Source organism: Populus nigra, chromosome 10 (genome assembly GCF_951802175.1).
Source record: "Populus nigra chromosome 10, ddPopNigr1.1, whole genome shotgun sequence".
Classification (NCBI taxonomy): Eukaryota; Viridiplantae; Streptophyta; class Magnoliopsida; order Malpighiales; family Salicaceae; genus Populus; species Populus nigra.
This window is the reverse complement of record NC_084861.1, coordinates 8395725-8456815: the sequence shown is the minus strand read 5'-3', so window position 1 is coordinate 8456815 and position 61091 is coordinate 8395725. Positions and strand designations below refer to the sequence as shown.

Below are 61091 nucleotides of genomic sequence, written 5' to 3'. Positions count from 1 at the left end.
TTTTTTATCTTGATCTATTTTTTTTATATGTAATTTAATGCTCAAACCATTTACATCAAATCTTAAAACAAAAAAAAATTATTAAACTCGATTTAAAATCAATTTCAAAATTAATTCGAGATATATATTTGTATACAAGTAAAACATTTATATTGTTTAAGAATCCAATATAATATATGCACGTTATAAAATTTATAATTTTATCATTTAATATATATATTATTTTATTTAAATTCAATAAATAATATCTAAATTTATTATTTAATGAGTAATGACATGAATATAAAAAAATCAAACCCATAAATTCAATGGCCATCTCTAGCCCAAAGCGATGCTTGGGCTGTTGATTAAGATTTTTTCTTTTTCTTTTTCTTTTGAGAAACAGATCGAGACTCGTTGATAGGCAAGCATCATCTGCCAAATCCAATTTTTTTGGTTTCTCACAACACAAGACAAGCGTAGTTTACAGAAGAACCTCTACAATTTTGAATATAATTCACTTATTTTTCTTTGCTGAATTAAAGTCCGTGATGTTGTCCACGCATGCGTTTCATTTATATTGCAAAATAAGTTTCATGTACTCTTTTTAAGGTATCAATGGCAAAGGTCTCTTCATAGCAACTTTCATGAATAGAGATTAAATCCTTCTTTAGTTGGACCCTCAGCAGACCCATTATATTCAGACGAGAGAATTTACCAGAAACTTTCATGTTACTGAGAAACGAACATCGACTTGATAGCACAATGAGAGTCACTTGATCCCAAGCAGATGCTTCGTGACACTCAAAAGTGATGAGAGGGAATCCACCGGTGATCTTGGAGGTGACAACAAGAACAATTTAACTGGAACTTGTGAGGATTCAAGGCTCCCTTCCAAGTTCTCTACATTTCTACCACCAAGCAGGTTGTGTTGTTACATATTAGACTGTTCTAACAGGGCAGGCGAGACGGAGAAGTAATCTCATGTAGCACATTATTATCTGGCAATAGTGGAGTGGGTAACGGACCAGTTTATTTAGCCCTCTTCCTCGCTGTTTAAGTGTAAATTACAGGGTCAAAATTGAGGTTAATATTGTTAATCTTGGGCCACTACCAAGAACAATAGGACTAGATCTTTAAACATCCCAGTTGAAATTCTGTGATCAGCAAATTTACATCATGCATCCATTTGAACAATATGAGGTCAATAAAACCGAGTTCAAAACTCCAGTCCCCCGCAAACCAAACCACCTAGAATATACTTCCAACTTTTAGTCTAGCGTCCCTGTGTTATCATGCAAGCTTGATGGAGGATTAAATACCCTTCTCCGGCGCTAAAGTGATTAAACGAATACTCCTCTACTTGGCACAGAGACGATGGCAAGCATAGCAACCATACCAGCAAATATTATGGACAAACAAAATTTTTGAAGCTCCAAGCAGGTGCTTCTTAGACCAACTCTTCCTTGAATGATAAGACTCGTTTTACATTATAGGCATATATTACATATACATCTGCTGTACCATCGTAGTAAGATTCAAACAATTTCCTTCCCTAAATAAATGTCGTTTACAAAAAAAATTGTGGGAGCAAGAATGGGTGGAAACAGTAAAGAGTTAGGCCACTTTGACTCCACTTGGGCGTTTTCCTTCCATGGCATCCTTCTTATTACGGCAATCAGCACAAAGGAAAGGCCCTTGCCAAGGCTTTGAGCTGGTGGAGAAGATAGAACCAGCATGAACAGAGATGCCCTCGCTTGGAGCAAGGTCAATTTGACAGACAACACATGTAAAAAGACCAGATGTAGATTGCAATGTGGAGTAATCATTCCCTAATCTGTAGCACACGTGAAAAATCACAATTTAGATGTAAACATAGATACAGTAAAAGATTCCCATTCCCAAGTCTGGAGGACACAACTTAAGATTTAGACATTGATACAAGCTAAGAGCTCCCCAAAATATACGCATGCATGGTAAGAAATGGACCAATGAACAAGGATAAGCCCACTAGCACGTCAACTGAACAAATTTAACTAGATGTTATGTGGTGTTCCTGTTACCTAATACATTTTAGGGTCAGAAAACAAATTCTACATGCTCAAAGTACAAAGGATTCAAGACATCCGCATTGTTTTATATGCTACTGCATCACCGGATTCATTGAAGATATAAATAAGGCTTGAGGTTTCTCTTATTTGCTATATAAGTAAAATTACCACTTACCAATTAGCAAATTACAACATTCAACTGAAAGATGCTGTTTAAAAAATTGTTTTCCTCTTCTTATTCCTAAAGCTCAAATCTAAATCTATCAAATTCCCATCCCATTGCCACCATTTCCAAGGCCTGAAAAGCAGGGAGGCTACAACTTAAATCACTTTTCTAGGATGTTCACAAAAAAGATGACACCCCCATCATGAATAAAAATATAAAAAAGGGGAGAGGAAGAAAAACAATCGACTCAGGTCCAAATAATGACAAATTGCAGCTGGGGAAGTTATGTGCACAATTTCAAAATATTTAATAATAAACGATATGATCTCAGACAAAATCCCCCTGCACTGGTTATAACTCATGATGGTTATGACTTATGAGCAAATTTGTCCTCTCATAAAAGGAAAGCTGATAATGCCTCCTAAAAAATAATTATTCTAGAGTTTGTTTGCAACCATCAGGGGGTTAATTAACTCAGTGAGAACATATAACGTGAAAATAATAAAGCATGATGCATATTTCTTCTTAGGATGTCTTCTTTAAAAAACTTACTTTTCATACTATAAATTCAATAATGAATAGGATACTAGGTGGAATATTACAGAGGAAAAGATCAATGTGAGAATATGCATGCAAAAATGGCAGTACTAACCTTTCAGCAAGCATAGCTGAGCCTTCTTCAAACAGTTCTTCGACTGTACCTATGGCAGAAAGCTTCTTTGATAGCTTACTGGAAGAATCATGGCACTTCTTCCTAAACAACAAGGCTCTAAGCATGTTATGTTTCTTGGGAGGAGTTGGAGGCCGAATTGAATTGTCAGGAGGAATTATGTCAACAACTATGCAGGTTGTATCATCCTTTAGTCCCCGTGTCCTTAAAGCTTCCTACAGAAGACCATATAAAATGAAGAAAGCAATTTGAGTATTTATTATAACACAAGCATTCATTAAAGCAATATACTACTTCAGGGCAGCTTTTCCCACAATATTAGCACATATATTATTTTAAAACCATCTTAGAAACTTGAAGGATCATTGAAACAAGACATGCAAAGGAGAAGCGCCACGTAAAAGAATTTTAATTACCTTTACAACTTGTTTGGCAGCAAGTTCAGCTGGTAACCCACGGCAAGATTTTGCTGCCATTTCTGAGGACAAGGCATCCCATATGCCATCAGAAGCAACTATAAGCCTCCCACCTGCATTTGACAGCTTTAAAGGGAATGGAGCAAGTTAGAGTTCGTAATGCAGACAGCACTGCATCCAGTATTAATGCACAGGCTTTGCACTCAAAGAAAGAAAATAATAGAAAGACTGAAATATAATCAACAAAAAAAAAAAAAAAACATAATAGAAGTGGAATGAAAATGATTATTACTTTCACTTGCATGACACATGGAACAGGAACTATAAACTCAATGCATAATAGAAGTGGAATGAAAATGATTATTACTTTCACTTGCTTGACATATGGAACAGGAACTATAAACTCTCCAACATCCATGTCTCCAATTGACCTAGAAAGGCATAAACCTCCAGGCCAACAGCGAAGAGGACCAATCTGTAAAGTATTAAGGGTTTAGACCAAAATTATCATCACTTGAAAGAACATCCATTTCAGTGACAGGCAGTTAGACTTTAACAATTGTAATAAAAATAATGTACAGGGTGTAGAACCACCTCACCTCAACACCACCAACAATGCTAAGCCTTCCAACTTCCCCACCACTGGCAGTCACCCTTTTCCTCCTGCATATAATGTAAAATAGATTATACTTCTGTCCAATTTTTAGGAATGTATAAGATCTCGAGAATAGACACGTACTCCTCCACGTTCTCTTCAAGTCTGTGATCAACAGTCAAGGAGGAAACGGCACCACCCTGAGCATCTAAAATACAACGTGAGTCTCCAACAGAAGCAACAGTAACAGTCCATCTATCAACTATTACAAATGTTGCTGTAGTACCCGAAGTTTCTCCTGAAGAAAGGCACGCCATACATTTAAACAGAAAATATTAGTGTTAACTAGATGCACAACAATATAGTGTGGAATGGAATAACTAAAAGGGATAAAAAGAACTGAAGAATCAGGGTAAAACATCCCATGCCTCTGCTCTGAAACTCCTTATCAGTCTTCACAAATCCGGCAACTAAAGCACGAGGTAAAGCTTGAATCCACTCCTCACGTCCAAGACCACGAGGCATAGCACCCAAAATATGATTCAACAAATTCTCTCTCGTATAAATTGCTGCAGCATTTCCATTGTGCCCATCGAAGATCTGACAGTCAGGGGAGAACAATGACCATCTTATAGATCAAGAGAGACACAGATGCAGCAAAAGAAAAAACATTTTCAGGTCTACAACCTGCTCTATAATCAATTCAAAACAAGGTTGTATTCATGTGCAAAATTACAGATACTTTTCTTCTTTCTGAACTCTATGCAAGGAGGTCAATAAAACCCATATAGTTTTTGAACTTACATACAGTACTATAACAGGGACTGGAAAAGGGAAAGCTGTTACGTACGCGGCAACTATTGCCCTTCGTCAACAACAGAATCAGATTCTTCAGAATATCAGATTATCAAATCAAATAGATTGAAAACAAATGAAAAACCCAACTCCAAAACTTCTTGTAAAGTTGGTTCTACAAAAGGAAAACAACACGGCAAAGTGGACAGCAAAGAAACATATCACCCAACTCAAGGTTTCGTGCACCATGTGCTCATTTCCGCAAAGATGCAAAAGAAACTGTATTCACCAGGGATTGAAGGCATAATAGGAGTTGAGAGAGTAAGGATTACCGCAAATACAGAAAATGTAGATGACGGATTCCCAGGTACCCGCTGACAATCCATCTTAATAAGGAAATGATCCTCCCCTTTCCTAGATTGGGCTGCATGACCATATTTGACAGTTGGCTTCTCCATCTTTTCAATCCTCATTTCTCTGCTGATCAAAGCAGCAAGAGGCACAAGATTATCACGTCGACGCCTACCTTCTCCCGAAGCCATTATTTTCAACTCCAATATCTTAGCCTTCGGAGTCCGGACCTCAGACCTTCAAGTTACTGATTCTTTGGTGTCAAAAGCATATCACAACCCAACATTCCAAGTGCTTATGGTTATATTCAGTCCAACTCAACTTAAACACAACTTCCTTATATCCGTGGTTCTCCCAGAATATATCAAACCCACCAATTCCGTTGGCGTGAAAATCAAAACTCAACGCTGAAATTCAAATATTTTTCATTCAATCACCAATTATTCTAACAATCCGCGGTCCTCAGTCACAGAGCAAAGCAAGTGCAAAACTTAAGATCAAGCAGAACATGAACACATCTTAACTAAGGACGCTGTTGAAGACAGTTGCATCTGTGATGAACAATCAGCCTAACAATGATAACCATAATCTACAATTAGAAGGCCAAGAGCTATATTTTATACCTTAAACAGAAAAAACATTGATGCACCAAAAGCCAGCCTAACTAAAACTGTGTAACATTAGATTTATAATCTGTTAAAATACAAGTTGCCAACTTTAGTTAGAGAATGTGAAATACCAGGAAGAAGCAAGAATGTCTGGTTTTGTGTTTCTTAGCAGAGACGGAAAAAAAAAAAAAAGCAGATCTGATTCAAGCCACTAAGCAACCAGCCACCGCCACAGCCACAAGGATATGGAACGCGTTTTGCTGACAAAAAATGAACTGTAATACCATTATTCTAAACCCCGAAAGTCCCCCAATTAAAAAAATAAATCCCATGTCCTAAATATAAAAATAAACAAATTAAAAGATGAAAGATTCACTTTTTTATGTGCCATCTCAACTTCTATACATTTTTCTCTAACAACAGAGGCAGCCATTTTTTTAAAAAATGAAATTACTTCCTTACCGGGAAACAAAAAAGAATTGTTTAGAAAAACAACCTTTTTCAATTAGAGAAGGGCAAGAAAGAGATTTTGCTGACTCTATAAAGCATCCTACTCACGTACCCAAATTTTCCCTGTTAAAAATCCATCCCTTTTTTGTCCAGTCCCCCTTTTTTCTATTTTTTTACTTGAAAAAGAAGAAGAAAGAAGTTAAAAAGCCAGAATTACAGGCACAAAACCAAATCACAGAGTCCCAATTAAGTAACAAGTGTAATGAAAGTAGTAACAACCAGTAGCTAGCAAGGAGTATGTGTTTGTTTACCTAACCAGAGATGACTCCTTGGGCATGTAGCTGGGCGAGTAAGAGCAACCCTTCAAAAAATAGGTGACGGCCAATGCAGGTGGGTGCTGTAAAATGAGTAAAAAGATGGTACTAGCGCAGCATGCAGTCGATCGTGGAAACTGTCAGAGGAGAGAGGGTAGTAACTAACAGGAGAAGCAGACACGTAATTTTTTAGGGTTTATTTTTTTGTTGTCGCTGCAGAATAATAAGTGGAAAGTGTACACATGCTCAGGAGAGTGCGGCAGGAGGTTGCATGTGTGTGTTCTTCCTGCAGCTATGGTAAAATTGGCAACGATGCGCGTGCGCGCGTGTATGCACTACGCAGGTGGGGTGATGTATCACGCACCTGTGTCTAATTGGCAATAGTTGAGTATTTTATTTATTTATTTAGGTGGTCCCTATTGCTTGGATTTGGGTTATTGCAGGACCACTTTTAAAATAAAATGTGTGTGGTTGGACTGTTCTTGGAGGTCAAATCTGTGGATTAATGGACTACAGTTAGGGCTAGGATTAGCTCTAGCGCGTGATGTCTGGTACCGTAAGTATATAATGATTTTTTAAAATGTTTTTTATTTAAATATATTAAAATAGTTTTTTATATATTTTTTTAAATTAGTGCATTCAAATAATAATAAAATATCTTTTTAAAGTAAAATCTATTATTTTTTAAAAATTTAGTTTGTAATACAGTGCTTGATACTTATGTTTTTTAATTAAAAATATATTAAAATAATATTTTTTTTTAGTTTAGCTAATTTGATATTTTTTTAAAAGTATAAAATAATTTAAAAACACTTTGAAAAATAAAAATGACTACTCACGTATTTAAATATTTGTGATAGAGGAAAGGAACTAATCAAACATTTCGTTATTTAAAAAAAGAATAATTAAATCAGTAGCTCTGGAAATCTGGTAAATTTTGTTGGAATCCGATCATTCACATAATCCAGATTCATCTTTCATTCCCAGAGAGAAACCAGCATCCTTGTCTCAAGCCATGTGATTAGTCTGCATTTGGTGTAGCTAGTACCACTTAGCTTATAAATTATTATAAGCCAGGAGGCCTGGTCGAGGCCTTCAATTTGTAGGCCTGAAGAGCTATCAAAATAAAGAAAATGCAGGCAACGTGATTGCATATGATTAAACATGAACTCTCTCAATTATTATTATTGTTTTATTATCACTGCCCCGCCATCCAAGAAAGGGCTGGTGAAAGTTGGCTCCTGGGGCCTGGGGGGATGTTAAACTGTTTCCATTCAAGCTCTTGCCGGAGTCTTAACTTCAGAGCGATGGGACGGCGACAGATTCATGCTCCGGGGAGCAAAGACAGTGACTTTTACTACCTTGATTACTAGAGAATCAAAATGAAAAAACATACTAGACAGCAAAACATGGAAAGTGATTGTATGGTATGCGTGCGGGCAACTGTCCCACAAAAGCAAAGATGCTAACAGCTATTATATCATTTCAAATTTTTCATTGCTAGAAAAATAGCAATCCGTAAAACCACTGTTCTTGGTCAAGAGGAGTACGCCTCCCCTCTTTTGTGGAGGAGTAGGACATTGATGACAAAATACATTATACTATTGGCCATACAAAAATTAAAATGGTTTAAATGTGTTGAATCGTTTGATGTATTAATGTCAAAAATAATTTTTTAAAAATAAAAAAACATCATTAACATATATTTCAGTACAAAAAATTATTTGAAAAGCAACTAGTATCACATTGACAAACACCCTTTTAATAGTCAATACCTATACAAAATTAATTGAGTACACTCTTCTTTTGATCTTGGTATTTTAACCTAATACAAGTTGCACGTGAATTATGGATGGTTTGTAAACGCTATAAAAACCATGTTTTTAAAAATTTTGATTTGATTTATTTATTTATTTTATTATTGTAATGTATTAATATAAAAAATATTATTTAAAAAAATATTATTTTAATTTATTTATAATAAAAAAAACACTTTGAAAAGTAACCGCTATTACACTCTCAAAAACCCCCTTAAAACCTTCGTACAAACTTTAGTCACCTTGTCCTATCTACTCAACTAAAACATTTATTGTTGTTTTTTTTTTAAAAAAATAAAATATAGCCTTTTAAAATTTTTTACTTTAAATTTTTTTTATTTTTTTATAGAGTTATTTTGGTTTCCAAACACATGTTAACTCTAGTCATTTTTTTTTATTTAATCTTTTAATATTAGGTTGATTGAGAATTAAATTTCATAATTTTTTTTATTTTCTTTTCTGAGATTATTACAATCTTATAACCTGGGTCATGAGCTAGGCTGATTTTTTTTTTTAATTTTATCTTTTAATATCATGTCAATTAAGAATTAAATTTTATAATTTATTTTGGTTTGTGTTCCATGAGATCATTTGATCTCATGACTCGAGTTATGGGTTTGATCGATTAACTTATGTTGACTCGGTTGGTTTTTTGTGTATCTTTTTTAATTGATTTTTTTTATTCATCCTTTAACATTTGATTGATTGGAACTTGAACTTCATGATTTTTTATAATTTATTTTTTATGGGGTTGTCTCGATCTTATAGTTTAGGATTGGTAGATTGATTCGGATTAACTTGACTTGTTTTTTTAATTGAATTTTTTTATTTGAAAGTATATTAAAAAATATATTTTTATTTTAGATATTAGAGCATTAAAATCATTAAAAAACACTAAAAAATATCAATTTAATATTTTTTCAAAACAAACATATTTTTAAAAAACACTAAAAAAAAATACCACACTACATAACACTGATAACAGTATCTTAGGCAGCAAGCAGGAATTAAACCTTTTCATCCTTTTTCTTCTTTCCCTGATTTAAATTCATCCTCGCAGTCCCATGTGCGGGCCATGTGCTTTTGTTGCAGAAGTAAAGCAGTTTCCATTCCATAATTTCACAAAATTTGTGATGGCCTAACCTTCCGATGAACGGCCTGATGAGCCTTTATGGGCTTGTTTGCTCCCGAAAACAAGCATCCATCGTTTTACTACCGTCTAGGTCCACCAATTTATCAGTGGGATGGGATTTCCCTTAGATTTATGACATGCTGTCCGTGTAGTTCTTCAAGTGTTTAATTTGCCCCCTCAATTCAATATTTAATTAATTAAATCCTTGCTCGGTGATTAACTTGAACCCTCTGCCCACCAACATATTTGACGAGTGACACATATAAATGAAAAATAAAATAAAAAAATCAATGAGGTTTAAAAAGCAACTGAAGGGAAAAGGTGAGTGTAAAGAAGAAAAATCAGCGATTCTCTCTGGCCACCACTATATTTATATCTTAATAGTTCCCTTTCCGAAAGAAATCGAATCGATCCACAGCCCAATTCCTCGAAACATTTAATCTTTTTTAAAAATATTATATGATAGCCGAAGCAAACTGTTACTGCCTGTCCAGAAATACATTCGCAAACGATGGCAATGAAGATTATAGAAGCTAAGGTTGGAAACGATAGAAAAACTTACATTTGCATAATTTGTCACAGGCAACTCGCAAGCAAATAAATGATCAAAGTTACGATATTCTTAATAAATTAATGCAGTGCAGACAAACTTTCCATACAACAGTAAGAAAATCTGGTTTTGTTTTCTTGATTTCACCTGGCCACCATTTTATTTACTCATCATCACCCAAAATGTACCCAAGGTGTTTATTTTTTGAGTATTTTTGTTTTGCTAGTAATGGGTGTCTAAGTCAGTTTATATGTATTTTAATTAATTTTTAAAATTAATAATCATGTAAGCTTCTAATAATTTTAATATTTATAATATTTAAACTGATAACTTTTAAAAAATAAATTTAAAATCTAATCAGTTAAGTTACACTTTGACTTCTAAGATGACTTAGAAGTCTCAAGGTGACTGAGCAGATGGCCATACACAAATAATATAGATATAAACTAAATAGTTCAAACAAGAAGGATCGATGCTGATCCTCGTGCTTGTGACAAGGTAAATCTCTGGCAGCAACAAAATTCGTTAAATCTTCGTCATAAGTGACATCTTTATTTTTTCTATAAGCATTTTCTCAGCAACAACACCGGGGCATCTTGTACATTTCCTTGCCAGTTCCTGCAGACTTTCCAGGATATGATCTTGAACTTGAAGGCATGGTATGCCGTATCTTGGTGAAAATATAGGCTCACACACGGCCTTTACAACAGGAGGTGAGCTACACTGTATCGCATAAAACCACGGGATCATCAGGAAGTGCCATGAGAATCTAAATACATAGCCTTGCCATTCCTCTGTGCCTTTCAAACCAAACAACAAGTAGCATGAGTCATTGTATCCCATGCTTTTCATTCGAAATAGACCTGCCTAATTCCTACTTGAAAATGCTAGCGTTGATATCACGACCATAGTCTCTGACATGCCTCAAAAGTAGGATTTGTATGCTCATTTTTCCAAATATATATATACATACATATATATATATATACATACATACATATATATATATATATATATATGTATAGAGTTTTTATTAAATAATTTTGACAAAAAAAGTTGACTTTCAGTAAAAATAAAAAAATTAACTTCCAACCACAAATGCAGTCTATCTATGTGTAAATCTTGATAAAAAAATTTGCCTCCTTGGTGTCTGTTTGTTTTCCCTCTCATTTTTTGAGAATTTGGCACCTCTCTCGACTGATAACGAGCCTTCTGACCGAGCGCTTAGCGATGGAGATATGGAATCGCTCTCTTTAACAGGCAAATAAAGTTCTGATCTGACATCATCAGCTTCCCAATCAAAAAGCAAACCAAAAAACAAGCCCTTCAGAAAATATGCGTTAATATTCATTTTTCTTTTATGAAAATAGTTGAGCAAACACCCAATCTTTTATCTATAGTTGGCTTCCAACAGAAAAAAATAAAATAAAAATAAAAAACCTCACTTTGGGATCTTCTTCTCATTCCCTTCCACATAATAGCCAGAAGCCTAAAGTTGGACCTCTTCAATTCAGTGTTTCGTCCACGTCTGACTGCAGTCAGTCCTAAAAACCCTTCAAAGGGGCCAGCTCCACCTCGAAAACATGTCCTTCCTGGTCAATGCAATGCAATAGAGAATAGGAGCACCATTTCTTTCTTCTTACACACACCTATTGGCGTGTATATATATATATTGATTGATTTAGATATAGATCTGCCATGGTGATTTGGTTTTGTTTTATAGTATTCTTGGAATTGTAGAGAGAGTTTTCAAAGATGACCGGAGGTGGGGAAGCTTCCCATAAGCGAAGCCCCAGGGAGCTAGTGTGTCATGCTGGTGCTGGTGCCTCCGCAGGTCTGCTTCATAAAACCCAAGGCGTTTGTTTGTGAATTTAATTTGTGGGTTTTATGTCTAGTTCAAGAAATTAGTTAGTTTTTGTTAATGATTGGTGCACCCAAGTTTAGTTGATTAAGGATTGGATAATTTCTGCAAGATTATATAGTTGATGTTTCTTGCAGGTGCTATTGCAGCCACGTTTATGTGCCCATTGGATGTGATCAAGACGAGGCTACAAGTCCATGGCTTGCCCCCCAATTCAGTTCAAGGAGGTATGGTAGATTCTGTGCCCTTGATTATTATTATTATTATTAGTAGTAGTAGTATTATTATTATATGGTCAATGGAAAAACTTTGAGTTAGTTTGCTTATGGGAAGCAAACTATGGGGAGGTGCTTTGAGATTGAATTGCCTTTTAGATATTTGGATGAGTAAAGATTTCAGCCTTTAGAACCATAGGGCTAAACCATTTTGACAAGTAACTTAATAGGAACACGGGACCCTGATTTTTTGTTCATGACTAAACTGGGATCAGTGCTGTAATCTTTTATTTTATTTTATTTTCTCACCTCTGTTTGTCTATCGGTATAAAAAATATATCTGGCTTTCGGTACTATCGAAGCCCATGCTGGGTTTCAATGGTAAACTTATAACTTCATCTTCTTGACCTTTCCCCATAAAAACGTATGCATTTTCTTCCCTGTTTGTGCGATGCAGTAATTATCAACTTGTCTGCATCAGATTACATGAAGCGTAATGTCACAGTATATTCTTTTGCCATTGCTCCTGAGATGAACTAGTAATATGATCATTCTCTTGTATCAGATGGATAATGCAGTTTCCTTGCTTATTGATTAATACCATTCTTTGTGCTCTTCCGTTTCCTCCATGCTCAGGTAGTATCATCAGCTCAAGTCTACAGCACATTGTTAAAACTGAAGGTTTTAAGGGATTGTATCGTGGGCTCTCTCCAACAATAATGGCACTTCTTCCGAATTGGGCTGTGAGTATTGTTTATGTTGCTTTTTCTTTTTTATGGACAAGTTCTTGAAAAACATTAGGGTGTTTATAATGTGATTATTGCGCTAAAATATGATTTAATTATCTAAGACTTAAAGTGTGGGTTTCCCAAATCCACCTTGCTTGAAGCTTGCCTGTTGGTTCTTCATTATATTTTTGTGGAGAATTTTAATAGTGGGGAAGAGGAATTCTGGTTTTGTTTTCTATTGAATGGAAAAGAATCGTCAATATGTCTGTGGAAAGAAGACAATGATCAATAAGAAGACATCACTTTGTCCACCTTGTTTGAAAAATTACATTATGAAAGCACCCTCTGAATTCCAGAGCGTAGTTAACTCTGGGATTGATCAAAGGGAACTGTGATGAATTTTTTTTATCCTAAGGCAAACACCTTATATGCTCTTCGTGTTTCTGGTAATGACAAATGTGCTCATTTCATTGCAGGTGTATTTCACAGTTTATGAGCAACTCAAAGGCATCCTTTCAGATGGTTGGTTTCTTAAGAGTTTCTTTCTATTCTTTGTTCTGCTGAATTATTTGTTTTGATTTATTTTAAAACCTTTTGTCCTAATATTGTAGTGGATGGAGATAGCCAACTCTCAGTTAGTGCAAACATGGTAGCTGCTGCTGGTGCTGGGGCTGCCACAGCCACTGTAACAAATCCTTTGTGGGTTGTGAAAACCAGACTCCAAGTAAGTTAGCATGGTTATGAATTTGATTTCCTTTGAATATGCATAACGTTTGTTATGATCACAATGGTTCTATTATGTGTCAACAACTACAACTTCTGCCTGCTAAATTCTTGAAGGTTGCTACCAAAACTTCATTATAGTTTTCGTTTGACAAACGAATATGCACATGTTTTTATTGGAAAGAACTTTCTAGCTGCACTTGGTTTAAATTGCTGCCTTGTCGGAGTTCATAGCTGTATAGGGACAACTTTGTTGCTGTGTGTTATAATCTCGCTGAAGTATCCCATCCAGGAATATCTTGAAAGTGGGTGGAGTTCTGAGGATCAAACTCATCAACTCCAGAGATACGCTTGACCCTAGCAGGCATATATCTTGAACCTTAAAAAATGAGACACATAAAAAAATTCAATCCTAATTTTTTATCATTTTAAAAGTTGGTCTTCTGCAGATAAGTGATTGCATTCATTTGATTCCCTTATCATATGGTCCTATCTTTTTATTTCCATTTTCCTAGTAAAGTAGAATGGGAGTTTACACGCCTTAACAGCAAAAAGATATGGAGGCCACTTCAAAAGGATTGGTAGCTTGGTTTTTCCTGACTGGGAATCTGGCTCATCTTAAGATACTTCATAATCTTAATAAAACTAATTTGTAAGAATAGCTAACTCATGTTTTTGGTTGGTAGACTTCAAACATAAGACCACTCGACCTAATAAATTTCCTAATCAGTTGATCTCTCAACATTTGTTGCAAAAACAATATTATCTATGTATAGATATCGCCACTTTTCACCTTTGAAACCGCGAAGCGCTCTCTCTCTCTCTCTCTATTCTTTTATATTTCAAGTTTGCTCAGTTCTGAAAACTCGTGCTTCACATAACTTGCAATTGCTTGAGAAAGAGACATTGAATTTGCAACTTAATGCACAATGTACAAGCTCAACTTATCGCAATGTATAGATTTGAGGATTTGAAATGTGGATTTGCATTTCTGATTCTCTTGAAAATGTATATAGGATGCCTGATGTTTCTTTGCTCGGGATGTGTGGATACTTTGATATTACATGCGAGCAACTGTTATTCTGCATAGCTAATAATTTATTAATAATGTTTGCATCATTGCTGTTCTTTTTCATTCATTCATTTGTTTTTCTTCTCTCTAAGACTCAAGGAATGAGGCCAGATCTGGTTCCTTACAAAAATGTTCTTTCTGCTTTGAGGCGGATTACACAAGAGGAAGGCATACGAGGGTTATATAGGTCAGTAAATTCTGAATTCCGATTCAGCCTTCTTGATTAAGCTTTTAAATGCTGAAGGACATGATGTGAATATATATTACTGTAGTATTCAAGGCCCTTTAAGCTTGTTTCTTTGTGCTAGCATTGGTGCTATGATTTTAAGACGATTGGAAAATGTTTTTTCCCCTCCTGATTTGGTTTCATAACGCTGCATTCTTTGTTTGAAACAGCGGTATTCTGCCTTCTTTGGCCGGGATAAGTCATGTTGCAATTCAATTTCCAGCATACGAAAAGATCAAGTTTTACATGGCAAAGAGGGGTATTGTTTACTATCTCTTATTCTTTCTGGGTTGTGAGTCAAACTTTTGTAAATTATAATGTTTGAACAGATTTGATAATATTGTTTTGAATTTACCAGGTAATACAACTGTTGATAATTTGAGTCATGCGGATGTGGCAATTGCCTCATCAGTAGCCAAAATACTTGCCTCTGTACTGACTTATCCTCATGAGGTATGCCCTGGCATGGCACTCTACTGCAGTGAGGGTTCCATCTCTTATGAAAGCTCTGTCCACTTATGCGTTTGTCAATTGTTGTAATATCTTCATTTCAAATACTAGGTGGTGCGTTCAAGGCTTCAAGAGCAAGGGTGTCTCAGAAATTCTGAGGTCCATTATGCCGGTGTCGTTGATTGCATTAAGAAGGTGTCCCGCAAGGAAGGCTTTCGTGGGTTTTACCGTGGCTGTGCAACTAACTTAATGAGAACGACTCCATCTGCTGTGATTACATTTACCAGTTACGAGATGATACTCAAGTTCTTTGAGCGAGTTCTGCCTTCAGACAAGAAGCCTTCACGTGCCCGGACCAAATCCCATGACTATGCCAAACCTCAACAGGGAAGCAGAGGAAATGTTAATAGTGACAAGGACACTGTTTCAGGGCAATCACAAACCCAGACAAATAAGACCCCCTCCATTCCTATGGGAAACAAAGAGCAGCTACCTGCAGGGCACTGATTGATGCTGTTTCTTCACAACTTCCCTGTTAGGGAAACTCTCCACAGAAAATGAATGGCTTCGTAAAATGTGAAGGTGAATAAAAAAATGCAAAATTCTTTTGTTTCAAAATTTTGTTTATTTTTTGTATGGTAAGGTGAGTCCTTGGTTGATTCAGTCAGTCTGCAATTTTCTGTTCTTTCATCCGCCCGTTTATTTTTCTTTCTTTCTTTCGTTTTTTAATTTTTTTTCAAATGCCTCGCCTTCGCTTGGACGTTGGGGATGATCGAAGAGCCAGACATTTTAGATATTCTCGTCTTGTTAACTATTCTTAGGGAATGAAAAGGGTAGCATGGCTGGGACTCGGATGAGCACGAATCTTATGCCCTGCTGCGCTGTGCTGATTGGAATCTTTAGCTTGCTGTGTATATTTCTCTTGGATGGAAAGTATTAGAAAGAGATTTCTAGTATTTAATTATAAAGGCAAATGCTACCCTTTATTCTACACAAATACTAGGATGAGCTCGTGGACAAGCATCTAACCTTTTAATTTCTTCTTCTTCTTCTTCAAATAAAAAAAAAAAGGAATCTGTTCACCTTTGACTAGTGTAGAAAAAAATAATCTCGAGACCAGATAACTGTAGCAGCATCCATATAGAAGAGGACCAGGAATTTGTCGTGGGGAAAAAAATTGCAAAATTATATAACATACATGAAGCTATTAGACTAACTGTATATATGTGGGAAAAGATGACTCGCGATTTAAAGTGAAAATATTATATGTGGCCCCTAAAATAATGATAAAAAAAAATGAAAAAGAAGGGAACCAGAAAGAAAAAGAGGAAGAAAATGGTAATACTAGAGTAATCATAACTGAATCTCAATAATTCAGTATATCCTTTGCATAGTTAAATCAAATTACCCATCCACATCACTAATTTACATCGGAAAATGAAGATCCTGTTTTTTTTAACCCTCAAAGAGTTTGTTGATACCAAAATTATTTACTACAACTCCAGTAGAAAACCCTTGCCATGGCAGTCAAAATCAAGATTAAGATTAAAAATTATCCCGCTCCGGGATACTAACCAGCATGGGCCGCCAAGCTCTCCTCCAAACAGACCTGTGTCTAAACCCGATCCAACCGGGTCTAGGCGGGCCCAGTCCATCTCCCAAACCGTTAACTTTCATTCTACACACTCGCCTCACATCTCCCCTCTCTGCCCCACTCCTTCTCCTTTCCAATTCCTCATCAAACGCCGTCGCGGATATAAACCAATTCTTCAAAGTATCCCTCTCTCTCCGGTAATGGCGCCACGCTCCTCCGATGGTGAATCAGTGGCTCCTGTCGGCGAGGAGAGCGGATTCCGAGGAGCCTACGGAGTGTGGTTTTGCGGTGCTGGCGGAGGTGGACTGCTGTACTTGTTCTCGGACTTCGTGTTGGACTCTGTGCCTCGCCGCACTGTGTTGCTAGAAGTTTGAATTTCTGCAACGTCGCCAGTTTTTTGCACGTTCTTCGTTTTTTCTTATTTGTTTGGGATTGCGGTTATATGCTTTTAAAACAAAATGTATTTGTTATGATTTTAAATTATTTTTTTTTTATGTTTTAATATTGTTTTGAAAGGTTAATATTAAAAATAATTTTTCAAAAATAAAAAAATAAATTTAATAAATTTCTACCTAAAACAATATTTTAAAAAACAATATTTATATTAATTCAAAAGAAAACAATTTGTTTGCTGTCTATCATTGACTCCTGTCTACTTAAGTAGCGGCGGGAGTATGAGTATGACGGTGATGACGATAATGTTTGTGTGTGTGTGTGTGTGTGTGTGTGTGTGTTAGCACTTCACAGTGGTTTTGCTCGAGTGAAAGAAGAAAGGATCAGTTTCCATATTTGGTACTAAAAAAGGCGAGTGAAATATAAAATCCTTCCTTCCTAATCACAAACAACATGTTGAAGGCTAAAAAACTAGGAGAGGAAAAAATGAGTCATGAACTGAACCCCGAATACAAACGGTAGTAATTTAATATAATTGTGACCTCCATTAACTATATACAGTCCCTTGTACATAAACCTGCCAATGTCGTGCCTTGAATCTCCTTTCAGCGTACAACAGAACAAAGACAGGAAGAAAACAGACATTTCCATCTACAATCTGGTGTATGATCACCAATCAACTTGAAATTAAACAGCTTGGAGGAAAAACTTAACCGCTTTCATTAGGTGTAGTAGAACCACTACTGAACCAATTAGCAGTAACAGAATTAAACCAGTGAAGTTGGCAGGCGGATGTTCTTCAATATATAGAGCAGCCTCATCGCAGTAGGGTGGTGAAGGTGGTGGCAGTGTGTTCTTCGACTTCTTGTTATCATCATGAACTCCTTCAGGATTCTCCATGGACTCCCCATTTTGAATTATTTTTAACTCCCGCAGAACATTTCCACGGAAGGTCTCATTTCCTTCTCTTGTTGCAGACATTGTAAAGCCATCTCTGCAACTAACGTTGTCATTATTTTAACTTCCTCATCTGAATTATAACCAAGGCGTGAATCGATCATCTCATCAAATGCACATTTTTTAATTTTACTTATTGCTAAAGTTGGCAAGGTTAATATTCTCACACGCAGATAATGCTTGCACTTCAAGTGGAAAGTTGCGGATTAGCAATGCGAATATGTCATTGTTCTCCTGATTTCTGTTTCCTAGAAGCTGTATAAGTGAACACTGAGGTGGAAGATGTGGAAAAGTTTCGAATTCCAGTATGATAGATACTCAAGTTATGGCAGGGTACATCTACTTTTACCAATCGGCTCCCATCTCTGAGAGGGTTGATGCATTTGACCAAGGTTAGATTAGGCAAAATTTGCAAAGAGAAAAAAGCAAACCCAGAAAAAGTCAAATTGTTGAAGGTTGTGAAATCACGGGAAAAAATTCATATATAGCTTGGGTTCATAATCATCTCTTGAATTCAAAACGATTTACGGTCATCAACCGATGATGACAGTTTTGGAATGGTAGTAGAAGAAGGGTTAAAGGCAATGGAATTACAGAGTTTTCAGATTGTATAAAGTCTGATAATTCAACAGTATAATGGATTCTTAGTGGTTCTCTTCTCTTTTCAATTCTTCCTCGTGTAGCAGAGGCCTAGAATTTTGGTGATCGCGCCAATTTACAACATCTCATTAATTACCTCTATTAAAATATCATTCTCCTCGTGCTTGTTATCCCCGGCCTCGTGGCACAGCTTAACCATGCCTGATACCTCCACTGAAGCACCGCCAAATTGTATCCTACCAGATACACTAGAGCAGACTACTGAGCTGACCAGCATAGGTTCAACATTATATACTGGGAATCAGGGTTAAGGTAGTGCACGCCGCGTAAACAAACAGGGTAGATCAATTATATATGGCGGGGCCTGGTGATGCCTGGAGCACTGAGGGTAGCCTTAATTTGCCACTATTAACTATGGAAATATTCTTACAAGATAATATTATACCTGGTAGCTATGAATTGCAATGTCATGTTTGTGAACGGGGAGAAGATCTTTATCACTGTATTCTAACAAGATACTGGCTGCTGGGAACCTGGGTAGCTTCTCTCTAAACTATATGTATTTTAGAATTCATGAATCCACTAAGTTAAAAAGGGGTGTGCGTGTAGATATCTAGACCTAAAATTAAGAGATCATGAGAGTAACCCCATAACTAATCTAGAAAGAGCTAGGCACGAGAGTCGAGACAGTTAAAAACATGGAAGCAAGTCATACTATCATCTCCGTGTCTGGGGCGGGATCCACCATCACAGAAACATACACTGCTACCATCTTCAAACCCACATCGGCCACCGCTCTTCGGCAACGAGGACGATATTTTCTTAGTCCGGCCCACTTCAATGTAAATCCATCCTTCAACAACTTCTTATAGTCAACATCTCTTATTGTATGTTTAGCCACCCCTTGCTCCAATTGAATGGGCGCAGCAACTACAGACTCACAGACACTTCTGTTCACGCCGTCGTCGTCCCAAGGGGCTCCTGATGACTCATTGCAGTTATGAAAGAAGTAAACATCAGCATGGTGGGGAATAAAATGGATAGAAGACCGATCAAAGGAGTAGTCACATCAAGGTTGGGCGTGGGGCAAGAAGTCACATCAAGGTTAGCCAACCGAAAGGACTGGTTAGTGGTTACCATAAGTGAGGTCCTGAGGCTAGCTCCAGAGGTCTTGTAGATGGGCATACCTTCTTCACCAAAGCTAGATGACCACAGAAGTCAGTTCCATACATTAAAATAATCTAATAATATAAAAAAATTAATTTCAAATAAAAAATAAAAAAATTTCAATTCTCTTAAAAAGATTTTATTACTTGTTTGTTTCTAAAATCTTTTTAAGAGAATTGAAATTTTTTTATTTTTTATTTAAAATTAATTTTTTTATATTATTAGATTATTTTAATGTATTAATATTAAAAATATTTTTTTAAAAATAATAAAAAATATATTATTTTAATATATTTTTAAATACAAATATTTTAAAAAATAACCATTACAATTAAAAAAAATACCGATAAAAAATCCGGTCCCAACAGGCAATAGTACTTTGAAATTGAAAAGGTCATGTTGCCCCCATATCATGGATGCAATAAAGAAGCAGAGCTAAAAGAACCGGAGATGTAAAGGAAATTGAAGGAAATTCGGCATCTTGGCCTAAAACATTATCATAGTGCTCCGGATGTAACATCACTTGGTTGGCCTTGTTTGGTATGCATTAATTAATTAATTTGCAAAGCAAGCACTTGACTAGCTGTCTCCGGGAGGCCAGAGTAGGCCGCCTTATGTATAAAAAAAAGCGTTCATAATCAATGGTCAGATATCATGCTATGACTCCTCGTTACGAAAACTAGGTTTACTGTAATTGAAGTTTTCAATCTTGAGCTGTGAGCTTTAAGAATCTAGATGCATATATGTACCTATATATTACGTGCGCGTGCATGTACTTTTGATCAAGAAATCTCCCCCGGTTCTGTACTTCACAGAACAGACTCGTACTCCCCGATGTGTTTTTTTAACTAGTTTTGGACACAGACTACAGTCTGGTTGGGAGAAATGGCGCAATTCGGTAATCATGATTCTGTGGAGATGGGAGGATAAACCAGAGAAAATTAAAAAAAAATATTTTCAAAAAGTTTAATAATTCAAATTAAAAATACTTTTTATAAAAAGTATTACTTGTTAAATAAGAATTTATAACAATATTATAAGCAATTTTTAATAAAAAAAATTATAATTCAATAATTTGAACATGGCTATAGAAAAAATAAAAATAATTAATATGAAAAAATTATATATAGCAATGCACAATATTTTCCCATATTACTTTTAGTTTATTAGTAGTTATATAGACGAGATATAGTGTGTTTGTGATACATAGACATGCTTTTTTATTTAAAAATATATTAAAATAATAAAAAATAATAAAATTAATTTAATGTTTTATAAATCAAAACACATTTTTAAAACGAAACTCCAAAAGCAAAAACAATAACAATGCAGTAATATTTTCACCTTTTTTAATTTATTATCGGTGATAACTTTGTACGCATTTAAGTGACTGGTTGACAATGGAAATAGTAAACACCAAATTTGTATAAAAGTTGTGAATGATTTGGTTGTGTTCTCCGAAGAAAACACAACCACCGAAAGGAAATTAAAAAAACATATTAATTTTCTCGAGACAATCGAATGGGACAAGAAAAGGACAGCATTCCCTTTTCTCTCCGAAACCCACCATACACGTGTCCTGCAATCTCCAATTTACACGTGTTAACACCTCCTTCGTACAACCCCGTTGAGTCCAGTTTGCATTTAATTAACATGAAAACAATTAAAAAAATAAAGTGAAAGATATAAAATAAATTTTTTTTTTTAATATAGTTTTGAGTGGTTTTTTTTTAAAGGGTGGTTCTCTCCTTATTATCTTCCTGAATTTCTTTAAATTAATCTAGTTAATAACTTTCTAATTATGAATATGTTGGGGAACGCGGTATAAATTATGTTTTTAAAAAATTTAATTTTTTTTACTAAAATTTAATATGATTTATACATTTTTATGTGCTGATATCAAAAATAATTTTTTAAAAATAAAAAATTATTAATATATATTTTAATATAAAAAATTATTTAAAAAACAACTATTACAATGCTACCAAAAACACGCTCTAATAATCTATTTAATTTCTTACCTAGAAACCTAATAAGATTCACCCGTTAATTTTACTCACAGTCAGAGAATATCAGATAGGGCCAGATCTGTCCTCTTACCTATAAAAGTATTCCATCTTGTCAAATATGGACCCCTCAGATTATTATTTCTTTTTTACAAAGAAGTACAAAATAACTTAAACATGGTAGCAGGTTCTTACCTTTCCCCTTTCAGGTTCTATTCCTCCCCTTTTCCTCTTCTCTATTTCGTTTCAATTTTTTCCCCTCGACTCACATTACAGTTCTACCCCTTTCACCTCCTTCAGATCCATCATCAAACACTCGCAATCTCCATTTTTAGGGTTTTAACATTACCACACACACTCTCCCCCTCTCTTTCCTTTCTCACTGATATAATTTTGCATCAACTCACAAAAATCGCTCAATACCTGCATACTTTCAACTCATTTCAATCTAGTCCTTCACAGGATTATTCCGTACACAAGAGAGGTTAGTAATTAGATTTTAGGAGGAGTTGTTTGCTACTAGGTAGAAATGTTGGGGACGGGATTGCAGTCAACGCGGAGGCGAGGAGGCGAGGATCGGTTTTGTAATGATGTGAAACCGCGCAGGGCTCACCGGACCGATCAGCTTCGTAGAGCACAAAGCGATGTTACCGATGATAAACCAGTTGAGAACCTGACTGGTGGCTTCGAGGATTTGACGAAACCGGAAAATGTTTCTGTTCCGGCGTTTGAGAGTAATTTGGATCGGTTTTTGGAGTCGATCACACCTTCTGTTCCTGCTCAGGATCCCTCTAAGGTTTGGTTATATTTGAATATTTATTTATTTTTAAAATAATTATTATTTGAATAGAATTATTTATTTATTTATTAAATTAAGTTTTTGAAATGAATTTGTTGGCAGACGGCAAGGCGGGGATGGAGGACGTATGATGTGGAATTTGAGCCGTATTTTGTGCTGGGTGATTTATGGGAATCTTTTAAAGAATGGAGTGCTTATGGTGCAGGAGTGCCTTTAATTTTGAACGATAGCGACTGTGTTGTTCAATATTATGTTCCTTATCTTTCTGGTATCCAAATATATGCTGATTCTACGAAAATGCCTCCCAAGCCAAGGTAAAATAAAAATACTGCTGGTTATGGTTTTGTTTCTGTTCTGGAATCTTTTGCCTCATTATAGTTGGTTGTTTGGGTTCTGTCCTTGTACAAAACATGCATTCATTATTTCTGGTTTGCATCTGTAAATGCCATGATTCATACTGCCGATTAGTTTTTTCCATAGGCTTGTATAGTTAATAAAAGCGTGGTGTATGTTTAATCTTTACCTTTGAACTTGTATTTACTCGTATACTGTTAATCCTAGTGTGTAGTTTACCGATTGAAAATAAAAAAAAGAATAATCTGGTTTTAGTGTATTTTTGAGCCAGCTTCTCGTCAGGTTTGATCAAAAGCTTGATTGCTAAAAGGCAATTATGATATGTGGTTTTTTTTTTTTTTTGCACTAAATGTCAAAGAATTTCATCAAGCATCTCTTAAAAAGGTATATGGAGTTACATTTGTTAATTTTGTTGCGTAACTTATTTTTCTTTTGTGTGGTTGGTGTCGAGGTCATATGCTCCTGCTGAATGACGAAATGAGTCTTAAGTCTTCAAAGATGATTTTTATACATTTAAATTTGTACCACCAATATTCTGTTAGACAGGAAGTTTGCATTGGGCCTTCTCTTGGGTTTTGATGTGTTGGAATAAGATCTCATTCTGTTGGGCATTTCTTACTGGCTGTTACCTTGTTTTTTGAGGCTATCAAAATTGTGGGTTATGGAATGGGTGTCAGAAAATGTTGCATTGCATTTTAACAACAAAGTTATTTCGTGTGTGATTTCTTTTAAATATAGTCACTCTTAGCAAAACTGAACCCAGGCCCAAGCCAATACAGCTCTGATTTCAACTTATCGTGATATTGCCATTAATTTTTTTTTATCAAATGATACGATTTCAACTTATTATGAATTAGCTCTACTCTGAAGTCATATTCTGGTATCCCCTACAACCTAATTCCTGATGATAAATTTCAAAATTGTTTTATGCCTCATCTTTCAATAACTGGGCTACACACGTGCAGTTTCAGAATCAGTATCATGTTTGTGTCCTAGTGTTATTGTCACTAGGCACAAATAGCTAGTACTCAACTTGTCCCATTTGCTTACCTAGGTTTAGAAATGGCTCACAGGCCAATGCAGACACAATCTATTTTACTGAACATATTACAGCTTATATTATCTTGTTCTCTACATTTTTTAACATGTTCGTTTTTTTTTTGGATTGGCTGATTGTATAGTAGAACTGAAGTTTGTTCTCGTTGCAGACAATTGGGTGAGGATAGTGACAGTGATTTTAGAGATTCAAGTAGTGATGGAAGCAGTGATTATGAGCATGAAAGAGGACTGAAATGCTCAAGGGAACGATGGAATCATTCTCAGGCAGCTAATGACTTGCCTCCTAGAATGGATGGATTATCATTGAGAGATCAACGTGGTGCCCATCAAGAGGATTTCTTCAGTGATGAGGGTGAATATGTGAATTCTCAAGGTTGCTTGCTATTTGAGTATCTCGAACAAGACCCTCCCTACAGCCGGGAACCATTAGCTGATAAGGTTATCAAGTGTCCTTTTTCAGATATAGAAATCCATGCATATTTTTATGAGTGTGGTTCCCTTTTTAGGTTATCTCTTTTTACCTTATCCTGAACTCTTTTTTACCGCCTCAGATATCGGATATTGCCTTCCGTTTCCCTGAGCTGAAGACTAGAAGAAGTTGTGATTTATTACCTTCAAGTTGGATTTCTGTGGCCTGGTATTCAACATTTAGTGTTGCATTTGATTCGAATGTTATCATCACACATAGCTTATAGTTCCTTATGGACTTTTATAGGTACCCAATTTACAGAATACCAACAGGACCAACCTTAAAAGATCTGGATGCTTGCTTCCTGACATTCCATTCTCTCTATACCTCATTGGGAGGTAATGAAATATATTTGGCTGCTGATTTCTTTATGTTGCACTGTGAATTTGTAATTGTATTATTTTTTGGTGTCTTTAGTTTTTTATTCTGCTTGTTGATATTTTAAGTTAGATCTTATGTGTGGGCCTCTTACTCTTAGAGATGTTCCTAAATTAGAACTGTTTTAACTATATTGCAAACTTATCAACCCTTCCTCTAAAAGCACTTCCATATGAAATGCCATCTTTTAGGATCTTGCATTTAATGCTTTGATTGCCATTTGATGTATAATAGAGCTTGGCTTTACCCTTGGATTGGTTTTTGGTATTAAAAAATTAAGATTGCTATGTGGTTAACGTAAGAATACAGGATACTATAGGAAATTGAACAATAACATTTCTTAGACTATTTGAGACGGGCATAAATTTTGAGACGAAAAAGGAAAGGAGGACCATAAATGTGGATGAAGGAGTGCATAAATTAATGAATTAAAAGCATGCATTTTTGTTCTTTTTTTACTTTAACTTTCAGTAAGTATGCACCGCTTCTCTCCAAATTATAATTTTATTCTGCTGCCTGCAACACACCCTTTTTAGCATAGGCATTGTTACCCTAATCCTTTATAGACTGGACTTTTTTTTATTTCATTTCTCAATGGAAGTCTAGAATACCTGCAATCATGACAATGCTGATGATGCTTGTGAGACCAGTGGATTTGAATGAAATAGTGTCATGGTATTATGAAAGTCAAATCCAATGGTTTTATAGGCACCAGCATTTGTTGATACAGTCGTCGTAGCAACCCTGTTTCTCATTGTAACTATTTTGGACCTGAATAATTTTCAGCATGACAAATCTAAATGCTTAACATGTTTCTATCAAATATAGTTTTTCTTCAACTTTAATGAGCTCATCATGCCAACTTTCTTGGCAGGTGGGCGAAGTGTACAGGCCCCTGTAATGACGTATTCCAATGAAGTGGATGGTGTGTCTGAGATGTCCTTGCCTGTTTTTGGTCTCGCATCCTACAAGTTCAAGGGGTCCTTGTGGACATACAATGGTGAATGTGACCATCAGTTGTCAAACTCACTATTCCAGGCTGCTGATAAATGGTTGAGATTGCTTCAGGTCAACCATCCAGATTTCCTATTTTTCTGCCGCAGTTGATACAGAGATATGACTGTTACCACACTACTCCAGCTATTACACAAGTGAAGCCCAGTTTTGCATTGGTACATGCACACACCTGATATGTGAGTTAATTTATGGAGACCATCATGTTAAGTGGATTTGGGTGTCATATTCTAGTAGGTTTCCTGTTATCTTTAATAATTTATGAGGAGGGGTGAAAAAAAATGCTGAGAATGCTTTAGAATGGAAGGGGTGCAATTGCAATAAGGCTCAAGCATAGTGAATAGAAAAAAAATAGAGTTAGGATATGCTGCAGAAGGCCTGATGAGCAAAACCAGGGTAAAGAGGTGGTTTGGCTTTGCTGTCAGTGTAACTAAGTTACGTCAAGCTTGTTTTCAATGTTTTCTATAATGGGGTATGTCATGATAAACCAGGCACTTTTTTTTGTCCTGATTATCCGTGTTTAGGATGTAGTGTTTTATTCAACATCTGGAAGGGGATGTTGGTAGGTTGTGTTTTCAAGTTTGAGCCCACCTCACATATGTAATCTAACACTTTACTGTTGTGATATCCATGAGGAGTAATGTGCCGAAATGGTTTTGTTATCTGTACATTATGATTAGGTGAAACGGTGGTCCTGATATTTTTTTTTCCCCACTTGTATTCTTGTGTATCGCCCACAAGCCCTGCCATTTTAACACCAACTGCTGTGGCATGGCCCTGATTTTAGTGCCTCTAATTCAATTCAGATTGTGCTTACATATTCTACAATACGTCTCTTATCCATGGATTCTGCCATGGTCTACAATCATTGAGTAGCCTACTTTTTCTATATCTAGAAGTCCCATCTTCAACTTGTGTAATACAGCTCTTTCTCTGGTTGGAAGAAAACCGACGAGGGTCTAAAAGACCTCTCCCTTTCTTCTTCTTCAGTTTTGTTGGAATACTGTTTTTTTTTTTATTATTGTTATTATTCTTATTTTCTGTGTGTATTCCAGGATGGGTCTAGGGTAGAGAAACCAGTTTCATTCATTCGAAGCAGTTTATGGTAGTTATTATTACTCATCACTCATGGGATGTAATGTGTTAAGCAAAGTCTTTCTAGTGTCCTCGTGTAAGAACAAGGTTCGTTTGGTAATATAAAACCCATATTTTTAATTTATTTAAAAAATGATTTCAGTGGAATGAAGATCCTCATTATAGGCTATTACAGGAGATGTTTGTTTTCTAAAATTTATTTTTCAAGAAATTACTTTTTAAATTTTTCTGTGTTTGTTTGTCATTAGAAAAGTTAGTCAACAGAAAATACTTTTCAGTCAATGAAAATTTAGCTTAGTTTTCAGGAAAGTGTTTTCCTGTAAAATTTGAGTGGAAAACACTTTCTGGAAGTTGTGAAAAATTTAGAAATGTTATTATTTGTTGATTATATCAAATTTAGTCCTCAAACTTTTGATTGCTATATATATTTTGTTTTGAATATTTTTTTTTAATTTCATCCCTTAGAATTTAATTTTTATATTAATTTTGATCCTTATTTTTATAATTGTTATTTGCTTTTCCTTTATCATTTTTTAATTGAAATTTTTTATCTATCAAATTTGATCATTATTCTTTTGATTGTTACTTATTTTATTTGAAATAATTTATGAAATGTTAATTATTATTATTTTAATTTTTTCATCTGTCAATTTTTTTTATTTTTTAGATTTGATCTCTATTATTTTGATTATTATTTATTTTATTTGAGATAATTTATGAAATTATATTTTTTTCAATTTCATTCTCATTCAATTTTTTAATTTGTAAGATTTATTCCTTATTATTTTAATGAACTTGAAAAAAAATAAATCATTAATAAGTTATTTTCTAGTTCATTTCTCATGACATAACCAAACATTGGAAAGTGATTTTCAACTTATTTTCCATTACACTACCAAACATCAGAAAAAAATTCACTTTTCTGGAATTCACTTTAAAAAAAAAAACTACTTTCCAGCAAACAAACGGAGCATAATTTTTTTGTGCCTTTAAGAGATTCAGGATATTTAATTTTTCTTGATCATATTGATTTTGGGATTTCTTAATAAACTTATAACATGTTTGCTATGATGCAATGTAATGAATTTGTATAATCAAATCTTTAATTCATTTGTGTAGAGGTTTTAGTAATTTAATAGATGTCTTGAAAGTGTTTCATTTTAATTCCTTTAATTTTTTAAAAATTATTTTAGTTCACAAATTGGTGTATGTTTGTGTGTGTGTGTGTGTGTGTATATATATATTCTTGTGTTTTAAAAAAATTACAGTTTATTTTTAGTGGTCTAAATGAAAAATGAACTGAAATGAGAAAAAGAAAAAAGAAAGTGAAACTTGAAAAATGAGTTTTTCACTATAGTACATTCATAGTGAAATGAATCTTAGGGCTATGGTAAAATTATCTTTTTACTTTTTATTCTCTAATTTTTAAAGTTTTATTAGCAAATAATTAATTTGTTATTCTTAATTGGTTTGGGCATATCATTGTTTTTTTTTTGTTTTTTTTTAAATAACAGTGCAATTACTATATTATATTGTTCTTGAAGAATAAACAATCAAAATTTAAACTGCTTGGATCTAAAAATATATATTAAATGAATATGGTTTATATTTTATAGAATATCTAAAGTTATACCGGATAGATTCAGAGGTGAAAACATGAAGAATTCTTCTGTTAAAAAGAAAGTGACGTGCTATATCCGGTAAGTTAACCGGGAAATAGGCGTCCCGACAAGCCAACAGCGCTCCAGCTGTTGACGAGACACGCTCGTAAACGGAAGCCAGTAAAAGGTCCCATTCCAATCATACATTCTTACATACCCTCACGCCGGAATACCCAGAATTTCAATCAAAACCCTCAATTACCCTATCTTTAAGCTATTGAAACGTCGTAAAAAAAAAGGCAACACATTTATGCCACGATATATTTACTACCATTAAAAGCAAAGAAACAAAACGTAAACTACACTTTTGCCCTTTATAAATTTAAGTGCATTCCACTTCTATCCAATAGCTTATTATTTACCATTATTAAGAGTTTCCATTTCACCAGGTACCATTGAGCAGAAAGCAGCCTTTTTTTCCATTTTTTATTTCATTTTCGTCCCATTTTCCCTCCCAATTCCATAATTTTTTTCTGTAGGAGGCCAACACCTGTAGAGAGCCTCAAAAAGAAACAAACAAATTAGTCCCAATTGATCTTAGACATATGTCACGATATCTCACGAAAACACTTAAAAATTTCATAAAAAAATCAAATATTAAATTAAAAAGTAGGCTGTTTGTTTGTTAATGGTAATTGTAGGAATGATTTGCAAATCAAAAGGGTAACATCAGGAAACATTTAAACTAAAGAAACAGAAATGAAAAATGGAGGAATATTTAGGGGCAAAAATGAAATTGTACAAAAAAATCAAGCGAGATATGATTTTACTAGGTAGAGAAAAAACAGTGTCCATAACACTATAACAGAGAGACACACACACACACGGAGAGATTAGCAGGAAAAGGGACAACAATAATGGCGGTCTCAATCTCCATTTCTGTCATCGTCACCTCTCTTCACCTCGTCGCCTTCGTCCTCGCCATCGGCGCTGAAAGCCGCCGCAGCACCGTAACTATCTCTCTCTTTCTCTCGATTTTTGAGTTTTCTTTTTTATCTGTTCTGTTAAATTTATCTTGCGTGTTTTGTGTGAGAAGGCTAAGGTGGTGCCTGATCAGTACGATGAGAGCACTTACTGCGTGTATGATACAGACGCGTCTACGGTGTACGGATTAGCTGCGTTTGGGCTGCTACTTATTAGCCAAATGATTGTTAATGGCGTTACTAGGTGTCTCTGCTTTGGAAAAGGCCTTGTTACTGGAAGCTGCTCCACTACTTGTGCCATCATCTTCTTCATCTTTTCCTGGTAAAATAAATTTATCATTTTCTCCCTCCCCATCCCTTCAAATTCCCTGTCATTATTTTCTCTGTTTATCATCATTTTTTTCAGTATTATTAATTTGAACGGTCTAGACCGGTCCTTTATATATATATATATATATATATATATATATATATAGTTGATTAATTGGGTCTATTGTTCCACCGACAAATGAAGCCAAAATCTTCGAATATTTGATTTCTGTGGTTTGAACTTGTGGGTCTCCAAGCGGCAACATGTGAACTAAGCAACAAAAATAGGAAATATATTAATCTTCAAGATTTATGGAATTAAGATTAGTATTTAGGAATCTTCATGATAATTGATGTGGGTAAATTTGTTATTTCTTGTGAAACAGCACTCTTTATTTCTCTACCTGAATGTTAAAGAGCTTGATGCTTGTTGGTAGGACATTTCAGAGTTTAGGTAAAACCAACCTGAACAGCATTTTTTCCAATTTATTTTCATGCCTGCTATCTTTAGCACACCTGAATGGTACATGGATGACACTGATCTCCCCCGAAACGACATACCTATTTAGCTGAATTTGCCTATCATTTCGCTTTATCATCGGTGAGAAATCAAGAATTTTAACAAAGAACTCTTCAGGTTAAGCTTTTTGGGAGCCGAGGCATGCTTATTAGCTGGATCAGCAAGGAATGCATATCATACCAAATACCGAGGATTCTTTCGTCAGGGTGACTTATCATGTGCCACGCTCCGCAGAGGTGTCTTTGCTGCCGGTGCAGCTCTTACATTGCTATCACTGATGGGGTCAATCCTTTACTATTGGGCTCACTCGAGAGCTGATACTGGTGGATGGGAGAAGCACCAGAATGAAGGCGTTGGGATGACCAGTGCAAGTTACCCCCAGCAGCAACAAACTGGTGAATTTGAGAAGGCTTGATTATGTTTTGATTAGGTCAATGACTAAGGCTTTTGGGGCTTATCATTGGGGAAAGCTGGATAGAGGAAACTGACATGGTGTTAGAGAGCTACAAGCACGCATGTATGATCTTATATCATGTCTGATGTGAAATAGCAAGTGTTTTCTCTGTGTATATTTGTTGTGCACTTCTTGGCACTGCCTCCAAGAATTATAGTTATGCTGGCCGCTTGCACTCCATGCGATGTCTTAGCATTATAGTTGTATTAATATCACATCTGCCTATCTCCTGCCATGGCGACAAAAAAAAAAAACTAGTAGCTCTTGCAAGCTATGCTTGCCAAAAGTTTTCATTGGTGTGGTTCCTTCAAGGAGGGCGAGAGATGGCAGAAGGCCGCTCCAAGTTGTGCATCTCTGGTTTCCAATGGGCCTTCTAATGAATCTAGAAAGTATTGTGAATCCAAAGATTATAGAGTAGAGCAGAACAACTGTAAATCCGACTGGCTCCGAGGTTCCAAACTTCAAATCCTGGATGAGTGGTTCAATGTACTTGTTAGGAAACCCAACAAGGTACTTGGATTTTGTCATTTCTTGCCAGTGAGGAAGCCAGCAAAACTCATCCACTGTAGGAGATTAAAGTAAGCCAACTCTTCGATAATAATTTTTTTGATGATATTTTTTTTTATGTAGTAGCAGTTGAATTTAAAATAATTTTTTATTTAGAAATTTATTAAAATACTATATTTTTTTGATTTTAAAAAATTACTTTATCAAAATGATTTAAAAATATATAAAAAAGTAAAAAAAATTAAATTTTGCTTAATCCTATTTGAGACTCAATACCAAACAGGTTAGGTACCGATAATGCTTAACCAATTTAATGTGAAATAAATGGTTTCTAAGCTTTCATTTTCAAGTTGAAAAGGAGAATACCGCTTTTACTTTCAATAGGAGTCAACTGAATCAACGAAAAATCACGTCACATGGAAACCAACTTTGACAGAGATCCTCAATGGCAGAAACCCAGTTGCAGGGATAAAATTAAAAACCAGTCTCAACATGGGTTTTCAATCGGTGTTTGTCCAAAAAGTAAAGTTGAGAATTGGCTTCATTTTAAAAGATGGTTTTCAAGTAGCAGAGATGAGTTCAACTAGAGAATGGATTATACTTGTCACCGGTAAACAAAAGAATAATATGTTTTGCAGAGAGGGAAAGTATAGAGGAAAAGGAGATGAGCTGCAGATAATGGTTTTTTATATCCTTTTGAAAATTACTTTTTTTCCCTCAATCTTATTATAAGTTATATTTTATAAAAACATTCAATAATGATGAATATGAGTTATGTATATTATATATTTTATAGGCTATTTTTTTTTATTTAATGTCAAATATTTATATAAAGTGTCAGATTCATGTATATCTTTATGATTAATTATTAATTATAGATAGTTGCATGGCTAACAATAGATGATGTAAGATATTAATTATAATAATTAATGGTCGTGTTTTCGAGAACCATTAAAATAAAAACAGACAACATTAACAATTAAATTTTTCAAAACTCAATCAAGAACCACAATTAAGTGAGATACGTGACAATCTTTAAAAGATAACACAAAATTTCATAGCCCAAATAATTGAACTTGAATTACTTCATGTCATCCATTTATGTTTAGTATCTTCATCCTAGCATACTCCAAAAGGTTGAATTAGATCGAAATTATGTATTTATATTGGAGTACAAAGCGAATGGCTTAATTGAACGTGAATTGCATTCATGTTTAAATTCTCACTTGATGCAGTAATAATAAATTACCTTAAATAATTAGCATAATCCGTGGAGAAATTTAATTTGATGGATCCCATCTTTACAGTTCAATCTCCATAATTGCTTCCTTCATGATCAAAAGCGATATTAAACTTCAAAATCTCCATCGACATTAATTCTTAATCTACTTGTCCCGATCAGTACTGCCGAGGACGAAGATCTTCTGCGTGCATGGATCGATCAACTGATTAAATTAATTATTGAACTTTTCATGTGCGAAGAGCAATTACTTTCCTGGCCATGCTAAAGCCATGGTAATTTATTCAATCCCATCAACTGTTTCTATTCTAAGCTTAAATTTGATAGAATTAACGACGGCTTTTTTACAGAATGATAATTGAAACACCTGACTGGCTGCATTGCTGGGATTTTTTCGTTTTGGTGAATTAGATTAAGGTAGTAGCACCCAACACAATCATGAGAAGTGACATGCATGCCGTCCTTGGACGGGGAAAGGGTAATACATGCACATATCTTCCCCTTAGTTTGTTCATGTGGTCTGAGATTCATTTCTCTAATGCTGTGTATTTGGTTCCCTTTGTAGTTGCTGACATATTGTCGTGGAAGAACAAGACATTATCAGGAGGGATCCTAGGCGGTGTTACTGTTCTATGGGTTCTCTTTGAACTTACAGGGTACTCTTTAGCAACCTTCTTCTGTCACATTCTCATGCTTTTGATGATCACCCTCTTCACCTGGTCCAAGAGTGCAGGACTCACCAAAAGGTAACAAGTTATTATTATCATAACGACTGTAGTAAAAATTCAGTTTCCACCATTTTGAGATGCATAAAATCGACAGTGATCAGAAGCAATCTTTGATTGGTCGGATTTAAGTCCGTATATACCTTCTCAATTATGAGGGAAATTGACTAGAACTATAACATGGGGGAGACTTAACTACAAAATAGAGGGAGCATTATACACTTTTATTCCTAGCAATGTTGTTCTTCTGAAATTCTATATGTACTGATTTCTTCATCAATACAGGAATCCTCCTACTTCTAACGATATAAGGTTGCCAGAAGCAGCATTCAGATTCTTCTTTGATCAAATTAACGAGACTATACTTGCATTTTACAAAACATCAATGGGCCAGAAAGGTTTAAAAACCTTTTTTGTGGTATACAAGTTTCCATCTCCTGACCATCTTCATTCTCTACATTATCTATTTGGATTATAGATTTAATTCCAAATTAAATAATTATGCACTTGATTTTCAGACATTAGCTGGGCTTTACATCTTGTCATTTATTGGATCCCTATTCAGCACCATGACCTTTGCATACCTTGGTACGACCATGGAGTTTTCTTTATCGATTTTTTAATTTGAACCTGATTGGATTTGTGTTTTCATTTATTCCTTGTAGTCTTTGCCTGCTGTGCGACAATACCAGCTTTCTATGAGCAAAATAAGATGCAGGTGCATGAAATTTTTGGGCAAAGCTACAGAGAAATAAACAACTCATTGAAAGATTTCAGGTCCAAACTCTTTGACAAGATTCCAAGAGGAAAAGATGACTAGCTAAGCTTGCCAGAATTTGCTAGCTCTCTAAATGATCAACGGAATGCAAAAAATCTCTCAAAACTTCTTAGCATGCATGGCTTTAACTTGATTTGACCTCCTGTAGTTGACATATGATGAAAAGATTCATAATATAATAAAAGTAATCATAGTAATACAGCTAATGCTAATGATAATGATAATTATGATAATGACAATAATTATAATAATAAAAAAATTAAAGTATTATCAAGGTCTAATATTGCAATGCACATCACTGGCTAGCATGAATATTTGATAATGTAATGGTAATTGTTTTTTAAATAATTTTTTGTATCGAAATATATGTTAATGATTTTTTTTATTTTTAAAAAAATATTTTTGACATTAATACATCAAAATGATTCAAAAACATACAAATTATATTAAATTTTAATAAAAAAATTAATTTTTTTAAAAACACGGTTATCCAGTCCTGCGTCTCTGCCCAGTATCAAATATTGCAAATATTTGATATGCATTTCAAATTGAGTCTTACAGTCTTACACCATCTCAACGTCTCAGACATGATATGCATTTCAGCCGAGCGTGTCCTTCCATGCCTCTGATTAAGTTTCTTTGTCTCTGTCTCTCCATAAAGCTCATCAATTAATCTCCTGAAACCAGACAAATTGATATGCAGTTTTTAATTTCTAATAAAAAGAATAAAATAATAGGAACATTAACACTGTAAAACTCTATCTACAGTTGTTATAAGTAATGTAGATCCCAAAAATCAAATACAGGGACCCTGTTTTTCTTAATTTTCCTACGCCCGTAGAGAATAACTGCTCTTCAATACTAAGACACGGAGCATGCCGAAGACCAGGGGTGCAACGAGATGGGACTCTTGAAATTTAATAATTAATTCTTTCATATACGCTTCGCTATTTTCATATATACAGTGACTCTTTAAAAATAAAACTTATTTTTATAGTTTATAATCTACAACTTTCATTTTTTTTTAGTTGGTGCACATGATCAAAGCAAATCGAAATAATCTAAGAAACAAGAGTTTTTAATTTCGAGGGGTGATACCGAGGGCTCTGATGCTGGAAATTAAGGTTATTGTTTCATCTTTTCTTACAAGTAGTGTCAGGTATATGATAAATTACTATCAAGACGCAATGGTTAATTGTCTGCAGAAGCTTGGGAAACCCTATCTTTTTATAACGTCCACATGCAATTTGAAATAGCTTGAAATCACGAGAGAGCCCCGCAAAAAGAGAAATTACTAGCATGAAGACAAGACTGATATTATATCTTAGATTTTCAAGACGAAGGTTGGTGAAAACCCAAATGTTAATATATTACAATTGTTTTCCTGATTGTCTAGTTTCCCAACTGTTTGTGAAAGTTAATGTTCTCGAATCAATATTCTCTAATTTTAATTAGATGTTCGTAATTTTATATTTCAAAAACGATCGAGGCCCCTCTCATTACCATCTCCTGGTCTAGCTTGATTCAGGATTTAAATGTTGGACCATTGAAGATATGAATTCAGATTTTATCCACTATAGACAACTATGAATAATGCTGTCAAACACTACAGACAACTATGAATTATATATGCTGTCAAACACTACAGACAACAGGTTTGTTATTGTGTCCGTAAGAATAAGATTGAAACAAAATGTTTTCAAGAAATTAAAGAATGTCTAAAATCATAATTAAAATCTCTGAAAAATTATAAATTTGCCAATCATCTTAAAAATGTAATATCTGAAAATATATTAGGTTCAAGGAAAAAATATCCATCAGGCTTTGCAATATCTCCTGATATGATGTAATTTATCATTATTTTCTTGGTACTTAATATCCTATAATCAGTGCCACTCATCATTACAAAAATTAAGATGAGAAAAATATGGAGGGAGCTGCCCATAAAGCAAAAAAGAGCATGCTCGTGTTATTAATTATATGGAGTCGCTTTCCAAGATTGAAGAAACATCACTGGACTGCCCCATAGATTAGATAATTAGGTTAATTTTCTATGTAATACTCTCAACCACTTTTACTTTTTCCCCATTTGTTTTTCATTTCTCACTAAAATTATCTATCTTCCCAAGGTGCAGTCCCTGGTACTAAAGAAAACCTTTACCATTCTTCCACGCTCTCTTGAGTTTTGGCTTTCACATTCACACTCCATTCTCTCCTCCACACACATGACACAACGAGAGAGAGAGACTTCATTGCTCCTGTCAAGCTTTCTTCATTCTCATTTGGCTTTTTGCGTACTGAAAGGTAAGCTCTTTAAAGCCCCACTTTTGCATTTTGCACCCTCCAATGGTCACTTTGTTTGTAGACATGTTCTCTTTGAGTTTCCTGGTTCTTGTTCTCTTTAACTCTTACAGTCTAGTGACTTCTTTGAATAGTGAAGGGTATGCACTATTGTCGTTTAAGCAGTCTATTAACGAAGACCCAGAAGGGTCTTTGAGTAACTGGAACTCCTCTGATGACAACCCTTGTTCATGGAATGGGGTTACATGCAAGGACCTTAAAGTCATGTCTCTCAGTATTCCAAAGAAGAAACTCTATGGGTTTCTTCCTTCTGCTCTTGGGTCACTCTCTGACCTTAGACATATAAATTTGAGGAATAATAGGTTCTTCGGCCCTTTGCCTGCTGAGCTCTTTCAAGCTCAAGGACTACAAAGTTTGGTCCTTTATGGGAATTCCTTTTCTGGGTCTTTGCCAAATCAGATTGGCAAGCTCAAGTACCTCCAAACCTTGGATTTATCCCAGAATTTCTTCAATGGGTCAATACCCAAGTCAATTGTTCAATGCAGGAGACATAGGGTCCTTGATCTCAGCCAAAACAATTTCACTGGTTCTTTGCCAGTTGGGTTTGGTACTGGTTTGGTTTCCCTTGAAAAACTTGATCTTTCGTTCAATAAATTCAATGGTTCAATTCCTAGTGATATGGGAAATCTGTCTAGCTTACAAGGGACTGCTGACTTGTCACACAATCTCTTTACTGGTTCAATCCCAGCTAGCCTTGGAAACCTTCCTGAGAAGGTTTATATTGATCTAACTTATAACAATTTGAGCGGTCCAATACCTCAAAATGGTGCTCTAATGAACAGAGGTCCTACAGCATTTATTGGAAATCCTGGTCTCTGTGGCCCTCCATTGAAAAATCCATGTCCTTCAGATACCGCCGGTGCGAGTGCACCTTCAGCAATCCCTTTTTTGCCTAATAACTCCCCCCCTCAAGATTCAGATAACAGTGGCAGAAAGAGTGAGAAAGGAAGAGGACTGAGTAAGAGTGCAGTTGTTGCGATAATTGTGAGTGATGTCATTGGGATTTGCCTCGTTGGATTGTTGTTTTCGTATTGTTATTCTAGAGCTTGTCCACGCCGTAAGGATAAGGATGAAAATGATAATGGTTTTGAGAAGGGAGGGAAGAGAAGGAAAGGGTGCTTGCGCTTTAGGAAGGATGAGTCCGAGACTCTATCTGAGAACGTGGAGCAGTGTGACCTTGTGCCACTGGATGCGCAGGTGGCTTTTGATTTGGATGAGCTGCTTAAAGCGTCTGCTTTTGTTTTAGGGAAGGGTGGAATTGGGATTGCTTACAAAGTTGTGCTTGAAGATGGGTATACTTTAGCTGTGAGAAGATTGGGCGAGGGAGGCTCCCAACGATTTAAGGAATTCCAAACGGAAGTGGAAGCAATTGGCAAGCTAAGGCATCCTAATGTTGTGACTCTCAGAGCATATTACTGGTCTGTTGATGAGAAGTTGCTTATCTATGATTACATACCGAATGGAAGTCTTGACACAGCACTTCATGGTAAGTTTCAAAAACCATCTTGCCACCATAGTAAATTTTCTGTTGCCTCATTTCCCTTGTTTTTTATTTTGTTTCCTCAAGTAGTATTTTTTTGTTTGTTTTATATTTTCGTTATTTGAAAGGTTTGGTTCTCTAAATGTCAATAGGGAAGCCTGGAATGGTGTCATTCACCCCATTATCATGGTCTGTTCGGTTGAAAATCATAAAGGGAATTGCGAGAGGCTTGGTTTATCTTCATGAATTCAGCACTAAAAAATATGTTCATGGAGATCTGAAGCCAAGTAATGTGCTTCTTGGACAGAACATGGAACCACACATTTCTGATTTTGGACTTGGTCGACTTGCTACTATTGCTGGAGGGTCCCCAACACGGGAATCTAATCGATCTACCTTGGAAAAACCACTAGAGAGGCAACAGAAGGGTGAGCCAAGCTCAGAAGTTGCCACAGTTTCATCTACAAACTTGGTATCTTATTACCAGGCTCCTGAAGCACTAAAAGTTCTAAAACCATCACAAAAATGGGATGTTTACTCTTGTGGAGTTATCTTACTAGAAATGATCACAGGAAGGTCGCCAGTGGTCTGTGTCGGTACCTCAGAGATGGATCTCGTTCACTGGATCCAGCTTTGCATTGAAGAGCAGAAACCACTTGTAGATGTCTTAGATCCGTACTTAGCTCCTGATGTGGATAAGGAAGAAGAAGAGATTGTTGCCGTTTTGAAGATTGCAATGGCTTGTGTTCATAGCAACCCTGAAAGGAGGCCTACGATGAGGCATGTCTCTGATGTTTTTAACAGATTGGTTATATCCTCTGCTTAAGAAATCTAACGGCATTGTCATCCAATACTCTAGTGGTTCTCGAAAATCTTCAGTTACATTGAGAAGGGGTTTCAAAGGATTTCAAAGAAGATTGTTTTTGGCCTCTTTCCGTGGAAACACGTACCTCTATCAAATTCATTGTAGCGGTGTGAAGAGTAATGATGACATCTGTGTAATTTCATGTCTTTGTTCATGTTAGGATTCTGTCCTTTGGTATTATTACGTGGAGACTAGGTGAAATTAGGTATGCTATAAGACACAAGAGCATGCTTGCTACTGGGTTTGGTAATTGTTGGCATTACGATTGTGGAAGCTGATGTTTATTTAAAATATTTTTATTTAAAAATATATTAAGATAATATATATTTTTTATACATAAACACAATTGAGTTCCAATTATATATATATATATATATATATATATATATATATATATATATATATATCCTGAAAATACCTTGCAAAGTAAACGTTAGGAGTGTAACTATTTTCAACCTTTCTGGCGGCCATATTTTCCCCCGACAGTCGTTAGCGTTACGCGCTCATCCGATTTGCCCCTTTCACTCAAATCTCCATGCCTAATCCCTTGATGATATTAAAGATTTCAGGTTAGTGTTTCCCAATTGTCCTGTGTTAAGAAATAGAGGGAGAAGGGTTCACTAGTTACCAACCATGTGGCACGAATATTGGAAGTGGAGCCACTTTTAGTCGAAGTATCCAGTTACTTGAGAAAAGTTCTTAGCTGTACTATGGATTTAATTGGCATAGATTTGTTCTTCTTTTTTTCTTTTTTCTTTTTTCTTTTTTCTTTTTTACCTCAACATAGATTCGTGTTGGAATGTCTTCGCTCAGTTCACTCCAGCTAAGCTTGTCTATGAGGTTTCTTGCCTAATTCAGGTTTTACCGATCACGGGGCTTCAATTTCTTGGCCTTGGTGGGTAAGCAAGAGAGCAGAGTTTCTCTTTTCTGAATAAATTTTACCTGTAGTTCTGTACCAGAATATTTATCTTATTTACTCAAGATTTTATAGGATCTCCATCCATGATAAAGTGCTTCTCCAAAAACAAAAAAAAAAGAAGGTGTTTCTGCCCTCTTTACGTTGTTCATGGATCTCGCGGATCAAATATTTTTATTTTTTATTAAAATAATTATATATATAGATATTTTTAATGTATTTTTAGCTAAAAAAATTGTTTTTCAATGCATATCACAAAATTTATACATGTATTTAATCAAATGAATCAAGAACTATATGTATTAATAAATAAAAAGCATTAATGCTAACTAAAAATAAAATCAAAAAAATCAAAAGACAGGTATAGTTCAAAATATTTAATGTCGCAAGACGGGATATTTACCCGATTGTGTTTGTTAAATCTTATTAATCAAAATTATTGTTTTATCCAATCAAACAATAATAGAAATAGATATACACATTAAATTACTTGAATAAAATAAAATGAAAAAAAATATTATGCAAGGTTGCACATATTAAAAATATTATCTGAAAATATTTTTTTACACTAAAAAATAAAGCTAATCTATACAAAAAGATTAAAAAATATAGATAAATAAAAAAAATCTATTAGGCGTTTGGCTCATTTTGTTAGGACCCACGTGTTTAGATCCTTAATTTTTTTTTCATCACATCATTTGCCCCAAATGTTTTTGTAAAAAAAAAATTCAGGAGACACGTCGATTGATTTTGCTCAGATTCTGACAACTGTGGCGGCTGAAAATCATGGCTTAAGGTTTTTTTAACTCAAAAAACCTTTTTTAAATCAATTTTGACCCAAAACACATAGAAAATATCTTAAAAACTATGATAAACCTATCTGTGACATAAAAAACAAACAAATCATTCTAAAAATCAAAATCAACCCGAAATCAAAAATTTACACGAGCTCAAATCTCTTTTCTTTACAAACTTTAAAGGTAAAAAAAAATACTTAATATTAACTACCCTCATCAAATATAACTATTTGACACAAATATTGATTATTTTGATGGCCTAAATCGTTGTCAACAAAATTTCTCTCTACCACTAGAATCCGGTGACCTCTCTCTCTTAAACCAGGAACTAAAAAATAACTAAAATGAAGTTTTGTATAAAAATTAAATTGAAAAAATATCAAGGTACTGAATATGTATGATTCTTAAAGTATGAGGATTGAATTATACTTTTTGCATGAACTTTGAAACCATTACTCATTTGTGGTGTATTTTCTACTTTGATCGCCCATCTTTCAATTTTATTTGTAGTCAACAAATTCTACTCAATTGCTCTTGATTTTGGCCTAGAAAGGATGCAATCACATCAAAAAATATATATATAAAAAAAAATTGAAAAAAAAATTATAAACAATAAATCCATAGTAAAATGTAAGAGGATACACATTGTTAGCGGCTACAATGAAAAATCCATGCGTTTTAATTTCATACTTAATTGGAGTTAGAGAATGTTTGACATTACGGTTCGATCATATTTTTTTTTTAAAATAGCTTTAAATTATTTATATATATATATTTTTATAGATTGTTTTGATATTCTAATATCAAAAATAAATTTAAAAAAATAAAAAATATATTATTTTAATATATTTCTAAACAAAATACATTTTAAAAAAATATTTTTTACCACACTTTCAAATAACCAATTAACCAATCAATGGGAGGACTGTCACGTTTTTTTAGGTCAATTGCTTCTCCCTTACCGTTCTCAGATTCTGGGATTTATCATACCTTCTACCCTACAAGTGTTCATTCATATGATCGAACAGGAGAAAACTGCAAGGACATTTTTTCCCTCCCGCCCTATATCTGTAATTACATGGAACCATGGAATTATGACCACAACGATATTGACAGCCTACCTTCAAATTCCAAGCAGGAGTGGTCGGTTTTACTCGATGCATTAACATTTACCACCAGAATCTTTTGATTGGCAACTTCTAAACATAAACTACAAAATTATGAATGGTGGACATGAGTTGTTCGCAGCAAAATTCTAAAAGGAGAGATTCCGATTTCCCACCCACCCTTTTGTTTTCGAAAATTCTCAGCCTTCACATTACCGTGATGGCACATGCTTGAAACAATGAAAGATGGATGGTGATTTTTTTAAAATGCTTCATCAAACTTGCTACCCAGGATAACTACCAGAAAATGTACGAGTCCGATAAAAAATTGAGCAATACCTTGTTCAATTGAAATCTCATTGGTAAAAAGTATAGATAGAAGCAGCCAATCGGCCAAAAACTACTTGTCTGCAGACCACCTCTGCTGACTAGAAACAAAATTAAGGGCCAATTATTGGGCACTCATCCAACATGCAAAACTAAATCATAAAATCGCCAAAATGTTCAATGAGACTCCACAATTTTTCTCTGAACTATAAGATCCCTCCCATATTCATCGCAGGCATTGAATTCATTCCATTTCTTTGACCTTCAAATCACCTCATACCTTCTGCAGCACCTACACATACAACACATGAATGCAGAAGAGGTAGTCAATCTCATGAGTAAAGCAACACATACATGTTTGGGCTCAATTTTTTATCAACATCAGTGTAAAGGGAAGGCTGAATAAACTAACGGAAGAAAGTGAGTGCATGTATACACACAAGACAACAAACAACACTTTTGGTAAATATCATGGTCTTTAATCTGATTGCAACTAAATTTGGCTATGATATATAGGTTTCGAGTGGTAGCATAAGAGACCATATAATGACAAGCTAACTTCAGTTGATTAAGCAGCACGTGCCCATCATTTTTTGATTGTCACATAGTTACATGATCAAAACATAGGAAATGTGAACAATGATCAGATAGAAAGATGCATGTGCTGTTGAGATGAAATAATAGATGCTATAACATTTCAGAGCTCTCAAGTTATGATTCTATCTTCGTCAGAATTTACATGAAGATCACACAATTACAAGGGGAAAAAGGTTCTTCTTGAACTTGACTTATCTCTTCACGGATGAGAAGTATCTCACCAGGACACAGATAATTGAGATACAGAAGTGAGAATCTGTATCCTGTAATGCAACATCGTCTCGATCATCAAACTTCAAAAAGAATTCAAGAGGCTAAAATAAAATAGAAAAAGATCCCTCAATAAACAGAATCAGATGTCATTGTCAAATCATCAATCTTAGTACATTAAACAAGTTATAGACCAAGAGCTCAAGATCGAAGGAGAAGTGTAGAGAATTAGCAGAGGTTGTTTTCTTTAAAATTCGACAAAAGTAGTCCCCAAAATAAACCCTTAAGAGTACTTAAACATGCAAATTTATCAGAAACAACCAACAACAACAATAAACCTTTGCCACTTTTATTACAGAATCTATTAACTGATCACTTTTTACCATATGTACACGAGAACCTACAGCATGACCTAGAGCCAAGACACATCACCATTATGAAAAGGAAATAGTGTAGATTCTACCGTTCTTAAGGTGGAAAAATTGGGTAACAATAACTTACATGAGTTGTAGCAGCATAGCTGTTTTTAAAGAAAGACCACCACAGCACTGCTGAGCTGAAAAAGATATTTCGATTGAAATTTCCATTTTGAGAATCTCCTAGTAGAAACACTATAATTTTTCCATCTGATACCAGATCCAAACCTTTTTCGTTGAGATCTTGCACAACACATGATGTGCAGTTTTTGAGAAGAAATCCTTTCAGAACAATGTTATAACATCTTAATCAATGGACTCTGTAAGAGTGGAATATCAGGAGTCAATGTTTTGCTTCATGGATCCTTCTACTCTTACAATGGCCATTGATCAGGATGTTATGACTATGAAAGTCAGAAGCGTAACCTTGGCTGACCATTGTATTTTAACCTCATCCACTTGCCTTTGCAAAACAATATCCTTCCACCTGTCTTTGCAAATAATATCCATCCAAGCATTATAATTGTAAATATCCAACATTTATTATGGCACCAGCAATTAGATTTCATACAAAGCAGTTAAATGCCAAGTTTGAACACCAAAACATAAAAAAGCAAAATCAAGTTTCAGAGGCAGTTAATAGAGATGTTTAAAATATAAACATCATATGCCATTCCTCACAATAAATCTAATGCTAGGCGCAGGAGCATTGCAAGTTAGGGTATGAGAATTTGGAACTGGAAGATTGAACAGTAAAAATAAAAACAGGAAAGTTAGCAATACCCGATTGTTGTTAAAGGTAAAAAGCGGCCGCAGAAGCCCAAAAAAGACTTTTAGCCAGATCATCTCATCTACAAAGGTCTCTCTCATTGTTTCTCCCCAGATCATTGCAATCTGCTCCATCTTGGGTATATCGTTTTTAAACAGGAAAAAGATGCCCTCTCCATGGGCCCATGAGTTCATGACGAATCAAAACCCTAGAAGGCCCAAAAATGCTCTCAACTCTCAAGTTCACCAGCATCCCAGATCAAACATGTTTTTGTTTTACATATCAGTACCAGAGCTATATGTTATTTCACGTGGGTCCCAGAATCTAAAACTGGACAATTACCTTGTCTGCTAAAAGATGGGGTTTGTGATGGTGCTTCACTACCTCCCAGATCAAACAGGTGTCTTTTTATTTTAATCCCCAAGATGAAACAGGTGATCTTTTGTTTTAATCCCCCATATCAGGCAATAAACCCGACAATATATCAAACTCAAACTCAAAACTACTTATTAATAAAAGCATGAAACAAATTAAAACTTAATTAACCAAATCATCAAATAAGAAAAACCCAAAAATCAAACTTAACTAAAATCCCCAGATCTAGAAAGTGTCTTTTGTTTTAATCCCCAGATCAAGCAATAATCCCAACAATTTATCAAACTCAAAATCAAGACTACTTACTACTAAAAGCATGAAACAAATTAAAAGCTAATTAATCAAAGAGCCAAACAAGGAAAAACCGTGAATCAAATTAGATTGAAAGAAAATGCAAAATAAATAAATATTACCTCATACCCATATCCTACTATCTCATATACTCAAGAATTCCCATAGATTCAATCATTCGACAGACACCATTGACAAATTTCATAGAGTCCAAGAGACTGACTCTATCAAAACACACACCCAGCAAATAAGCTTAAAAAAAATCATAATTACGCGGCTAATAAAAAAGTGGGTGTTATTGCAAATCCATTAGAGGAGCTTAGATCTTCTCCAAACTTAAAAAAAAAAAAAAAGGAGAGACAGAAGATAGAAGATAGAAGATTTCTATCTACTGGGTCTCTCTCTCAAAAACTAAAAGAAAAAAAGAAAAGAAAGAGTTTTGTATGTAGTTAGACAGGGAAAGATTGTGTTTTTATTTGTGCTAGAGAGGGAAATATAAAGAGAGAAGGGGATTGCGTTATCTTCACTTCTCTGACTCTCTCTCCCGCTAAACTCTTATTATTTTTTTCAAAAAAGGGCTGATGATGTGTCATTCCCGCCTTGAAAAACAAAGTCTGATTTCCAAGCACAAATTAGGCGCCCAGCCTTCTTCTGTGTGTATATATATTTATTTATTTTTAAAAAATTATTTTTGATATTAATATATCAAAATAATTTAAAAATATCAAAAAAAATATTAACTTAAAATTAAAAAATAATTTTTTTTAAAAACAGTGCTAAAATACAAAAACAAATAAGATTTACTTGGACACTTACCCTTCAATTTTTTCATAGTTAATAGATAATATGATATAATTTTATTAGAATGCTAATTTTTTTTAATTATAATAATTAATTGATCATGAATAATCATTTAAATTCAAATTTTTGTTTTTAAAATTTTTTAAATATAATTTTATTATTTTTATTTTTTTAGCTTTTAATTATGTAATAAAATTATGAAATATCTTTTTTTATTTTAAGTAGTGATGACAGTTAAAAAAGTACTTTCAATAATATAATCAAATGCTTTCACTTATTTTAAATCCGTTAATTCTTAATAAGTTTTTCTTTTAATCATTGCTGTCTTTTATTAGAAAATTCGGTTTCTAATAAATAAATAAATAAAAACAATGCTGTTATTTTTGAAAGATTTCAAAAAATTTATGACGAGGCCTCTAACCAAAACTCACTCCTATGCAGGAGATGGCACAATGACATGACTGCTCCATCATGTAGGAATTATGATGAAGAAGGAAGTAATGATTATGGTAGAAAGGACCTTCAGAGCAGATTTTTTATTTTATTTTAAAAAATTATTTATTTAAAAATATATTAAAATAATATTATTTTTTTATTTTAAAAAATTATTTTTAATATTAATATATCCAAATGATATATAAAACATAAAAAATATTAATTTAAAATAAAAATAATAATTTTTTTAAAATACACAACCAACTAGACCTAAAAACGATGACAAAACCACGTCTTATGATGATGAATAGAGTGTTTAGTGTTGATTATTATATTTTAAAAAAAATATTTTTTATTTTTAAAATATTATTTTTAATATTAACATATTAAAATAATTTAAAAATATTAATTTAAAAAAACTAAAATAAAAAATATTTTTAAAAAAATATTTTTAAAACATAAAAATAAATAAGCGTAAACTTTCTTTAAATACTCTAATTTCTTTAAAATAACAGCATTAAAGACACGACACGGTTAGTTAAAATCAGAAGCACATCACCGGTAAAAAAACAGACACCTGGACATAAAGCTGGCAAGAGCGAGACCTCGTATATATTTCCCTCCTGGACTCCGATCTAATACTCTTTACTTGTTTTTTTATTTCAAAACAAAAAACATGTCTATTATTTTAAATATTTGTTTACTGGTGCACAGTGATGGACCAGTCCATTTTAGGTTTTTTTTTATTAATGTTCCAATCCACAACAATAAAAAACCTCAGTTTTTTTTTTGTTAGTAACAATAGTAAAATAGTTATTTTGCTATTTTAATTTATAATGTTCTATTTTAAAAATAACTTGTAAATTAAATCAAAAGTTTTTTATGAAACTGAGTTAAATTTTTTATTTAAATGTATATTCATGACTTTTTATAAATTAAAAGTAAAAAAAAAAAAAACTTAAATCAATTTGCAAGATTCATAGTAAACTGAAACTGACTTGAAGCTTTTGTCTAATGTAGATAAAAATATGCATGGATAACAACAGTTAATTATGAACCCTACTTCCAAGGGACATCATCAACGGTCCTCTCCAATTCTCATCCCTGTCATTGTAAACAGGCAGGATTTCGACCATGTCTAGAACAACCTCAACCAGACTGTCTTCCTGAAACAATGAAAGTTTAATCATGGTTCCTACTGCCTACTATGCAAACGGAAAGTCATTTAGCTACACATCCTGCATTGTCCCAATTGACAATTGACAAACTGCATTGTCCCAAAGTAGCGGAGGGGGACAGTCTCAACTCTCCAGTCTCAACAAATAAAGTTATGAAACCACTGGGAATAACTTCATGCCAGTTCCTTTGAGACAAGCTCAAGATCATCGCCTGTATGAACAGGGATATTATTTTGACGATCAAATGCAATCGAGAAATGGACAAGGATTGAATTAAAGGAAAGATGAATGCGGGAAATCATCATTCATTTTTTCAAAAAATTTTCACCAAATTATTTTTTATATATATAAATCTGACAAGGAATTCACTGACAATTCTCGCAGGAACCTCGTATACACGATAACATGCATCATGCAAGCAAAAGTGAATCCTACCATATAAATCGAAGCAAACATCAAGTGCAAGAACGTATTTGTAAAGAAATAAAGTTTGAGGACCGAAAAGTCACTGTAGAATGAATAGTGTCCAGTTTTAAGAGATGAGGCACAATAAAAGTAGGTTCTGTTTTAGTGTTTTTTTTAAAAAAAAACTGTAATTGTAATGTAATGAGCATACTTTTAACTGATTTTCCTGACCAAATAACAGGATTAATGGTCATATACACTCCATTCCTTCCCTGTGTACACCTCGTAACCAACCCCGGCAATTTCCCCCAACGCAAAAACTTCACCAAAAATATGCATGTCTACTCGGCATTTGACATGGAGCTGGGCAGGGGTTAGAATCCAAGAGGCGTATTTCAAGCCTGTAGGAAAATAATGTATGCTGCTGCTGCAACGAATAACGTGGGTAATGAAGTTTCATTTGCTGGATACTCAAGTCAAGTCACATCGACTAAGAAATTCAATTATGCAAGGATAAACTTGCTCCACCGCCTGTGAGGAGAAAAGGGGCACATTACAACACAGTACTGAAGATAAATTACCAAACAAGATATTAACCATTACTGCATTTACGAACCGCTTACCTTTCTCCCCCCCACTAAATCATAATGCGCATAATGAGGACCTCCAGGTTCTCCAAACACTTTGTAGGAGGCCAAATGTTCGGGGAAGAGTCTAACAGTTTCTGATGCATTCAAATCATCATGAGAAAGAAGCAAAAGATTGGCATCTACTGAAGACGGTTACACAAATTATCGTAGTTTACACACCTTCAACAGCTTCAGGTGGGCATATCAGATCTTGGTCCCCTGCTATGGCTAATACAGGTACATTGCTCTTATGTAGATGATCCTTGTAGAAAAATTTACCGCTCCTGTCACACAACCCACGATTCTGAAAAGCTGTAGTGAGCTGTAATATAAGTTTCGCAGGTATGGTACCTGCCAGAAATAATCAAAACATTTGTTAACAAAAGAGGACAATAAAGATGATGAAAAGGGGGAAACGAGTTAAGAACAGAGTAAGGACTTAAGATGCTCAAACAAGAGTTTCAATTTAGCAATGGAGAGTCCTCCATCCCATCCTCAAGTGTGTGTAGCGGAGGGGGACAGTCTCAACAAATAAAGTTATGAAACCACCGGGAATAACTTCATGCCAGTTCTTGTGAGACAAGCTCAAGATTATCTCCTCTATGAACGGGGATATTATTTTGATAATCAAATGCAATCAAGAAATGGACAAGAGAAAGAATGAATTAAAGTAAAGATGAATGCGTTAAATCCACAATCATTCATTGTTGAAATTTCTCTTCAATAACACTCCCTTAAATCTGTTAACACCAGTTTTTCCCTTTCTCACCCATCTTGGTCAAGCATATGCACCAGGTCAACAGCAATAAATTGATACCTTTTCCATTGAAATTATCTTAACGCAGGTAAATGATAATCTTGAACAGCATCGCACTCTTCCAGGGCCATGTCTGCATGTTTTTGTGTGTGTTTTAAATACAGTAAATGAGGTTTTCCTCATAAGAACAATACTGTTAACTTTCCTCTTTCCTTAACATCCTGCCTCAGTCTCATTTACTTACTTGAACAGATGTTTTCACAGATGAACAAATCACTCCTGCTAACTCTCTCATTTCCCATAGTTTTACACTCATCAGTCACCACTGACACCATAACCTTTTCCGTTTATCCAGGCTTGAGATCAGTTGTGCAATTATGGGACATTTCAACATGGCATAGAGTCGAGATTGCATCTATGTCCTGTATGTGTAACATATAAATTTAATTTTCTTGGGTCCATATTCCCGATGCACTTTTGCACTGTCATTATCATCAATGTACAGTGTCAACGGAAATATTTCTTGATTTCTAACAATTCCATGCTAATTCAGTAGTTGCTGTTCTGTCTGTCCCCCGTCTATTACATTAGAGAGGGCATGTCATCACCTCATATGACAGAAAGAAGCGGCATAAATCCCAATTGATTAAAAAATCTAAACAGATCAAATACAGGTTGCTCCTAAATTGAACAAATAAAAAGGTAACATTTCTGCTCAATAGGAAAACTATACTCACAAAAGTTGTTCAAGACAAGCTTTTCCAACAACTCTGGATGCATCATGTCCCGTGCCGATATGAAATCATTAAGCCAAGACAAGACATAAGGAGGGCGAGTTGAGAGAGGATATGCTGCTGACAGCATTGCTCCCAAAGGAACAACAGGTACATTAAGAGCCTGAGCAGGGTCTGCCTATATGACAATAGTCCCATTATTAGTATCTCAAACAAAGCTATTCCTCACAAAATTAACGAGTAGGCATCTGATCCAGACAAATAAAGAGATGATGTGCAGAATTTTGTTGTCAACTTACAAGGGGCAAAAGCAATTTGAGTCTTGAATTTGAAGGTGTGTAGTCAAGTGATGATGCCAGAGTAACAATGGCAGCCAATCCAGAATCTCTTCCATCCCAGCCTTGAATATGATAAACCAAACATAAAAATGATTAGTGACATTATGATACGTCTATTTCCTTTTGTAATTATCATCAGAAAATGAAAGGAAAAAAAAAAATCCTACGAGAATGGAAAGAAGACAACGTTCAAATTCTATTCCAGGTTGGTGAAACTTGCAATAAAGGCATGCTATCAATAGATAAACTAATTAAGCACATGTTTATATAAGTAATCATTACTCAACGAGAGCATGGGAAACACTAGAAACATATTTAGAACATAAGAGGTTTCGGACACTCCCATATGCTACTGTTCTCCAGACTACAGCCTAGTCTGACAAATGTCGCTAAAGACATGGGCAGAACATTCTAAATTATCCATGTTAAACATGCAATGTCAATGGTTTTACCTTCACAGCAACTCCAGAGTTCAAAAAAGAGAAAGAACTGCCTTGAATTCTTTAATTAATCTTACTCTTATGTGGACCCAACACAAGTCTTGAAGTAAAGGAAGAAAATTAATATGCAAATATCAGTGCCATACTACAAGTGTTCATTGGGTCCTCGTGTTCAAATGTAACATCTACTGATGTAAATTATTTATGGACATAAACTCATAACAATCAGGCATTTGTAAATGCTGTGTGAAGCATCCAAAAGCTGGCATGAAACATTCAGCAAGGTTTTTTCTTTTTCTTTTCTTGTTTTCTTCCATTGTATATTTCTTTGGTGACTTAATGCAACTAAAACTGGTGGCAAGTGGACTCAGGCTTCCTGGAAGTCAGTGATCATCTCTAAACGAGCTAGCATTCAATTGTTTAAAATTTAGAAGCAAGATTAATGCCTACTAGAAAAGGAAAAGAATAGAAACTGCAGAATTGCTCAAATATATATCATGAGAAGCAAATGATACTGCTAGAGACAGGAAAACACAATAATACTATATTCTGATCCATGATATCTGCTGTCTCCAGGGTAGAAGGTTTTAGGAAGTACTTGAAAAACACAATAATACATTGAACATTTGTAAACACTACTTGCACATTGACACTTCAGATGAGCAGAAAGAACTTTTATTGATTGTAGGACATAAAAAGGTTATAAACTTAAAGCTTGAGGAAAATGACTAAACCCAGATTCCAACATATTAAGGGGACCTGCATGAACTATAAAGAATATTTTTACATGCTGGAAAAGCACATCTACTAAACCCAACAGAGGGGAAACAAGCATGCTATGTCTATTGTGAGAAGGTGAGTTTACAATTATATGATGCACATAGCAAGTGATGGTATCTTACCACATCGAGACAGCATTGCATAGAGCAAGATGCCTCCCATGGAGTGTCCAATAGCAAGCAATTTACCATCCTTTGGCTTGGTTTGGGCCCTTATATACTCCATCTTCAAGGATAAAGGTGAAGCTTATAAACATATGAAGAATATCCAAGAACTATTCCTACCCAAACTTCAATGATCATAGCAATAATATTGTGATTGAAAAAGTTAACTGCAGAGAAAGAATAGTGCATATAGTGTCTCAGCAAGATAAAATGTCACCTCACCGCAGAAGGAACATCCTCTTCCAGGTAATTATCAAAGTCCCAGTCATACTTCACAATCAAGTCAAGTTGTTTCTGGAAATCTTCAATGATTGATGAAAGACGCTCCTGCAAGTCAAACAACTGCGGTGAAACAGATTTTTGACCTTCCTCGATGACATTAACAAGCCCTTGACTCAGATCCCTGAATTGACCAGCAATAGCTGAGTTTTGTCTTGCTTCCAACAAGCTCAAAAGCTTTCCCCTTATTTCATTCATTCGTTCCGATAATTGAGAATCTACTAAGAGTTTTGATATCTGATCGACCAACTCTGCAAACATAATCTTCAACTCACTTTCACTGAGAAAGCCAGAGAGTCTTTCGGACAAACGCATAAAGATTTCTGTCAACTTTGTCACCAATTTTGACTCATCCCACACGGATACAATCCCAGCTAGATGTGAGTCCTCTTCGACAAAAGAAACCCTAGAATCTGACGGGGGACTGCGAACATTACTTGGCTGCTGGTCCACAGACAGAGTTCCATTAGTCACACTCTTAGCTACAGCTTCCATCTCCTCAGAAACTTCATGGGCAGACTGATGAATATCTTTAGGAGTTGATCCCTGTATGCTCAAACCAGCACCCCGAACCTCAAGAATCCATGTTTCAAATCCCTGGCCAGACATGTACCGTGCAAACGAAGACTGCAACCATATAACAAGCATCAGTTAGAGGGCAAAGTGTAAAGTGTTGCACAGCCAGAGAAAATACGCAGAATTGATTTTAAGATCCCCCGTGCTACAAAGGAGGACAGAACAAAATAATCATTCAGCATTTATTGGAACAGGAAACTCAAACTCAAGCTTAAAAGTTAAAATCTGATTTCACTGTATCAAGTATTTTGAAGCAGTAAAAAATTAAGCTAAACTTGAGAGAATTGGAGATATTTGGGAATGTCATTCATAACTAGAACCAACCAGACATTTTCTGATAAACTTCACATGACACACAACGTATATTACGAACCAAGAGTATGTCACGCCGTGCCTCGCCTTCCTAGATAATGTTTTGCCTAAAAAATCAAGTAATTACTGCAAGTAATTCACATGTATCTTGCTTGAAATGGCATTAAACATGACTTGCAAAGAAAGAGTATTACCCCAGGTGAGAGATCGTAACCAACGGCATTAGTCCCAACTCCAGACAATAGCAATAGCGGATGATTCCTTGGAGGCGCCTGTAATCAAATAACAAAAAAAAAAAAAAAAACTTAGAAAATAAATTATGATTAAGAAAAAAGATTTTAAATGAACTAGAGCATAGAATGTAGAGTGAGTTGGGCCGACCTGAGGAGAAGGATGGTAGCGCCAAAGAGCAAGACGCCAATCAGAATTGGACACGGAGACGTAGTGGAGCTCGTCGGCGGTACAAATCGGAGGCTTGTCTGGAACCTTGACGACAGGTTCAGTTGACTCGGTGGAGAAAGCTCTCACTCGAAACGACTCGGGAGTTGAAATCCTATAGTGCGAGGATATTAGAGGTCGTGGAGAAAAAGACCAACGCGCAGAGGAAGAGGTGGCGCGTGAGAGGATGAGACTGGGATTGGAGATGATGATATTGGTTGCGTGGAGAGCAGAACGAATATCCGATTGGATAGTTGATGTTGTTGCCATTTTTTCGGGTGTCTTTGTGTGTCTTGTCTTTGATTTTTAAGAAAGAAAAGAACAGCTGTTGGAGCTGGTTATGTTGGTTTTGATTGGTGGCGGTAGTTGCTTTGCTTTTTCCGGGTGTAGAGAGAGCAAAAAACGAGGAAAGAAAATGCGATGCGGTGGGGATGGGATGGGCCGGTGGGTTTTTTATTTCTTCGTCCTTTCTGCGTCTTCTCTCGATGGATCTCGTTCGTTTGTTTTTCCCCAATTTTGACTTTTGGTGGGGACAAAATAGGTCGATGTGGCACAAGAAGCTTACGAATCCCATGACGTGTACCGCTCTGCAAACTTACACAAGATAAGATTCCTCTTTTCCGAATCCCATACAAGCTATAGAAAAGTTTTTACAAGAAAGAATTAACTGTGCGTTTTACCCTACCACTCTACTCTAGTTGTTTCATTTCATGGATTGTGTTCCTCTGTAACAAATTTTATGGATTTTGCCTTGTTTTTTTTTTTTTAAATACACAAAAAAAATACATTATTTTTTTTAAAAAAAACTGAAGCTAAAAAAAAATAAATCAAAACTTCATGTTAAACGTAATACTTCTTATGAGAAAAACTGGAAAAAATATTTTTTTAACTTTTCAAATACATGATAAATTTGAAAAGCTCATTTTAAAAGTTATACAAAGTTTTTTTTTATAAGTTTTTCACTATTTTACCCTTGTTTCTTACTTTTATATAAACTCTAATACACACCTAACTAATTCAATATACAACTCTGCTCTTCTTCTATACATAGTTACTAAGGCAATTATTTTAATTCGGTCCTTCATACATACATACATACATATCTAGTGTGATCCAACACAACGTTTTCAGTGGAGGCAAGTGTTACAGTTGCCCACAATCACACAAGAAGGGGGTTACATGCATAGTTGGAATTATTATTTCTGAAACAGATTCAATCTTTGCATCTACTTCTTCTGATAGTACAGTTTATGTGTGGGAACTGGTCCTCCCTTCTACTGCTGGTAGTAAGCAAGTAAAAATTGTCGACTATGTCATTCTCATCAACATCAAAATATAAAGCTAAACAATGTTTAGTGTTTGTTCATGACATTGTTATAAAACAGACCAAAAGCTACCATAAAGCTGACATCTGATGGAGATTATTTTGTCGACTATCTTAAGTTGATCAATGCATGTTTTCCATCTAAAATTTTGTTTGAATATTTTTTTTTTGTATAGAAATGGTTATTGTAATCAGTCTACAGGTTTTGCTTGCATTTTGACATCTTTAATGTTGATTGAATTCAGTAACACTTGCTTGTGTGAACTGTTTTTGTCTGCATCTATATTCTGTACAGATAATGGCTTCTGTGCAACACTTAATCCATACCAGCCTCTTTTTTTGTCATCTTTGATGAAGCATTGCACTAATTGCTCTTGATAATGATTAAAGCTTTGTTTGTTTGTTTCAGGTGAAAGTAAATTGTCATGTCAGGAGACCCTATCTGTTGGTTCTAAGCCTATGGTGGCTCTTTCGCTGGCAGAATTGAATGGAAATTCTGGGCGCATAGGGTCCTTGCTATGGGAGGACTGGATAACATGATTCATCTTTACTGCGGGGAGAGGACAGAAGGGTTTCCAACTCTAAATTTCTAAACCTACCTATTTTCCAGCACAAAATCTTTTCTGTGCATTAGAAACATACAGTTTCTTTTCTTATATATCTATAGTATGTCCATGCTTGCAATTTGAAAGCACATACAGATTGGATCAGGAGTTTGCACTTCTCATTAATTACCCATATGTATGAATGATGAAGCAAACAGAGCATTCTGCTTGTAAGCTCGTCTTAGGACAATAAAGGCATACGCATATGGAAGATGACCCTTAGGGCTTCACTGACCAACAGCGAGGGTACATATAGGAAAGAGGAAATAAGCCTGGCATCTTATATCAAGGGTCCTTAACATGTTGCTGGCTCTTTCTCATTTTTTTATTTTTATTTTTTTATGTCACGACACTTTGATGCCATCCATGATTGAGCAGTCATTTCAAAGAGCAAAATCACAAGGGAAAATGCCCACTAACTCGAGTCACCGGCGATTGTATATTTGTGTGTGAATGTAGACTTATATGTGAGTTTAGTTGTACAGTGATTCCCAAGAAATCATCTATTCTAGTATTGCTTTAGTCCAATCACTTTTAACTTTAAAATTCCTATGGGATCCAGTGTTTTAGGCTCTTGGGACTAGCAGCTATGTCAAATCCAAGCGAGTGCTAGCTATTTCTCACGTAGATATCTTTAGAATCTCTCGAAATTGGACATGAAGATTGGGTGTATTCAGTGGAGTGACAGCTTCCTTCAACTGCATCTGTAGAAGGGACTACCTCCCATCAGCTTCAATGGACAAGACAATGATAATCTGGCAACCTGAAAGGAAAAGTGGTATCTGGATGAATGCGGTCACTGTTGGGGAGTTTAAGTTATTCTGCTCTGGGATTTTATGGGGGCACTGGAGCCCAGATGGAAATGCGATTCCAGCACATGGATATGGCGGGGCTTTCCATCTGTGGAAAAATGTTGGTGTTGATGTGGATAATTGGCAACTGCAGAAAGTTCCATCTGGGCACTTTGCTGCAGTGACGGATATTGCATGGGTGAGGTCTGGTGAATACATGTTAGCAGTTGGGTCATGACCATGTTATGTTTTATTCATCACATAGGAACTGTTTCATGCATGATGTATTTTTCCTCATTGTAAGTCCGCAAAAGTTCTTCGAGTTGATTATAACTGGGTAAATGGATCTCATATATACAAAGTGGAAAATTAATCAGGTAACATTCAGAATACACCATTTGATGAACAAATAGAATCTTGAAACTGACATAAATACGAAAAGTCTCTCAAGTAGAGGCATCACATTAATTTAATATCAGAGTGATTTGTAAATACGTTTTATCTCATGACTCCTTGCTGTTGTTTAAAGCTATTTTAATTTTGAAAATATATGAAATATTATTTTTTATTTTCTAAAATTTATTTTTAATATTAATATCAAAACAGTCGTAAAAATATAAAAAATTTAATTTAAAATAAAAAAATAAAAATGTTCAAAAGCGTTATTTCTCAACACTCTCAATCACATCCTGGGTATAGATACCGTTTGTTTACGCGGCTGCAGCTACATTATAATTAAAACACAGATCCTGCACGTTTGGTTACGAAAAAAATGGATGTTACTATTCATGGGCCCCATTTTTTATTGCGTTTGGAATGTAGGGTCGCACGAAGCAACTTCCCACTGCTTTTGTTTCAACTGTGTTACAACACAATAAACAATGGCGCGCCTTGCAGAAGCACAACGAAAGGATTCCCAACTCTTCCCCTTCCCCTTTTTCTTCTTCTTCTTCTTCTTCTTTTTCTTCTGCACCATGTCCACTGTTCTGCAACGTGAACAGTGGAGACTCCACTGTTCACTTTTAAGAACAGTGGAGACATGGTCTTCCCCTTCTCCTCCTCCTCCTCCTTCTTCTTCTGCACCATGTTTCCACTGTTCTGCAACGTGAACAGTGGAGACTCCACTGTTCACGTTGAAGAACAGTGGAGACATGGTCTTCCCCTCCTCCTCCTTCTTCTTCTTCTTCTGCACCACATGTCCACTGTTCTGCAACGTGAATAGTGGAGACTCCACTGTTCACACTGAAAAACAGTGGAGACATAGTCTTCCCCTTCCCCTTCCCCTTTCCCTTCTCCTTCTTCTTCTGCACCATGTCTCCACTGTTCTGCTACATGAACAGTGGACAACAGCTAATTGTTAATGGGCCAGACCAAGTCCAGCCTAAACCAAAATGCATTGAATCGGGTGTGACCTAGTAAAATAAAAAAAATCTGGAAAAATTTATCAGATATTGTGTTTTATTTGAAAAACTCATGTTTAACATGATTCAATGACACTACATAATTACATTTGAAGGACATCTTATGATGGCATAGCATTTGCAGAATTTGATCGCAATCCCAATTTTATTCCTGATAATATTTTACATGATGTTGTTGCACGCTCAGAAAATCATGGAAACTGTATTACTTGTTAAATAGATTTCATGCGTGATGAAATTGAACATAATTTAATGCAACAATAAAAAATACTTTATATAAAGTATTGTTTATTTTATGATGTAATAGCTAACATTAGTTAAATAGCTAATATTTCAATTAAAAACCATCAATATTAATATATGTCATTTTTAATTATTTCATAACCTTAATTTGAAAAGCATTTTTTAACCAAACACTTTAAACTATTTTTTGTTCAACCTCAATTCCAACCACAGTTTTAACCAAACATATATTTTTTCAAACCACAGCCACAACTACAACAGTTAACCATAATATCAAACACATTAGTATACACTAGAGAGTAGATGTAACGATATGAATAGTGCCTCTACATAATGGTGCATTAAAAGCAGGGGTATACTTCGGTTTTTGTCCAAAAACAAATTATAAGCAAAAAGTACCAGAAGAAAATTCATGCCACCTTCGGTTTTATCTTGTCAACTTATTGCCTGTGGATTTAAGAAGGAGAAATCATTTTATCCTTTTGAAGTTGTTGTTAAACAAAAGAAACAAAATAGTTATGGGAGGAGCTTAGAAGAACCATCCTTGAAGACATTCATGTTGTCAATTTCCTGCAAGTGTTATCTTGTATCATTGCGTACGTAGTACTAAAAAAATGATATTGTGATTACCATACATCAGAATTTTGCATGTCACTTTGACAAATCATCATCTCAGACAACTCATATTTTTGCTCTATGGAAAAGCAATGCTTCTCTCGTGGATAAGGAATCTTGGCATGAAATTGCTCGCCCTGAAATCCATGGTCATGACATCAATTGTGTGTGGCCATCATCCAAGGAAAGGGAAGCCATTGTTTCTTTGGCGGAGCTGATGAGAAAGTTGCCAGTGTGTTTAATCTTTTTAGAAGACACTGAATCGTTTCTTCATCGAAAAAACAAAAGGGGAGGACTGGCTTCAAATTAATTCTTCCTTGGAGGACCTAGCTTTGTTGGAACCATAATTAGATAAAGGCTCTTCGTTTATAGTAATTAAAACAAAAAAGTTAATGGCACGTCAGTTTTTTTAAACTGATGATGTTTTCCTATTTGTTTTTCATAAGAGAAGATTTATTGTAACTAGCAGCAAGTGCAAGTTTCCAAAACTAAAAGCATTTAACTGATGTTTTGGCTGCGCAGCGCTGTGCAGGAGATCCCAGAAAGGAATGGGAATGATGGTCTCAACACCCTCGAAAGCATTCCTGATGCAGTTCCAGTTATGTTCACAGAACCTCCTAATTATGAAGATCAACTGGCATACCATACGTTATGGTCAGAGTCGCAAAAACTTTACGGTCATGGAAATGAGATTTTTTCCTTGATCAGCTGCGATCGTGAGGGGAAGCTTGTCGCTTCCCCGTGTAAATTTCTTGTTAGATATATTATGTTTTTCAGGCCCGGTCTTGCGTCCCCACCATGCATCCAATAGAGACATGTTGGGATATTATGGCCATTGGCTTCCATAGTAGCATTTATATGGAAGTAATTTGGTCTCATTTTCACTGCTGTTGCGGTCAAATGGGAAACAGTTACATTTCATAGACAACTTATAATTTGGGAGACCATAGAAATTTGAAGGAAGAAAATATTTTTATCTAAAGTTGAAGTGATTCAGTAGTGATCAATCGGGAGGGCTGCACATTCGAATACATCAAAAAATTTATTTTAAACTGGAGATATATATTATACACACAAACTTGTATAAGTTACTAGCTGTGGCACTCTTTGCAACTTGCACAAGTGATGAGTGGCATTCTTTCCAATACATGCATGGATTTTCTATGATTACTCTAATTTTTTCCCCCCTGCAAACATGCAGGATGGTTTTGGTGGTTGTAAATCTTTTGTTAGATATATTGTGTTTTACAGGCCAGGTCTGCAATGGTAGCAGAAATATGGCTATGGCAAGTGGGTTCCTGGAGGCTAGAAGGCAGTTGGTCGTTTGCAGTCACGTAGCTTAACAGTGACACGAATGGAATACTCTCGTGATGACATTATGCTTTTGGCCGTGTCAAGAGATATGGGCTGTTCTCCGTTTTTACAATCAAAAGAACAGGTACACCTTCTCATGCATTTATTTGCTGGTCCTTAAAGCCATGCATTTCCAATTGGCACGTTGTTTGTGTGAAGCACATCGAAGAATTTCATCTTCTTGATAAGAACAAAAGGAAATTGATAAATAAATAAATGGGGATCCATCATAATGGATAGTTGATTGATGTATTCTGTTTTGCTGGATTGGTTTGGATGCACTTGGACTGGTGAGCGTACAGTAAAAGAGGATCTACTACCATTTCTAGTAGAACTTATCTCTAAAATATCCTACACAAGATATCTAAAGTGAATAGTGGAGCTGCAATTTGGTGAACTGTTGTATTCTTTTATTGGGTTTATCTTTTTAGTTTCATAATTAGATGGTGAAATATTAATTCCAGGACTTATACACCATCACTAACTTCAGGGTAAAGCATGTTTTATATGGAAATTTGTATTTCTCGTTGTGTGATTAGCAGAGAGTTGCTTGAAAGTGTAATATTTGTTATAGTTTTTTTTTTTTTTTCCTGTTGAAGTTTTCTGGATGAAGGTTGCCAGAAATATAGCTTTAGGCTCGTCCAGAATAGTATTGATTTTAGTGATTTGCTATGAAAAAATTAATTTAAAAAAAAATAATTAATTTTTTAAAAAGACATAGCCACACTGTAAAAACAAATTCCCTTTTTAAATATGTGTTTGGTTCTCACTTGAAATACATAAAAATAAATTTATATTTTTTATATATTTGATATTATGACATCAAAATTATTAAATAATACTAAAAAAATATATTTAATATTTTTTCATATCAAATACAATTTTAAAATATATCCCAACACAATTTTAAACACAAAAATAAATTATATTTAAAAATATATTTGTTTTCTCGTTTAAAATACGTTTTAGAAAAAAAAAATTATTTTAAAATTTTTAATTTATTTATCTCAATTTAATTTTTTATAATTTTACATTATTTTAATATAGTGATATCAATCTTCTTTGTGGTCCCTTTGTAGGCTGCTACTTGTACCATGCAGTTTCGAAAGTTCATTCCATGAACTGACCTTTGAGAAGACAGGCAGCCATTGACTGAGAGTCTGAGACAGAGGTGAAAGCCCTCACCTCACTTGCCAATGTGAAAAGCTCCTACGATCTGTTTTATATGCTTAAACATGCAAGAAAAACAAAGGATATCTCTCTAATCTCCTCGCTTTCCAGCATGACATGAGAATTTTAGGCGCAGCATTTTTCTTCATAGCTTTCTCAGCAAGCACGCCTGGGGTTGGATATGACCCGGTCAGGTCTTTAAACATTGAATGCTAGATTGTCAAAGATCCCCATCTATTAATTAGCCGCCAAATCCCTCTTAAAAGATGCTTAGCCACTAGAAATAATTTGTCATTCTGATCAAGGGCTCAACACTCACGCCAGTGACGGGCAGGCATTATTGTTCTTCTTATTATTATTATATTTTGGCAACAGAGAGACTTGAATCAAGCTAAAACGAGAATATTCACGCTTGTTACTACTAGAATTATTTATGCATATTAATCTATGATAAAATGCAATATATTCAGAGTCTAAAACCTACACAACCTAGACTAATTAAAAGTTGACGGTATCCCTTCTCTTACTTTGTAAATACTGCCCGCTATTCACTTTGTCAGGAATAATGACTGGGAGGACAAATAAGAGGGGGTTGGGTGTGATGATTTCCTCACTTGACACG

The 61091-nt window shown here is 35.0% G+C and overlaps 7 protein-coding genes, 1 long non-coding RNA gene and 1 pseudogene across 14 annotated transcripts; 6 read left to right on the top strand and 3 right to left on the bottom strand.

The window, feature by feature from the left end:
- Window positions 1–1403: 1403 nt before the first annotated feature.
- Window positions 1404–6714, bottom strand: LOC133705739 (probable protein phosphatase 2C 15). Of its 7 annotated transcripts, none has more exons than XM_062131111.1 (9): window positions 6393–6714; window positions 5005–5906; window positions 4306–4477; window positions 4022–4175; window positions 3882–3945; window positions 3650–3757; window positions 3283–3408; window positions 2849–3081; window positions 1404–1816 (listed from the first exon to the last, which is right to left on the bottom strand). In XM_062131111.1, exons 2-9 carry the CDS (start codon window positions 5212–5214, stop codon window positions 1597–1599), a joined length of 1287 nt encoding a protein of 428 aa, XP_061987095.1. In that variant the 5' UTR covers window positions 5215–5906; window positions 6393–6714; the 3' UTR covers window positions 1404–1596. The 7 variants fall into 7 exon arrangements, with proteins under 7 accessions (XP_061987095.1, XP_061987096.1, XP_061987098.1 ...); XM_062131112.1 differs by having other exon boundaries at window positions 5005–5891; XM_062131114.1 differs by having other exon boundaries at window positions 5005–5592.
- A 4356-nt stretch (window positions 6715–11070) lies between these two features.
- LOC133704351 (nicotinamide adenine dinucleotide transporter 1, chloroplastic-like) lies at window positions 11071–15859 on the top strand. Its single transcript, XM_062129159.1, has 9 exons — window positions 11071–11728; window positions 11893–11982; window positions 12607–12713; window positions 13175–13220; window positions 13310–13422; window positions 14586–14680; window positions 14890–14978; window positions 15078–15172; window positions 15281–15859. Exons 1-9 carry the CDS (start codon window positions 11650–11652, stop codon window positions 15674–15676), a joined length of 1110 nt encoding a protein of 369 aa, XP_061985143.1. The 5' UTR covers window positions 11071–11649; the 3' UTR covers window positions 15677–15859.
- Window positions 15860–22044: 6185 nt separating this feature from the next.
- LOC133705709 (uncharacterized) lies at window positions 22045–26627 on the top strand. The gene is made up of 6 exons (XM_062131065.1): window positions 22045–22682; window positions 22788–22999; window positions 24248–24536; window positions 24650–24735; window positions 24814–24905; window positions 25820–26627. Exons 1-6 carry the CDS (start codon window positions 22416–22418, stop codon window positions 26050–26052), a joined length of 1179 nt encoding a protein of 392 aa, XP_061987049.1. The 5' UTR covers window positions 22045–22415; the 3' UTR covers window positions 26053–26627.
- A 2876-nt stretch (window positions 26628–29503) lies between these two features.
- LOC133704642 (uncharacterized) lies at window positions 29504–31101 on the top strand. The gene is made up of 3 exons (XM_062129531.1): window positions 29504–29665; window positions 29752–29960; window positions 30585–31101. Exons 1-3 carry the CDS (start codon window positions 29573–29575, stop codon window positions 30880–30882), a joined length of 600 nt encoding a protein of 199 aa, XP_061985515.1. The 5' UTR covers window positions 29504–29572; the 3' UTR covers window positions 30883–31101.
- Window positions 31102–31246: 145 nt separating this feature from the next.
- Window positions 31247–34383, top strand: LOC133704643 (reticulon-like protein B14). The gene is made up of 6 exons (XM_062129532.1): window positions 31247–31499; window positions 33019–33146; window positions 33234–33414; window positions 33679–33811; window positions 33912–33981; window positions 34059–34383. The coding sequence occupies exons 2-6, from the start codon at window positions 33107–33109 to the stop codon at window positions 34211–34213; spliced, it is 579 nt and encodes a 192-aa protein (XP_061985516.1). The 5' UTR covers window positions 31247–31499; window positions 33019–33106; the 3' UTR covers window positions 34214–34383.
- Window positions 34384–36196: 1813 nt separating this feature from the next.
- On the top strand, window positions 36197–39197 carry LOC133704242 (receptor protein kinase-like protein ZAR1). The gene is made up of 2 exons (XM_062129019.1): window positions 36197–38018; window positions 38165–39197. Exons 1-2 carry the CDS (start codon window positions 36518–36520, stop codon window positions 38836–38838), a joined length of 2175 nt encoding a protein of 724 aa, XP_061985003.1. The 5' UTR covers window positions 36197–36517; the 3' UTR covers window positions 38839–39197.
- A 2827-nt stretch (window positions 39198–42024) lies between these two features.
- Window positions 42025–45193, bottom strand: LOC133704885 (uncharacterized). The gene is made up of 2 exons (XR_009844144.1): window positions 43332–45193; window positions 42025–42934 (listed from the first exon to the last, which is right to left on the bottom strand). It is a non-coding gene; the product is annotated as an uncharacterized LOC133704885 (long non-coding RNA).
- A 2498-nt stretch (window positions 45194–47691) lies between these two features.
- Window positions 47692–53415, bottom strand: LOC133705855 (uncharacterized). Its single transcript, XM_062131257.1, has 9 exons — window positions 52891–53415; window positions 52704–52781; window positions 51565–52248; window positions 51301–51403; window positions 49920–50020; window positions 49624–49798; window positions 48310–48480; window positions 48124–48224; window positions 47692–48031 (listed from the first exon to the last, which is right to left on the bottom strand). The coding sequence occupies exons 1-9, from the start codon at window positions 53215–53217 to the stop codon at window positions 47972–47974; spliced, it is 1800 nt and encodes a 599-aa protein (XP_061987241.1). The 5' UTR covers window positions 53218–53415; the 3' UTR covers window positions 47692–47971.
- On the top strand, window positions 53368–60425 carry LOC133705267 (elongator complex protein 2-like; annotated as a pseudogene).
- Window positions 60426–61091: the final 666 nt, after the last annotated feature.

Bases quoted from the DNA above. Each gene is read 5' to 3' on its own strand.
- LOC133705739 (XM_062131111.1), bottom strand. From the start codon at position 5,214: ATGGCTTCGGGAGAAGGTAGGCGTCGACGTGATAATCTTGTGCCTCTT. The intron at 4,176-4,305 runs GCATGGGATGTT...GCCTTTCTTCAG, and splicing joins TAAGGAGTTTCAGAGCAGAG to GAGAAACTTCGGGTACTACA. The intron at 3,409-3,649 runs GTAATAATCATT...TTCCCTTTAAAG, and splicing joins CATATGTCAAGCAAGTGAAA to CTGTCAAATGCAGGTGGGAG.
- LOC133704351 (XM_062129159.1), top strand. From the start codon at position 11,650: ATGACCGGAGGTGGGGAAGCTTCCCATAAGCGAAGCCCCAGGGAGCTA. The intron at 13,423-14,585 runs GTAAGTTAGCAT...CTTCTCTCTAAG, and splicing joins TTGTGAAAACCAGACTCCAA to ACTCAAGGAATGAGGCCAGA. The intron at 14,681-14,889 runs GTCAGTAAATTC...TGTTTGAAACAG, and splicing joins GGCATACGAGGGTTATATAG to CGGTATTCTGCCTTCTTTGG.
- LOC133705709 (XM_062131065.1), top strand. From the start codon at position 22,416: ATGTTGGGGACGGGATTGCAGTCAACGCGGAGGCGAGGAGGCGAGGAT. The intron at 24,537-24,649 runs GTTATCAAGTGT...TTACCGCCTCAG, and splicing joins GGGAACCATTAGCTGATAAG to ATATCGGATATTGCCTTCCG. The intron at 24,736-24,813 runs GTATTCAACATT...GGACTTTTATAG, and splicing joins AGTTGGATTTCTGTGGCCTG to GTACCCAATTTACAGAATAC.
- LOC133704642 (XM_062129531.1), top strand. From the start codon at position 29,573: ATGGCGGTCTCAATCTCCATTTCTGTCATCGTCACCTCTCTTCACCTC. The intron at 29,666-29,751 runs GTAACTATCTCT...TTGTGTGAGAAG, and splicing joins CTGAAAGCCGCCGCAGCACC to GCTAAGGTGGTGCCTGATCA. The intron at 29,961-30,584 runs GTAAAATAAATT...AGAACTCTTCAG, and splicing joins ATCTTCTTCATCTTTTCCTG to GTTAAGCTTTTTGGGAGCCG.
- LOC133704643 (XM_062129532.1), top strand. From the start codon at position 33,107: ATGAGAAGTGACATGCATGCCGTCCTTGGACGGGGAAAGG. The intron at 33,147-33,233 runs GTAATACATGCA...TTCCCTTTGTAG, and splicing joins CGTCCTTGGACGGGGAAAGG to TTGCTGACATATTGTCGTGG. The intron at 33,812-33,911 runs GTATACAAGTTT...CTTGATTTTCAG, and splicing joins GTTTAAAAACCTTTTTTGTG to ACATTAGCTGGGCTTTACAT.
- LOC133704242 (XM_062129019.1), top strand. From the start codon at position 36,518: ATGGTCACTTTGTTTGTAGACATGTTCTCTTTGAGTTTCCTGGTTCTT. The intron at 38,019-38,164 runs GTAAGTTTCAAA...AAATGTCAATAG, and splicing joins TCTTGACACAGCACTTCATG to GGAAGCCTGGAATGGTGTCA.
- LOC133705855 (XM_062131257.1), bottom strand. From the start codon at position 53,217: ATGGCAACAACATCAACTATCCAATCGGATATTCGTTCTGCTCTCCAC. The intron at 48,481-49,623 runs GTGAGTATAGTT...TATTTCTGGCAG, and splicing joins GCTTGTCTTGAACAACTTTT to GTACCATACCTGCGAAACTT. The intron at 48,032-48,123 runs GTAAGCGGTTCG...TTCTCCTCACAG, and splicing joins ATTTAGTGGGGGGGAGAAAG to GCGGTGGAGCAAGTTTATCC.